Source organism: Bufo bufo, chromosome 4 (genome assembly GCF_905171765.1).
Source record: "Bufo bufo chromosome 4, aBufBuf1.1, whole genome shotgun sequence".
NCBI lineage: Eukaryota > Metazoa > Chordata > Amphibia > Anura > Bufonidae > Bufo > Bufo bufo.
Genome location: NC_053392.1, coordinates 41,994,643 through 42,066,731, shown reverse-complemented (window position 1 = coordinate 42,066,731; position 72,089 = coordinate 41,994,643). Strand labels below are relative to the sequence as shown.

The window sequence follows — 72,089 nt, the reverse complement described above, 5'->3', positions numbered from 1 at the left end:
ATGCTCAAAAAATGTTGTGTCTCACTCCCATTTCTTCTTGTTGCATGTTGAAGCTCCACTTGGAACCTTGTTAAGATCCAGCCATGCTAAATAGGATTTTTTGCCATTTTTCAAGTGGTCTTAAACTTTTGATCAGGACTGTATTAACAGGTGTTCAAATACTTCTGTAAAAATCATACAATGTAATTTCCCATTTTTTTTTATTTATTCTGTCTCTCAGAGTGGGAATGCACCTACAATGTGAATTTCAGACCCCTCCATGATTTCTAAGTGGGAGAACTTACAAAATCACAGGGTGTTCAAATACTTCTGTTCCTCACTGTATATCCCTCTTACATACAGCACTACATACCTATTACATACAGCACCACATACCTCTTACATACAGCACTACATACCTATTACATACAGCACTACATACCTCTTACATACAGCACTACATACCTATTACATACAGCACTACATACCTATTACATACAGCACTACATACCTATTACATACAGCACTACATACATATTACATACAGCAGTACATACCTATTACATACAGCACTACATACCTATTACATACAGCACTACATACCTATTACATACAGCACTACATACCTATTACATACAGCACTACATACCTATTATTACATACAGCACTACATACCTATTACATACAGCACTACATACCTATTACATACAGCACTGCATACCTATTACATACCTATTACATACAGCACTACATACATATTACATACAGCACTACATACCTATTACATACAGCACTACATACCTATTACATACAGCACTACATACCTATTACATACAGCACTACATACCTATTACATACAGCACTACATACCTATTACATACAGCACTACATACCTATTACATACAGCACTACATACCTATTACATACAGCACTACATACCTATTATTACATACAGCACTACATACCTATTACATACAGCACTACATACCTATTACATACAGCACTGCATACCTATTACATACCTATTACATACAGCACTACATACCTATTACATACAGCACTACATACCTATTACATACAGCACTACATACCTATTACATACAGCACTACATACCTATTACATACAGCACTACATACCTATTACATACAGCACTACATACCTATTACATACAGCACTACATACCTATTACATACAGCACTACATACCTATTACATACAGCACTACAGACCTATTACATACAGCACCACATACCTATTACATACAGCACCACATACCTATTACATACAGCACCACATACATATTACATACAGCACCACATACCTATTACATACAGCACTGCATACCTATTACATACCTATTACATACAGCACTACATACCTATTACATACAGCACTACATACCTATTACATACAGCACTACATACCTATTACATACAGCACTACATACCTATTACATACAGCACTACATACCTATTACATACAGCACTACATACCTATTACATACAGCACTACATACCTATTACATACAGCACTACATACCTATTACATACAGCACTACATACCTATTACATACAGCACTACATACCTATTACATACAGCACATACCTATTACATACAGCACTACATACCTATTACATACAGCACTACATACCTATTACATACAGCACTACATACTTATTACATACAGCACTACATACCTCTTACATACAGCACTACATACCTATTACATACAGCACTACATACCTCTTACATACAGCACTACATACCTCTTACATACAGCACTACATACCTATTACATACAGCACTACATACCTCTTACATACAGCACTACATACCTCTTACATACAGCACTACATACCTATTACATACAGCACTACATACATATTACATACAGCACTTCATACCTATTACATACAGCACTACATACCTATTACATACAGCACTACATACCTATTACATACAGCACTACATACATATTACATACAGCACTACATACCTATTACATACAGCACTACATACCTATTACATACAGCACTACATACCTATTACATACAGCACTACATACATATTACATACATCACTACATACCTATTACATACAGCACTACATACATATTACATACAGCACTACATACCTATTACATACAGCACTACATACCTATTACATACAGCAGCACATACCTATTACATACAGCACATACCTATTACATACAGCACTACATACCTATTACATACAGCACTACATACCTATTACATACAGCACTACATACATATTACATACAGCACTACATACATATTACATACATCACTACATACCTATTACATACAGCACTACATACATATTACATACAGCACTACATACATATTACATACAGCACTACATACCTATTATATACAGCACTACATACATATTACATACAGCACTACATACATATTACATACAGCAGCACATACCTATTACATACAGCACTACATACATATTACATACAGCACCACATACCTATTACATACAGCACTACATACCTATTACATACAGCACTACATACATATTACATACAGCACTACATACCTATTACATACAGCAGCACATACCTATTATATACAGCACTTCATACATATTACATACAGCAGCACATACCTCTTACATACAGCACCACATACCTCTTACATACAGCAGTACATACCTATTACATACAGCACCACATACCTATTACATACAGCACTACATACCTCTTACATACAGCACTACATACCTATTACATACAGCAGCACATACCTATTACATACAGCACCACATACCTATTACATACAGCACCACATACCTCTTACATACAGCACCACATACCTCTTACATACAGTAGTACAAACCCATCACCATGATTCAGACACCCTCTTTCACTATCTTCTCCATTCAGCCCAGACCGCCATGATGTCTTCACCCTGTTTCCCTATCTTCTCTATTCAGCCCAGACCGCCATGATGTCTTCACCCTGTTTCCCTATCTTCTCCATTCAGCCCAGACCGCCATGATGTCTTCACCCTGTTTCCCTATCTTCTCCATTCAGCCCAGACCGCCATGATGTCTTCACCCTGTTTCCCTATCTTCTCCATTCAGCCCAGACCGCCATGCTGTCTTCTTTAAGCCCTGTCTCTTCTCTGCAGAGTTTGTCACACAGACGTCCTAGGTTTGTCACTTTTCCATCATCCCCCCTCCTGGCTCCACATCAGTGTTATCCTGTTGCTACCCCCAACACCGTGCCCGCTGTGCTCTCAGATACTGTTCTGAAGAAATAATAGTGTCATACACACAGTGCCCCCCATTGTAACATAAAGGTCCCCCCAATAGCAATAATTCTCTCCCAGAGTGTCCTCATTATTAATAATGCTCCTACAGTTCCCCCAATAATTTTCCTGCTCCCCACCAGTGTCCCTGTCAGTAGTCATGCCATCTATATATTGTGTCCAATAATAATGCCCACCATACAGCACCCAGTAGTAATAAGGCCCCCTGCCTCCAGTAGTTACTGTATAATGCCACCCGTAGTGCCCCATCAGTTCTAATAATTCCTAACCCGCTAAGTGGTGCCCCCTGTAGTGTACTTCTGGAAGTGCATTTATCTGAACACAACAATGACAATGTCTGAAGCAAGAACAGATTTGTATTCTGGAATCTGGGAAAGCTGGGTAAAATTAGACTCCAGTAGACTTGGCTCCGTGATATGGGGTAGGGAGACGTTTTGGGCATCAGGACCCGTGTGCGGCCGCGTCCTCTATAGTTACACTGAAGTCCGGATTAACATCACATTGATCATATAACTTCCAGCAAATGACTACTGTCACAATAGCACCCCCAAGTGGTGAGACTGCAGATGAACAGCTAGTCGAAAATGCCATATATTTTGTGTTTTCAAGTAATTTCAAGTGTATTTTATTTTATTCTGATAATGTGTTTTATAAAGAAGCCTATGGGAAAAACACCAGACCCAGGTTGAAGACCTCTACAGAGCTGACACCTCTTACAGCTGTGGGTTTGTTACAATTGTAGCCACTCTAGACAATTGTCTTTTAAGGTTATGCCTCTTGCCCACGAACGTAAGGGCTCCGTGCCCGTGCTGTGGACCGCAAAATGCGGTCCGCAATGCACGGGCACCGAGCCGCAAGTCCTATCTTTTTGCGGCATAATGCTTCCATGGGGTTCCGTTCCGTGCTTCCGTTCCGCACCTCCGGATTTGCGGACCCATTCAAGTGAACGGGTCCGCATCCTTGATGTGGAATGCACACGGCTGGTGACCCGTGTATTTGCGGAATCGCCGTGTGCGGCGCGCAGCACGGGCACGGAGCCCTTACGTTCGTGGGCAAGAGGCCTTAGACTGATACATTGTAACAAACTATCAAGACAGGAGAGAGCTGTGTTTTGCTCACAGAGGTTTGTCTAGACTAGACGCATCTGTAGCAAACCCTCAGCTGTATTAAATCAGCATCATTTTTGTTCCCATTCACTGACATCAAGCAGAGATTGTGAAAATGTTAAGAAACTGAAGTGAAAATGATATTAGTTGCAGAACTTCAGTGTACGGCTCAGTTGACACTAGGGTCGTGGTCGTGTTCAGACTGGAGCCATTACTGGTACAAAATATTTTTTTTTTTAATTCAGATCCAATGAATCCTGATGAATATTAGTGACTTGGGGTTCATCAGGTTTCTTTTGGGGATTTGGAGTAGCTGCATGCTAAACAACCGCTATAAAATGATCATTGCATGAACTGGTTAATAAAACTGGAATTATTTAGGCAAGTGCACCCTCTAGTGGAGATCTGGAGTACTGCAGATATTCGGCGCTGCAATTCGGTTCATTCCTCCAAATGATTGCTTCAAAGCCTCATCATATAACTGCAACTCTGCTTGCTGTCAGTGAATGGGAGCACTCAAGTTTCCGTATCTGTCCGTAGAGGTAATACTTCTCACAGCTTCTCCCCTCTCACCCATGAGGCATACCTGTGAGGCCTCTTTCACACGAACGTGTGCGCTCTGTGGCCGTATTTGCGGATCCGCAATACACAGGCACCATTCCGTGTGCATTCCGCATCACAGATGTGGCCCCATTCACTTCAATGGGTACGCAAATCCGGAGATTTTTAATGGTGCGGAATGGAAGCACGGAACGGAACCCTACGGAGTGCTTCCGTGGTGTTTCGTCCCGTACTTCCGTTCCGCAAAAAGATAGAACATGCCCTATCTTTTTGCGGAACAGCCGGATTGCGGACCCATTAAAGTGGGTCCGTGATCCGCCCCACGATGGGTGTTCAGGCGTTGTGGCCCGCAATTTTTCAGCCGCAGCATGACCACGGGGTGTACACAGTGGTGAAGCGGGTGGGGGGGGGGGCAGTTGCCCTGGGCGCCAAATTGTAAGGGGCGCCAGGCAGCAGGCAGTATAATGAGGGTGATGGAAGCCTATGGCTCCCATCCCCTCCGTTCTGCCTCATAAGCTTCAGGCCAGGCCTGAGAATAGCGCAGGAGATCGCGGTTACATCACCGTGACCTCCTGCGCCGGGTCTCGCGAAATGATGTGATGGCGCGGTGATGTGTTCCTGACCGCCTGCACCGGGACACCCGAGCAAAGGCTACAAGAGGCGATGAAGAGAGGGGAGTATTTATTTTTCTACTGGGGGCAGAAGAGATACAAAGGAGGCCGGTATATTGAGTAAGAATGGGCACCGCTTTATATTATACAGGGGGAACATTATATATAATAATTATACAGGGGGAACATTATATATAATAATTATACAGGGGGAACATTATATATAATAATTATACAGGGGGAACATTATATATAATAATTATACAGGGGGAACATTATATATAATAATTATACAGGGGGAACATTATATATAATAATTATACAGGGGGAACATTATATATAATAATTATACAGGGGGAACATTATATATAATAATTATACAGGGGGAACATTATATATAATAATTATACAGGGGGAACATTATATATAATAATTATACAGGGGGGGCATTATATATTATAATTATACAGGGGGGGCATTATATATTATAATTATACAGGGGGGGCTATTATATATTATACAGGGGGAACATTATATATAATAATTATACAGGGGGAACATTAAATATGATAATTATAATATATAATGCCCCCCCTGTATAATTATTATATATAATGTTCCCCCTGTATAATTATAATATATAATGCCCCCGCTGTATAATTATAATATATAATGCCCCCCCTGTATAATTATACAGGGGGGGCATTATATATTATAATTATACAGGGGGAACATTATATATAATAATTATACAGGGGGGGCATTATATATTATAATTATACAGGGGGGGCATTATATATAATAATTATACAGGGGGGGCATTATATATAATAATTATACAGGGGGGGCATTATATATAATAATTATACAGGGGGAACATTATATATAATAATTATACAGGGGGGGCATTATATATTATAATTATACAGGGGGAACATTATATATAATAATTATACAGGGGGGGCATTATATATTATAATTATACAGGGGGGGCATTATATATTATAATTATACAGGGGGGGCATTATATATAATAATTATACAGGGGGGGCATTATATATAATAATTATACAGGGGGGGCATTATATATTATAATTATACAGGGGGGGCATTATATATTATAATTATACAGGGGGGGCTATTATATATTATACAGGGGGAACATTATATATAATAATTATACAGGGGGAACATTATATATAATAATTATACAGAGAGGCCATTATATATTATAATTATACAGAGAGGCTATTATATATTATACAGGGGGAACATTATATATAATAATTATACAGGGGGGGGCATTATATATAATAATTATACAGGGGGAACATTATATATTATAATTATACAGGGGGGCTATTGTTGTGCCTTTTCATAGGTAAATACATTCATTTCCAATTCATTATTGTCAAGATGGATGTTCATTCCTTTAGGCCCCTTTCACACGGGCGAGATTTCCGCGCGGGTGCAATGCGTGACATGAACGCATAGCACCCGCACTGAATCCTGACCTATTCATTTCAATGGGTCTGTGCACATGAGTGTTTTTTTTTCACGCATCAGTTCTGCGTTGCGCGAAAATCGCAGCATGTTCTATATTCTACGTTTTTCACGCAGCCCTGACCCCATAGAAGTGAATGGGGCTTCAGTGAAAAACGCATCGCACCCGGAAGCAAGTGCAGGTGCGATGCGTTTTTCACTGATGGTTGCTAAGAGATGTTGTTTGTAAACCTTCAGTTTTTTATCACGTGCGTGAAAAACGCATCAAAACGCATTGCACCCGCGCGGAAACAACTGAACAACTGAATATAATCGCAGACAAAACTGACTGAACTTACTTGCAAAGTAGTGCGAGTTTCACTGAACGCACCCTGAACGCATCCGGCCCCAATCCGCAACGCCCGTGTGAAAGGGGCCTTAAGAGCCATGCTCGACTATAGTTGCAATTTTGTATGTCTTGAGTAGGCCAAATTAAGGTCACACAAAGCTTAATGTTATTCTTCTAATGAATGTACCAGTCTGAGAAGAGGCCTCCTTGTTTACTTTTAAATTTATGACGGGAGATAAAGATAAGCTCTATGCAGCTGGTGATCATTACCTATACAATTAGGCATTTATTAATGAAGCAAAATATATAATATGTATGTATTCATTTATTGAGCCTTAGTTAGTCCTTAGCATAAGACAATCAGTAGGACAGATATATATATATTTGTTTATATTATATTATTATATGTACGAAGGCAACATATATCCAGTATATTGTATATATTTCTCATTAGAAGAGTGTCTGTGAAGATGTGTGTTTTGTAACAATTAATCACATCTTTGGTATGACAGAGGAGGTACTGATATCTCTGTGAGAAAACAAGTTATTTATGATCCATAAATCAACAGTGTGAGAAACTTTAAGTGAGACGCCTAGAGGTCTGTCTCTAATTGCTACAAGTGTCAGAATTAATCCCTATAGCTTTGAATTAAAGCTTCTAAGGTCAAAATGTATATTCAGACTTACATAAGTTAACCCTTTATACTATGATGCAGATAGCTTACACAGCAGTGCCACCTAGGTATCAGTAGGTGACATTACAACGGTAGCAAAAGTGCATTCTGGGTAAGGTTATGATGTCACATTTTTATCAATGGTCACGCCCATCCGACAATGATTGGAAAGTTCCAAACTAGGAAGGTGTGTCTAACTGATAAGTTTGGGATCATAAGCCATACACAGGAGGCAGAAAAAGGAGAAGAGAGGAGAGGAGAAAAAGGAAAGAGAAGAGAAGTTGAGGTTTATCAAGATGGAAGCCATAATGAGATGCGCTATGATGGACCACCCAGCTTTCCTAGGAGCAGAAGTGAGATTCCTGCTAGGACTTGGTAAGAGACACAGAAAATGATATTTCATTTTATTAAGACTAATTTGATAGTGTGGGTGAAATTATACCATCTAGATTGGCGAATAAATAAATAATTAAATTAATTGATCATCTCCATACTGAGATGTAGTCTTAGGATATTGTGAGGCTTCATTCTACCTGCAGAAGAATCTAGACTCTTAATCTAGCAAAGCATTAAATGATTGCTTATATATATTGGTAGAACATTCTTCGCCAAGCTAAGTGATGGATTCCCACAGGAAAGATTTAGATCCCTGTTATTTGTCTTAATAGTCTTACCAAAGTTATATGTGTGAAAATAGTCCATGATGGGGCGGAAGGATACAGTTGTCTCTTCTAAGTTGTATCCTTGGATGGATTTGCCCATCTTGAAGTCATGTGATGTGTAGTTGGTTAGGGGGGCAGAATGTATTTAGCATTCCATATTGATGTCAAGGATTAGACATGCCCATCCTGATATCATGAGGTTTTCTCTGAACAGAAGTAATGTATATAACTTATGTTCCTATTTTGATATCCTAACCTTATAATAGCTTGTGTATAATGTGACAAGTTATTTCCACTCACATGTATTGTTAAGCTTGTAATGCTTTATATTAACGCTATATATATTCATTTGCATGTATCATTGTGTTTATTTACTTGTATATGCTTATAATCTTGTAACCAATAAATCTGCATATTTTTATAATACCTGTGTATCATTGTATAATGCAGAACTACATTTTATCATTGACGTCATCTCACGTCAAAAAGAGCTTATTTATCTGAGGAAATAGTCGGACTCAGAAGTGAATTGTATCAATTAGGTTGTCTACAATTCACCAGGTCATGATTTTAAGAATTTATGACAAATTTAATAAATACATTTTTTTTCTGGTTAATTATTTTTATGACCATAATTAATAATTCTTAATTGAATTATTACCACCCGACACTATTATATATTATAATAATACAGAGGGGCCATTATATATAATAATAATACAGAGGGGCCATGATATATTATAGTTATACAGAGGGGCCATTATATATAATAATAATACAGAGGGGCCATTATATATTATAGTTATACAGAGGGGCCATTATATATTATAGTTATACAGAGGGGCCATTATATATAATGATAATAACTAATAATAAAACTCTGCAGAGACGAGACGCGGCTGAAAGAAGGTATCCTGGTGGTCTCATCTCCGAATGAATACGTTGAGGAAGATGTCCCTGGATGGATGAGGTAAGTGCTGCTGTATTCTACTGTATGTTTTGTACTGATGTCTGTAATGTCCAAACACATATCTGTTTCACGGTAGGGTTGGGGGGGGGGGTAGATATAGGATTTGGTCCCCCACTACATTATCTGTACTCAGAGAGTTATCCCTGTGTTATCTGTGGTGTTACATAGGACTGCAGGTGACATCTACTACATTATCTGTACTCAGAGTTATCACTGTGTTATCTGTGGTGTTACATAGGACTGCAGGTGACATCTACTACATTATCTGTACTCAGAGAGTTATCACTGTGTTATCTGTGGTGTTACATAGGACTGCAGGTGACATCTACTACATTATCTGTACTCAGAGAGTTATCACTGTGTTATCTGTGGTGTTACATAGGACTGCAGGTGACATCTACTACATTATCTGTACTCAGAGAGTTATCACTGTGTTATCTGTGGTGTTACATAGGACTGCAGGTGACATCTACTATATTATCTGTACTCAGAGGTATCACTGTTATCTGTGGTGTTACATAGGACTGCAGGTCTCATCTACTACATTATCTGTACTCAGAGATGTATCACTGTGTTATCTGTGGTGTTACATAGGACTGCAGGTGACATCTACTACACTATCTGTACTCAGAGAGCTATCACTGTGTTATCTCTAATGTTACATAGGACTGCAGGTGACATCTACTACACTATCTGTACTCAGAGAGTTATCACCATGTTATCTCTAATGTTACATAGGACTGCAGGTGACATCTACTACATTATCTGTACTCAGAGTTATCACCATGTTATCTGTGGTGTTACATAGGACTGCAGGTGACATCTACTACATTATCTGTACTCAGAGAGTTATCACCATGTTATCTGTGGTGTTACATAGGACTGCAGGTGACATCTACTACACTATCTGTACTCAGAGTTATCACTGTGTTATCTGTGGTGTTACATAGGACTGCAGGTGACATCTGCTACATTATCTGTACTCAGAGAGCTATCACTGTGTTATCTGTAGTGTTACATAGGACTGCAGGTGACATCTACTACATTATCTGTACTCAGAGCTATCATTGTGTTATCTGTGGCGTTACATAGGACTGCAGGTGACATCTACTACATTATCTGTACTCCGAGAGTGATCACCGTGTTATATGTGGTGTTGCATAGGACTGCTGGTGACATCTACTACATTATCTGTACTCAGAGTTATCACCATGTTATCTGTGGTGTTACATAGGACTGCAGGTGACATCTACTACATTATCTGTACTCCGAGAGTGATCACCGTGTTATCTGTGGTGTTACATAGGACTGCAGGTGACATCTACTACATTATCAGTTCTCCGAGAGTGATCACCGTGTTATATGTGGTGTTGCATAGGACTGCTACCTTATCTGTAAAAAGGGGCGTGTCCACAGGTTGGGGAGCAATACATGGCTCGCCCCGGGTGCTGGCAACCCACGCTATGCCACTGGGCGCGCACGTTCGTGTGCAAGAGGCCTGAGAGGGATCGCCCTCCAGCTGGACAGACCTAGAGCAAACAAAAAGGGAACACCCACTTTCTCCTTCTGTGCCCCCTGTATATAGAGCCATGTTCTGTGCCCCTGTATATAATGGCAGGTTGTGTGCCCCCTGTATATAGTGCCATGTTCTATGCCCTTATATAGTGTCAGGTTGTGTGCCTGCTGACCCCCTTTATATAGAGCCATGTTAGGTGCCACCTTTATATAGTGCCAGGTTGTGTGCCCACTGAACGTGATGCCATATTCTGTGCTCCTGTTTATAGTGCCAGGTTGTGTGCCTGCTGTATATAGTGCCAGGTTGTGTGTCCCTGTATATAGTGCCATGTTCTGTGCCCCTATATATAGTGTCAGGTTGTGTGCCCCCTGTATATAGTGCCATGTTCTGTGCCCCTATATAGCTAATACGGTAGTAAAATCCTGGTGCAGGCGGGCGTGATGTGCGCAACGCCACTGCACCATCTACAAGTGAGCGCCGACTGGAACACAGGTACGTATTAGCTTTTATTTTTTGTGTGCCAACTTTGGGGTACATTTCTGAAGGGACAGTGGGGGGCAAACTACTACGTGGGGGCAAATTACTAGTGTGGGGGGAATTAATACTGTGGGGGCAGTGTGGGGGAAAATTAATACCGTGGGGGGAAATTACTACCATGGGGGGAATTAATACTGTGAGGGCAGTGTGGAGAAATGAATACTGTGGGGGCAGTGTGGGGGGCAAATTACTCAATGAAGGGCAATGTGGGGGGCAAATTGCTCAATGAAGGGCAATGTGGGGGGCAAATTACTTAATTAAGGGCAGTGTGGGGGCAAATTCCTATATGGATGGCAGTGTGGGGGCAAATTCCTATATGGATGGCAATGTGGGGGCAAATTCCTATATGGATGGCAGTGTGGGGGCAAATTCCTATATGGATGGCAGTGTGGGGGCAAATTATCTAATGGGGGCAGTGTGGGGGGTTATTACTTGATGGGGCAGTGTGGGGGATTATTACTTGATGGGGGAATTACTACATGGGAGGCAGTGTGGAAGAAATTGCTATACGGGGCAGTGTGGGGGAAATGACTGTATGGGGCAGTGTGGGGGAATTGACTGTATGGGGCAGTGTGGGGGAATTGACTGTATGGGGCAGTGTGGGGGAATTGACTGTATGGGGCAGTGTGGGGGAATTGACTGTATGGGGCAGTGTGGGGGAATTGACTGTATGGGGCAGTGTGGGGGAATTGACTGTATGGGGCAGTGTGGGGGAATTGACTGTATGGGGCAGTGTGGGGGAAATTACTAGATGGGGCAGTGTGGGGAAATTACTAGATGGGGCAGTGTGGGGAAATTACTAGATGGGGCAGTGTGGGGAAATTACTAGATGGGGCAGTGTGGGGAAATTACTAGATGGGGCAGTGTGGGGAAATTACTAGATGGGGCAGTGTGGGGAAATTACTAGATGGGGCAGTGTGGGGAAATTACTAGATGGGGCAGTGTGGGGAAATTACTAGATGGGGCAGTGTGGGGAAATTACTAGATGGGGGCAGTGTGGGGAAATTACTAGATGGGGGCAGTGTGGGGAAATTACTAGATGGGGGCAGTGTGGGGAAATTACTAGATGGGGGCAGTGTGGGGAAATTACTAGATGGGGGCAGTGTGGGGAAATTACTAGATGGGGCAGTGTGGGGAAATGACTGTATGGGGCAGTGTGGGGGAATTGACTGTATGGGGCAGTGTGGGGGAATTGACTGTATGGGGCAGTGTGGGGGAATTGACTGTATGGGGCAGTGTGGGGGAATTGACTGTATGGGGCAGTGTGGGGGAAATGACTGTATGGGGCAGTGTGGGGGAATTGACTGTATGGGGCAGTGTGGGGGAATTGACTGTATGGGGCAGTGTGGGGGAATTGACTGTATGGGGCAGTGTGGGGGAATTGACTGTATGGGGCAGTGTGGGGGAAATTACTAGATGGGGCAGTGTGGGGAAATTACTAGATGGGGCAGTGTGGGGAAATTACTAGATGGGGGCAGTGTGGGGGAAATTACTAGATGGGGCAGTGTGGGGAAATGACTGTATGGGGCAGTGTGGGGAAATGACTGTATGGGGCAGTGTGGGGAAAATGACTGTATGGGGCAGTGTGGGGAAAATGACTGTATGGGGCAGTGTGGGGGAAATTACTAGATGGGGCAGTGTGGGGAAATTACTAGATGGGGCAGTGTGGGGAAATTACTAGATGGGGCAGTGTGGGGAAATTACTAGATGGGGCAGTGTGGGGAAATTACTAGATGGGGCAGTGTGGGGAAATTACTAGATGGGGCAGTGTGGGGAAATTACTAGATGGGGCAGTGTGGGGAAATTACTAGATGGGGCAGTGTGGGGAAATTACTAGATGGGGCAGTGTGGGGAAATGACTAGATGGGGCAGTGTGGGGAAATGACTAGATGGGGCAGTGTGGGGAAATGACTAGATGGGGCAGTGTGGGGGAATTGACTGTATGGGGCAGTGTGGGGGAATTGACTGTATGGGGCAGTGTGGGGGGAATGACTGTATGGGGCAGTGTGGGGGGAATGACTGTATGGGGCAGTGTGGGGGGAATGACTGTATGGGGCAGTGTGGGGGGAATGACTGTATGGGGCAGTGTGGGGGGAATGACTGTATGGGGCAGTGTGGGGGGAATGACTGTATGGGGCAGTGTGGGGGGAATGACTGTATGGGGCAGTGTGGGGGGAATGACTGTATGGGGCAGTGTGGGGGGAATGACTGTATGGGGCAGTGTGGGGGAAATTACTAGATGGGGCAGTGTGGGGAAATTACTAGATGGGGCAGTGTGGGGAAATTACTAGATGGGGCAGTGTGGGGAAATTACTAGATGGGGCAGTGTGGGGAAATTACTAGATGGGGCAGTGTGGGGAAATTACTAGATGGGGCAGTGTGGGGAAATTACTAGATGGGGCAGTGTGGGGAAATTACTAGATGGGGCAGTGTGGGGAAATTACTAGATGGGGCAGTGTGGGGAAATTACTAGATGGGGCAGTGTGGGGAAATTACTAGATGGGGCAGTGTGGGGAAATTACTAGATGGGGCAGTGTGGGGAAATTACTAGATGGGGCAGTGTGGGGAAATTACTAGATGGGGCAGTGTGGGGAAATTACTAGATGGGGCAGTGTGGGGAAATTACTAGATGGGGCAGTGTGGGGAAATTACTAGATGGGGCAGTGTGGGGAAATTACTAGATGGGGCAGTGTGGGGAAATTACTAGATGGGGCAGTGTGGGGAAATTACTAGATGGGGCAGTGTGGGGAAATTACTAGATGGGGGCAGTGTGGGGAAATTACTAGATGGGGGCAGTGTGGGGAAATTACTAGATGGGGGCAGTGTGGGGAAATTACTAGATGGGGGCAGTGTGGGGAAATTACTAGATGGGGCAGTGTGGGGAAATTACTAGATGGGGCAGTGTGGGGAAATTACTAGATGGGGCAGTGTGGGGAAATTACTAGATGGGGCAGTGTGGGGAAATTACTAGATGGGGCAGTGTGGGGAAATTACTAGATGGGGCAGTGTGGGGAAATTACTAGATGGGGCAGTGTGGGGGAAATTACTAGATGGGGCAGTGTGGGGGAAATTACTAGATGGGGCAGTGTGGGGGAAATTACTAGATGGGGCAGTGTGGGGGAAATTACTAGATGGGGCAGTGTGGGGGAAATTACTAGATGGGGCAGTGTGGGGGAAATTACTAGATGGGGCAGTGTGGGGGAAATTACTAGATGGGGCAGTGTGGGGGAAATTACTAGATGGGGCAGTGTGGGGGAAATTACTAGATGGGGCAGTGTGGGGGAAATTACTAGATGGGGCAGTGTGGGGGAAATTACTAGATGGGGCAGTGTGGGGGAAATTACTAGATGGGGGCAGTTTGGGGAAATTACTAGATGGGGGCAGTTTGGGGAAGTTACTAGATGGGGGCAGTTTGGGGAAATTACTAGATGGGGGCAGTTTGGGGAAATTACTAGATGGGGGCAGTTTGGGGAAATTACTAGATGGGGGCAGTTTGGGGAAATTACTAGATGGGGGCAGTTTGGGGAAGTTACTAGATGGGGGCAGTTTGGGGAAATTACTAGATGGGGGCAGTTTGGGGAAATTACTAGATGAAGCAGTGTGGGGGAAATTACTAGATGGGGCAGTGTGGGAGAAATTACTAGATGGGGGCAGTGTGGGGAAATTACTAGATGGGGCAGTGTGGGGAAATTACTAGATGGGGCAGTGTGGGGGAAATTACTAGATGGGGCAGTGTGGGGGAAATTACTAGATGGGGCAGTGTGGAGGAAATTCCTAGATGGGGCAGTGTGGGGGAAATTACTAGATGGGGCAGTGTGGGGGAAATTACTAGATGGGGCAGTGTGGGGGAAATTACTAGATGGGGCAGTGTGGGGGAAATTACTAGATGGGGCAGTGTGGGGGAAATTACTAGATGGGGCAGTGTGGGGGAAATTACTAGATGGGGCAGTGTGGGGGAAATTACTAGATGGGGCAGTGTGGGGGAAATTACTAGATGGGGCAGTGTGGGGGAAATTACTAGATGGGGCAGTGTGGGGGTGTTTCTATTAGGGGACATTATTTTTGGGGACACTCTACAGGCATTATTACCTGGAGCACAATATAGGGTATTATTACTGGGGGCACTCTAAGGGACATTATAATTGCTGTAGACACTATAGGGACTGTTGGGGTATTTTATCAAACTGGTGTAAAGTAGAACTGGGTTAGTTACCCATAGCAACAGATTTCACCTTTCATTTTTCACAGCTCCTGGAAAATGAAAGGAGGAATCTGATTGGTTGCTATGGGCACCTAAGCCAGTTGTACTTTACAGCAGTTTGATAAATGACCCCATGTATGAGAAATCTAACATCTCTGTGTAAAACTCTGTAGAGACAAGATGCGGCTGAAAGAATTTGTCATGGCGGTCTGGGTCAAACGGAGGAGAAGAGGAAATAGAAGATCTACATGACAGGAGAAGTCACTGGATGTAACAGGTATGTGGTGCTGTATTCTCCTATATGTAGAGCTGTCTCACCACTGTGACCTGTGTCTCATCTTCTCCTCCAAGTCTTTTTTTATCATAATCGTATGTATTTTAAATTTGGCAATTAAAATTTTAATTTGTCACCTGCAGTCCTATGTAACAGCCCAGATAACAGTGATAACTTTCTGTGTACAGATAATGTAGTAGATGTTCCCTGCAGTCCTATGTAACACCCCACATAACACAATAGTTCACTGTGTTATGTGGGGTGTTACATAGGACTGCAGGTAACATCTATGAAATCTGTACTCAGAGAGTTATGAGATGGTGGGGATCTGACTCCTGGCACCCCCAACAATCAGCTGTTTGATGAGACCGCGATGTCCCTGTGAGCGCTGCAGCCTCTTTGCTCCTTACCAAGCACAGCGCTGTCCATTTGATAGCACTGCTCTTGGTATTAAAGCTCAGCCCCAATCACTCAGATGGAACAGAGCTGCACCTAGACCATGTGAACTATGTCATATGGCCTAGGATAGGCCTGCACGATATATCGCCAAAGGAATCGTATCGCGATAATCGACGATTGCGATATGGCGTTTTGTCCGACCCAAAAATGCTGTGATTACCTACAATGATACACGGCCGCTGCGATGCCGCACAGCGCAGTCGGCGGGTGTATCAACAGAGGGAGGAGGGGCTGGGGGCCGGCATCTGGATTAGGAATGACAGCGGGGATCGGTGCAGTCCCTGTATTCTAATGCACCGGCCCCGCTCACTGTAGTATAATCTTATCTAACCTGTAGGCATTGTTAAGATATAATAATCATGTGTAATCCAGCTGTATTACTTACAACTAAGTTCCGTAGCAGAGAGGAGGCAGGCAAGAGGGAGGGCGGGCGGCGCGTCACTCACTACGTCAAGCACCTGCGCCGCCCACTTTATGAATGAAGCAGGCGGCGTGGGCGCGTGACGTAGTGAGTGACGCGTCGCCCGTCTGTCCTCCCGGCCTGCCTCCTCCCTCCTCTCTGCTACGGAACTTAGTTGTAAGTAATACAGCTGGATTACACATGATTATTATATCTTAACAATGCCTACAGGTTAGATAAGATGATCAGTAAAAAAAAGAGAAAGCTTGATCCAGCACTTGTGGGATAGTTGCTCCAGCTTTATTGATGAAAATTGATCCCATACAGTGGACCACTCTGCACACTGGTAACCCTTTAGTTAACATGTTTCGAGCACTTCTTGGTCTGAGTTATGATTAAGACCAAGAAGTGGTCGAAACATGTTAACTAAAGGGTTACCAGTGTGCAGAGGGGTCCACTGTATGGGATCAATTTTCATCAATAAAGCTGGAGCAACTATCCCACAAGTGCTGGATCAAGTTTTCTCTTTTTTACTGCTAACACAAGACCTACCTGGTTGGATCCGCGCACTGGGAATGGGACATACAGGGTGAGCTGGATTTGTTGTTTGCATCTTGATGGATAAGATTATACAACAGTGAGCGGGGCCGGTGCATTAGAATACAGGGACTGCACCGGTCCCCGCTGTCATTCCTAATCCAGATGCCGGCCCCCAGCCCCTGTATTGTGGGTTATTCACACTGCAGGGACACTGTTATGGGGGGGATCTGTGGATGGCACATAGCATAAGATGCTATATTTGTGTCATCCACAGATCCCCCCCCCCCCCCCATAGCAGTGCCATCCAGAGATCCCCCATCACAGTGTCATCCAGAGATCCCCCATCACAGTGCCATCCAGAGATCCCCTCCATAACAGTGTCATCCACAGATCCCCTCCATAACAGTGTCATCCACAGATCCCCTCCATAACAGTGTCATCCACAGATCCCCTCCATAACAGTGTCATCCACAGATCCCCTCCATAACAGTGTCATCCACAGATCCCCCCCCATAACAGTGTCATCCACAGATCCCCCTCCATAACAGTGTCATCCACAGATCCCCCCCCATAACAGTGTCATCCACAGATCCCCCCCCATAACAGTGTCATCCACAGATCCCCTCCATAACAGTGTCATCCACAGATCCCCCCCCCCCATAACAGTGTCATCCACAGATCCCCCCCCATAACAGTGCCATCCACAGATCCCCCATAAGTGTGTCATCCACAGATCCCCCATAATAGTGTCATCCACAGACCACCATTAGTTCAAAACCCACCAAAAGCACACCTTTTGGTTCAAAATATATTTTTTCTTATTTTCCTCCTCAAAAACCTAGGTGCGTCTTATAGGGTGAAAAATACGGTATATTACCTTATATTGCTGCTGCTGACTATGGTGTTCTTTAAAAAGTTCCTGTTTATTCAGTGTTCGGAAAATCTTATTTTAATGAACACATGTTCTTATATGTTCTTATATCTATTCTATTTATCTGTTCTGTGCAGTGCTATTAAGAAAATGGCAAGTTTTGTATTTTGTACTTTTGCAGTTGTGCAAATATCTTATTTAATTTAGTAAAAGAGGTTTTATTTTGAAAAACACTGTCCATTTCAGTTCTGGAGTTTAGCATAACTACATTTCAGCATCATCAGTAATTTGTGTGTGATTTTGCCTTGAAAATCCAAGCAAATAGACCTCTAGCACAATTCCCTTAAAATATCGCATCACATATCGTTATCGCAATTTTTAGGGCCCTAAACGCAATCGCACAAAATTCCCGTATCGTGCAGCCCTAGCCTAGGAAGAGACTTTGGCACTTATGAAGCACCAGAGCCTCTTCATGCAGAAAAAATAAATAAAACTAAAATGGAGGGGGGGGGGGGGGGGGGGGCCGAATAAAATATCGACCAATAAGTCCACCCAGCAATATCCCCTAATAAGAGCAACACGACTATATGAAGGGAGGGCAGGGCGCTAGGTCCAGGTCTTCTTAACACTGCAGGTAGCTAATGGCAATGTCCTTTCTTTTAACCGCCTCCGGACCGCCTAACGCAGGATCGCGTTCCGGAGGCGGCAGCCCTGCGCACAGTCACGCATATATGCGTCATCTCGCGTTCACAGGATCGGAAGGTAAGCGAGTGAATCTCCAGCCTGCCAGCGGCGATCGTTCGCTGACAGGCTGGAGATGTGATTTTTTTAACCCCTATCAGGTATATTAGACGCTGTTTTGATAACAGCGTCTAATATACCTGCTACCTGGTCCTCTGGTGGTCCCCTTTGTTTGGATCGACCACCAGAGGACACAGGTAGCTCAGTAATAAGTAGCACCAAACACCACTACACTACACCCCCCCCTGTCACTTTTTAACCCCTTATTCACCCCTGATCACCCCATATATAGTCTCCCTGATCACCCCCCTGTCATTGATCACCCCCCTGTAAGGCTGCATTCAGATGTCCGTATGTTTTTTACGGATCCACGGATACATGGATTGGATCTGCAAAACACATACGGACATCTGAATGGAGCCTTATAGGGGGGTGATCAATGACAGGGGGGTGATCACCCCATATAGACTCCCTGATCACCCCCCTGTAAGGCTCCATTCAGACATTTTTTTGGCCCAAGTTAGCGGAAATTTTTTTTTTTTTCTTACAATGTCTCATATTCCACTAACTTGTGTCAAAAAATAAAATCTCACATGAACTCACCATACCCCTCACAGAATCCAAATGCATAAAAATGTTTAGACGTTTATATTCCAGACTTATTCTCACGCTTTAGGGCCCCTAAAATGCCAGGGCAGTATAACTACCCCACAAGTGACCCCATTTTGGAAAGAAGACACCCCAAGGTATTCCGTGACGGGCATGGCGAGTTTCTAGAATTTTTTATTTTTTGTCACAAGTTAGTGGAATATGATGATTTTTTATTATTTTTTTTCTTACAAAGTCTCATATTCCACTAACTTGTGACAAAAAATAAAAACTTCCATGAACTCACTATGCCCATCACGAAATACCTGGGGGTGTCTTCTTTCCAAAATGGGGTCACTTGTGGGGTAGTTATACTGCCCTGGCATTTTAGGGGCCGAATGCGTGAGAAGTAGTTTGAAATCAAAATCTTTAAAAAATGGCCGGTGAAATCCGAAAGGTGCTCTTTGGAATATGGGCCCCTTTGCCCACCTAGGCTGCAAAAAAGTGTCACACATCTGGTATCTCCGTACTCAGGAGAAGTTGGGCAATGTGTTTTGGGGTGTCATTTTACATATACCCATGCTGGGTGAGAGAAATATCTTGGCAAAAGACAACTTTTCCCATTTTTTTATACAAAGTTGGCATTTGACCAAGATATTTATCTCACCCAGCATGGGTATATGTAAAATGACACCCCAAAACACATTCCTCAACTTCTCCTGAGTACGGAGATACCAGATGTGTGACACTTTTTTGCAGCCTAGGTGGGCAAAGGGGCCCACATTCCAAAGAGCACCTTTCGGATTTCACCGGCCATTTTTTACAGATTTTGATTTCAAACTACTTCACACGCATTTGGGCCCCTAAAATGCCAGGGCAGTATAACTACCCCACAAGTGACTTCATTTTGGAAAGAAGACACCCCAAGGTATTTCATGATGGGCATAGTGAGTTCATGGAAGTTTTTATTTTTTGTCACAAGTTAGTGGAATATGAGACTTTGTAAGAAAAAACAAAACAAAACAAAAAAAACATCATTTTCCGCTAACTTGTGACAAAAAAATAAAAAGTTCTATGAACTCACTATGCCCATCAGCGAATACCTTAGGGTGTCTACTTTCCGAAATGGGGTCATTTGTGGGGTGTTTCTACTGTCTGGCCATTGTAGAACCTCAGGAAACATGACAGGTGCTCAGAAAGTCAGAGCTGCTTCAAAAAGTGGAAATTCCCATTTTTGTACCATAGTTTGTAAACGCTATAACTTTTACCCAAACCATTTTTTTTTTACCCAAACATTTTTTTTTATAAAAAGACATGTAGAACAATAAATTTTGAGAAAAATGTATATATGGATGTCGTTTTTTTTGCAAAATTTTACAACTGAAAGTGAAAAATGTCATTTTTTTGCAAAAAAATCGTTAAATTTCGATTAATAACAAAAAAAGTAAAAATGGCAGCAGCAATCAAATACCACCAAATGAAAGCTCTATTAGTGAGAAGAAAAGGAGGTAAAATTAATTTGGGTGGTAAGTTGCATGACCGAGCAATAAACGGTGAAAGTAGTGTAGGTCAGAAGTGTAAAAAGTGGCCTGGTCATTAAGGGTGTTTAAGCTAGGGGGGCTGAAGTGGTTAAACCCACAGGTTTCCCGCCTAAGAAGGCTTCATCCAATCAGCTGAAGATCATCTTCCCGCTGCTGGACAACTGGACCAATGGACAGCTGACCCAAGAGAACTTGTCACCAGGCAGAAGAAGCATCTGAACCACCTGAAACCGGATTTAACCTCAGGTAAGCCCTGCAGAAAACAACAAGAGAGGCGAGGGGGAGGGAGAACACCACACACCACCAAAACAATAAAACCACCAATACAAGGTAACCCAAACCAAGTTACCGTGTTACCAGGCGTCCCCCAAGCTATCCGCTCTGGGGGGCACTCAAATTACCAATAGTGCCCCCTACTTGTGATCCTAGTAGGTGTGTCCTCCATTTTATGCCCAATAATAGTAATGCCCCCCCACAGCACCCCCATTAGAAATGCCCCAAAGGGCTGTCAGTAGTGATAAAGCTTCCCAAAGTGCCCCTAGTAGTTATAATGCCCCCTAAAGTACTGACAGTAGTAATGAGGCCCCTCTATAAGGGCTTCCTGTAATAAGGCCACTCTATAGTGTACCCAAAAGTAATAAAGCCCTTCTAAAGTACTGCAATAGTAATAAGGACCCTATATAGTGCTCCCAGGAGTAATAAGGCCCCTCTACAGTACCCACAGTAGTAATAATGCCCCTCTAGAGTACCCACAGTGGTAATAATGCCCCTCTAGAGTAGCCTCAATAGTAATTAGGCCCCTCTACAGTACACCTAATAGTAATGTGCCCCCTCTATAGTGCTCCCAATAGTAATAAAGCCCCTCTACAGTACCCTCAATAGTAATCGGGCCCCTGTACAGTGTCTCCAGTAGTAATAAGGTTCCTCCATAAGTTCCCCCTGTAGAGCACCAGTAGTAATAATGCCCCCCTATATTGCCCCACTAATTATAAGGCCCTCCTGTAGTGTCCCCAGGCCCTTATAATGCCTCCCCCCCCCCAGCAGTATATTCCCCCCAAAGTGGAAAAAAATAATACTGAGGCCCACTCCATGCTTCCGTCTTCTGGCTGCAGTGGCCCACTGCAGGTTGTTACGATGAAGTAATTGCACCACCAGAGACCTGGCACAGGAGGCCACAACGATGTAATCACCTCAAAACCACTTTGGTTGCCTCAGATTTACAATGGGGGAAGGGAACCACTGGCAGATTCAGTTGCATTTGAGGCGGACACTATGTTCGGGGCAGGGCCTTGGATGTTTTGGCCTAGCGAGGCCCCTGGAGAGGGTGGCCCACTCCAGCACTTGCAGGGGCCTTTGACCGATGGGAAGTTCAGTCCTGCGTCTATAGACCGATGGGTCACAGCATTATACAGGGGCAGATTTATAAGATATGGTGCAAATGAAAAGTGGAATTGGTTTATGTGGGCAACTGCCCCCGTTTTCCAGGTTGTGATTTTCTTCTAGAAGATACCCATTAATCTAGTGTCAAACATGCAGTAGGTTTTATTCTGGAGATTTTTTTTTAAATCATTTTAAATTTTTCGTGCGTCCTTTTTGCAGCCATTTTTTGTTGCCTGTTACTTCAGCAGAAAAAAAAAAAAGTTTCCGAGGTTGCATGGAAGTCTATGGAAAATATAAAAAACAGGACAAGTGGGCATTTTTTTTTTTGTAGTGGAGTTTTTCATTTTTTTTTTTAAACCATGCAAAATTTTTGGTCCAATTAAGCTCTACAAATGAAGCGATCACAGGGGTACACATACTGTCCTCTATATAAAAAAAATAAAGACAGAAACACCAGGTGCTAATATACACTATATGGGCAAGAAAAAGTGTAAAAAAAAAAGTGTAAAATAAAAAATACAAAAATGATGATTACTCACCGGTAATTGGATTTTAAAGAACCCATGACAGCACCACGAGAGAGAGGATCCGCCCTCACAGACAGGAAACCTGCAGAATAAAAGGGTGGACACTCCTCTCAATTTAGTGTGATATCCAAGCATCTGCCTACATAATGTTTAGATGATCAATAATAATTCTGGAAAATCTAATTACCAGTGAGTAATCATCATTTTCCCCTTCACCCACGACAGCACCACAAGTGATTTTCCAGAGGAAATAATTAGGGTGGGAGAGCAGAAAGAAGCACCTTTTCCCCAAAGGAAGATGAATTCAAATTAAGCCGATAGTGCTTAAAAAAGGTTGAAGGAGAAGACCAGGTAGCTGCTCTGCAAATATCCTCTATGGGGACTGAGGATCTCTCTGCCCAGGAGGTGGCAACTGCCCTGGTAGAATGTGCTCTGAGACCCACCGGAGGAGATAAGCCAGATGAAGAGTAGGCCAAAGAAATGGCAGAAACAATCCATCTAGCAATGGGACTTTTAGTGGCCGCCTTTCCCTTATTCACTCCTTGAGAGGATAAAGAGTGAAGAAGATTTTCGCCAACTCTCAGTGCGAGATAACCAAAGCTCTTCTTACATCTAAGCAATGAAGAGATTTTTCTTCTTCCGACCTTGGGTTCTTAAAAAAGGTAGGAAGAACAATATCCTAGTACCTATGAAAACTGGAAGACACTTTTGGAAGAAAAGCTGGATCTGGACGAATAAACACTTTATCTTCCAAAATAGTGGTGTATAGAGGATTAATAGATATGGCATGAATCTCATTAACCCTGTGAGCAGATGTTACCGCTATTAGAAGGCATAATTTTAGGGTGAGACACTTAATGGAGCTGGTATCCAATGGTTCAAATGGTGGTTGAGTCAAAAACCTTTAAAACTATGTTTAGGTCCCAAGGAGGGGATCTATGGGAGGTTATCGGAGTGGATCTGGCTACTGCTCTAAAGAACCTCGACACCCACGGGCACCCTGCAATCTATTGATCCAATAAAGCAGAAAGAGCCAAAACTTGACCTTTTAAAAAGGTACTACCTGCCAGGCCTAGTTCTAATCCTTTCTGGAGAAATTCTAAAACTAAAATGAATGGGAGCAGAAGAGGGAATTTCTTCAACCTGGATACCTGAAAATTCCAAGAATCTTTGCCAAATCCTAGCATAAATGGCCATAGTCACCTTTTTTTCTACTCTTAAGAAGAGTAGAGATCAAGGCATCAGAAAATCTCTTTCTACCTAATAAGTACCTTTCAAGTTCCAGGCAGTTAGATGTAAGTTTTTTATATCGGAGTGTAAAACTGGACCCTGGTTCAAAAGGTTCCGGACCTCTGGAAGCACTCAAGGATTCGAGACCGACATGATCCAAAGCCACGTGAACCATGATCTCTTCGGGCAAACGGGGCTATGAGTATAACCCTCGCGCCATCCTCCCTCATCTTTCTTAGCACTCTTGGAATCAAAGGGAGGGGAGGAAAGGCGTAGGCTAGGGAAAAATTCCAGGTCTGGAGAAAGGCATATATCCCACAAGGGAACCCCGCTGAATCTAGAGAAAAGAATTTCTGAACCTTCCTGTTCTGGAAAGTAGCAAAAGGGTCTATTACTGGCTGGCCCCAGAGAGCAGTTATTTTCTTTAAAATGGACTGGTTCAGACTCCATTCGCCCCGAGATAGAAAATGGTGACTCAAAGTCTGCCTGTCCATTTTCCACCCCCTTGATATGCACTGCTGAGATTGAGGCACACTATTTTTCTGCTAATAGGAGGATCTTCTGGGCCTCCTGCATCAGAATTCTGCACCTTGTACCCCCTTGCCTGTTCAGATAAGAGACCACCATTTTGTTGTCTGTCATAATCCTGAGATTTTTTCCTCTTATTCTTGGAAGGACCGACCTCATAGCTAGACCTACTGCTGTTAGTTCTTTTAGGTTGGAGGATCCCCTTTTCTGGGCGTCCCTCCAACGACCCTGCATGGAAATTTCCTGAATATGAGCCTCCCACCCCCAGGGGCTCACATCGGTTGTTAGACAAATAAGGTCTTCTAACCTCCATGGAACTCCCTGAACCAAGTTCTTTCTTTCTAACCACCACTCCAGGCTCAGGAGAGTCTGGTCTGAGATTCTTATTTTTAGATCTAGGGAGTTGTTCTTTTGCCAGAAAGAATGTATTTCCCACTGGAGAACCCTTAAGTGAAGTTGTGCCCATTTTACCGCCGGGATACAAGACGTGAGGGACCCCAAAATAGACATTCCCTTCCTCATACAGACCACTGGGTTTCTGGTTAGATCTATAATTCCGTCCTGAATCTGAATGACCTGGAGTGGTGGTTAGAAAGAAAGAACTTGGTTCAGGGAGTTCCATGGAGGTTAGAAGACCTTATTTGTCTAACAACCGATGTGAGCCCCTGGGGGTGGGAGGCTCATATTCAGGAAATTTCCATGCAGGGTCGTTGGAGGGACGCCCAGAAAAGGGGATCCTCCAACCTAAAAGAACTAACAGCAGTAGGTCTAGCTATGAGGTCGGTCCTTCCAAGAATAAGAGGAAAAAATCTCAGGATTATGACAGACAACAAAATGGTGGTCTCTTATCTAGAGAGAGTTCAGAGAAGAGCTACTAAACTAGTACATGGATTGCAGGATAAAACTTACCAGGAAAGGTTAAAGGACCTTAATATGTATAGCTTGGAAGAAAGAAGAGACAGAGGGGATATGATAGAAACTTTTAAATACATAAAGGGAATCAACTCGGTAAAGGAAGAGAGCATATTTAAAAGAAGAAAAACTACCACAAGAGGACACAGTTTTAAATTAGAGGGGCAAAGGTTTAAAAGTAATATAAGGAAGTATTACTTTACTGAGAGAGTAGTGGATGCATGGAATAGCCTTCCTGCAGAAGTGGTAGCTGCAAATACAGTGAAGGGGTTTAAGCATGCATAGGATAGGCATAAGGCCATCCTTCATATAAGATAGGGCCAGGGGCTATCCATAGTATTCAGTATATTAGGCAGACTAGATGGGCCAAATGGTTCTTATCTGCCGACACATTCTATGTTTCTATGTTTCTTCCGGCAACATGCATTTCTGGGAAGAAGAGTCTAGGATCAAACCCAAAAAAGTCTGAATTGTGGTAGGACGTGGTTTTGATTTTTCTAGATTTAAGACCCAGCTTAACTGGTCCAGAATTTCTGATGCTGCTGCGACCGATCTTCCACAGGCTTCTTCTGTTTTCCCACTATTAAAAAATCATCCAGGTATGGTATAAAAAGAATATCTTTTTCTCTTATATGAGCTGCCATTTCTGCTATTATTTTTGTAAAGGCCAAATGGAAGCGCTTGAAACTGAAGATGTTGTAATTGTCCTCCTATTCTGACTGCGACTCTTAAGAATCTTTGATGACCGGGGAAGATTGAAACGTGATAGTATGCGTCTCTGAGCTCAAGTACTGCCATGAAACAGTGAGGAGGAAGGTGGTTTATTACCGATCTTATAGTGTCCATTTTTTATTTATTTTTTGCCGAAGAAACCGGTTTAACTTCTTTAAGTTTATTATTGTTCTGAAGGAGCCATTTACTAAAAACAGGGGAGAGTAAAATCCCTTGCATTCTTCTCCTTTTGGTACAGGAACTAAAACTGATTTTTTGACTAATTTTAGTACTCCATCGCAGAACTTCCTTGACCCGAAGTCTGATCTTTTGTGATCAAGAATCTTACTGGAGGGACCATATGAAATTCTAGTTTTAAACAGGTGAGGATGGTGTCTAGAATCCATGAGCTGGCAGAGATCTGGGACCAGGAGGGGAAGAAAAAAAATAAATTTAATCTGCCCCCCCCCCCCCCCCCACCTGACTTCTGGCATCATTGCTGATCCCGTTTCTTTTGGTTTCCAAAGGGCTGGCTGAAAAAATAATTTCTACCCTTTCTTTGGTTTCTAAATCTATCCTCCCTTTATTTTTTTTTCTCTCTTTCCTGACTATTCCTAAAAGGGACGGCTAAATTTATTCCTCGAAGAGAAGAAACCCTAGGAATTTTTTCTTTTTATCCGCAGCTTTTTATAGTAGATCATCAAACACCGGCCCAAAAAGGTATTCCTCCTTCAAATGGAACACCGCATAGCTTATTTTTTGATGGGAAGTCACCCACCCAGTTTTTTAACCAAAGTGCTCTACGGGCAGAATTTGGTCGCCAATCTAACAGAATCGACCGAAGTATCAGCCAAAAAATCCGCTGCTTTTTCATAGTGGGCAAGGATGCTAAAATCTCTTCTCTGGGACATTAATTGATTTTCCAGCTCAGAGAGCCAGACCATAAGTGAGTGGGCTGTACATGTTGAGGCTATACTCTGCCTGAATGAAGAGGTAGATGCTTCTCAGGCTCCTTTTAAAAAGGGACGTTTTCCTCGAGACTTTAGATTTAGCTACATCGATCCTGGGCGCCTTTATCCCAAGTAGCACAGTCGTCTTCTTAAAAAGTAAGGAAGAAATAGGGATCTATTTCGAAACGCGGCTGGAATCGAGGGGATATTCATAAAGAGTCCGAAATTTGAAGCATGGCCATGCAATACTGAAAGAGACCTAGGAAATTATCCTCTGAAACGAATGTAAGCAAACCGACAGGTGGTCGATTTTATTAACGGCTGGCTACCGATAATAATCCATGATCACAAGATCGAAGCTTCACCACGATTTTAGCCGCGATTGACAGTCTGTACTATAGAAACAGCTCATCTCGCGATAATTGAAGCAATCTTACAGAGATCCGATTTTATGACGTCAGTTAAGCAACTACACTTTACTGCTTAAAATTTGACTAAACTGACACCAAGGTAAGCGCTCTTAGACGTGGGACGCCACAGAGCTGCGCAAAAGTGAGTACCCTACTCATCACAGTTGAAGACTGTTTGCTATCCATTTTTCCTATTCATTACTTGGATAGTGTGTGCAATCGATTTTGCTTACTAGACATTATTAATTCCCCTCAACAACTTGCATTGTATGGACTTTGAGTCAATCTACCTATTACCTCATCCATCCAACTATTATGTGCATGTATGCTTTTATGTTTTATTAAATTGCACTATTTTACCATACTATACTGGTTCTCTGCGTGAACACTTATATGTTTGCGTGCCGGTCCAATACTATTAAAATTTTACTGTTTTGAAGGGGTGATTCTATTTTGGACATTGGCACCAATCCGTGTATCTAGTGAGTGAGCCGTCCCATTTCTAGTCATTCTTCTTAAAAAGGGATATTTTCGCTTAAGGTTTTTTGAAATATAAACTTTTCTGTTAGGTTTCTTCCACTCTCCTTTAATTAAGGCGGATACATTTTTATGTACCGGGAAGGTGCTGTGGTGTCGAGACTCTAGACTCCCAAACATAATATCCTGAATTAACTTACCGTAGGTTCTTTTACTTCAATGCCCATAGTAGATCTTACGGCTTTCAAAAGTCTATCCGTATATTCTATTGAAAAACATGGTTTACCACTAATCTCACCTTCCTCAGAAGATAGGGATGAATATTCAGAAAGACAATATAATGAGGAACGCATTTCATCTTCCTCAGAATCAGATGAAACGAGCTCCTGTGCCGTCTCTAGTCGCCTCAACTTTGGTTCTCTTGCCCCGGCAACTTTTTTGGAGAATAGAGAGGAATTAACTTCAGATCGGACCAATGCCTGCAGACACTTATAAAACGACAGTGATTCCTCAACCACTGTCCTATCAATAGAGCTCTGAAAACATTCTCTTCTCCAACTCAGGTGTTAACACAGCTTTACAAAGGCCACACTCATCCTTTTTTGAGACAACCTTCCTAGGCTTTGTCTGAAAACATATTTAAGTATAAGGGCATCAGAAGGGTAGCAGCAACATGCCCTAGAGCACTTACCCCTCGCAGGTACCAGGGCTGGAGGAACTCCAGAGTCTTCTGTGTGTTCCTCCTCCATGTTCCTCACCGAACCGCCAAACCAGAGCTCTGATTAGGATGCAGTCCTCCTGTTTACCGAGCGCCCTTCTCATAAGCTCTCTGTGATGACGTCACCGCGCTGTTTGCAGGATGCAATATGGGCCTGGCCAGCACACAGTCGTGTGCATGAGTCCTTAGCCTAGTTTGCCTCACCGTATTCTGACCTCAGCGTTATTTTCCAGCCTGAACTCCACTCCTGTGACAGGACCTTAAATTTTTTTCCTTTAGTATAGGGCTCTGCTCTAATCCATAAGAAACATCCAGAGGAAAAAAAAAAATTTAAGTGTAGTGACCAACTTGTTTGGGGCCTTAGTTTTGGGATACGCATACCTTACTAAATAGCTTTTATTAACTTTTTTTTGGGAAGGGGGGGGGGGGAATAGGTAAAAACAGCAATACTGCCACTGAGTTTTTACGTTATGAATTTTTGCAGTGTATGGGATAAATTACATGATTGTGGGTTGTTACAGACATGGCAATACCAGAATGTGCGGACAGAATTTTATCCATTGAAAAGAAATTTTTTTCAGTGGAAAAGGGTGTATTTTTTAACTTGTTTTATTAAATTTAAAAATAAAAAACTTTTTTTTAAACTATTAATCCCACTAGGAGACTTTTACAAGCTCTCTTTTGATCACTTCTATAATACACTGTACTAAGCAGTACAGTGTATTATACTGTCAGTGCATACTAATAGACACCAGCAGGCCTCGCCAGCCAGTTGGACATACACTGCAGGCAGTCCTGAGGCCTTCGCTAGGCCCCAGGCTGCCATGCTTAGACATAGGCCCCGTTGTCTCCCAAATGGGGTGCCAGTGTGCAATGAACTGCACCCCCCCCCCCCCCTTCCCCATCCCCACCACCATTCAGAAGCCACTGAGCCAAATGAACAAACAGGACACCGGATGTATTATTTAGAAAATATATTTCGTATCGCCGCTGTATAAACATACAAGTTCACATTTTTATTTTTCTTGTATTACAATAGAAATAATACTTGGAAGACGGCTGAAAAACAAAAAAAAAACAAAAGCGCCAGCAAAAAGAAAAAACAGTGAGGGGAGAATTTTTTTTTGTTTTTAAACAAAAAAATGTAAATTGAAGTTACAACATGCACATATACAACAGAATCATCGTACAATGACACAATTTCATCTCAAATTAAAATAGAAAAAAAATTACCCAGTTTAAAAATGGCGTGAAGGCGACGGTTAGTGTTTGGATGAGATTGTGGTGTCTATATACAGATTTAAAAAAAATAATAAAAACAAAAACAAACGAATTTGATTTAATAACATAGAAAAGATGCTTTTTTTTTTTTAGAGACCGGTGAATAAAATTTGTCACATTTGCAGATTTGTGTCTGACTGTCTCGTAATAAAATTTGTGCGTTAAAATTGACAAAAAAATTAAATAAAAAAAAGAAGAGCACCATCCTCCCCTTCCTAGAGGCAACTAGCTGCATTATTACATTGCCGACAGAGGAACACCGGTCCATGGACAGATGCAGTGTCTCAAAGCATAACATTTTTGTAACTTCCACAAACAGCACCTTTCCTGTCCTGAGGTTGTGTCTGGCATTGCAGCTCAGCTCCATCGAAAAGAATGGGGTGGTGCTGCAATACCACAAGCAACCTGTGGACAGGTGTGGCGCTGTCTTAGGAGATAAGTAGCCATGTTTTCCTATAATCCTGGACAACCCTCTAACTTTTTATTTTTTTTGTCTCGTTCCCGAGTAACATTACAATGGACAAAGCACAGACCATCCTTAGATACAAAAGTGTTAAGTGCTTTAGGTTTTTTTTTGGAGTAAATTGGATATTAAACACTTAGCCATTTTCGTAAAAGCTAGAAGAAAAAATTCTCCCAAACCATAAAAAATTTAAGTCTAACCAAAGTCAACTGAGATCTTGAATCTTTGTCAAAAATAAAAAATGTACCAAGTGTCCATATGCAATTTTTACTCCAAACTAGTGCATCACAAAATGGTCTGGGGAACGGGAATCGACAATCTGGGAAGGAAATATCAGCTGCCAGAAAAAACCTGCATCGGACAAAAGCAGATTACAAAAATCTCACAGGAGCCTCATATTACTGGTTTCTGTGCTCCAGTCCTTACCGTATGTTAGTGGCATTTTTTCACCATCGAGGTGTGTTTTTTGGGTCAATTGTTTATTTTTATTGTAGCATGCTCTGGGCGTAGTGTTTTTGTCCCATAGACAATATTTATTTTTGTTTTAAACCAATGCATTTTTTTTTTTTTTTGCATCTGAAGTGGCTTTACAGGGTGTGGGGGGTACATACTTTCCTATCTAGAAATATAAATAAAGCACATTTTTTTAAATAAATTTTTTTTTTTTTTTAAATACACAAATCAAGCATTTTTGGGGATTTTTTTTGAGTGAAAAAATGCATACACAAAAAAAAGGCCAGAAAATCACATTGAAGGGCGAGAGGCAGTTGGGAACGCCATGATTCCCGATAACAAACCAGTCCCAGGAAAGGTGGGACTGCAATGAATAGAGGTACGGAAACATCCAAGCCAAACAGACCGCCCCTTTAATTAAGGGCATACCAGACCCAGCTTCCTGACACTGACGTGTTTACAATTTTTAAAGAACGCATTTTCTCATGGAAATTTAGAAATTACAAAAAAGTAAAAAAAAAAAAAAGATATCTGATAGAGTAGGGATGCCCAACCTGCAGCCCTCCACATGTTGTAAAACTACAACTCCCACCATGCCCTGCTGTAAGCTGTCCGGGCATGCTGGGAGTTGTAGTTTTGCAACAGCTGGAGGGCTGCAGGTTGGGCATCCCTGTGATAGAGCAACACAAAAAGCGGTAAGATTCCGTTCACTTTCAGTACAGATGCAAGCAGCAAAGAAATTTAGGGCAAATCCAAACCGGTCATTTCTGCAGCAAATACAAAAAAAAAATTAGCGTATTTGCTCCTGCATATTTTCTTGCAAATTATGAAAAAAAAATTTTTTTTTAAAGAAGTGGTTTTGAAATTCCTGGCTGCAAAATCTGCATATTTGATGCGCCAATTTTGCAGCAAATTATGAAGAAAAATAAAAAAGTTAAAAATCTCATCTACTCGCCTTCCTCTGGATTCTACTTTGGATTCCTCCGTCCTGCGTGAATTTAACCTAAGGGCTCAGACAGGTGTTGCAAAACGTATTCAGTTTTCTAAAAACGGACCATTTACCATCCGTGTGCGATCAGTATCGTCTCCGACTGCGTTCCCTTTCCCCGTTTTTTCACCGTCCGTAGGGCCTCAGCATCTCAACCATTTTTTTCACTTCCTAACAACTACCCATGAAAAACGGACAACACGTGGATGGCGTCCGAATGCTATCCGTTTCCATCTACAATGCTTTTACATTTAAACCCCAAAATGGAGCGTGCACATTTTTGTGGGTTAAAAAAAACAAAAACTGGAAAACAAATAAAAAAAAGCTTTAAAAAAAATAGCACAAAATCATATACAGAAGTAAACAGCCCAAACATACGAAACGTCCATTGTCCGGGGTATAGACGTTCTTCGAGGCGCAGCTTATTTTACTCTACTCCCGGGTCTGAGTGGTTTCACAGAAGAATATGCATTAAAGTAGTATAAAAGTGTATAGCTTCGTTACAATAGCTCCAGAGAAGCAGCAAATTAGGAAAAAACAAAACCCCAAAAAATTGGAAAATTGGATTGCTACATGTATAGAAAGTCACCTTTTCAGGAGCCATTTTCCAGTATAAGCCAGACACAGCGTCATGCAGTCAGCAGCACCTTATATATTGGATTACTGGGTATAGCATTCACCCCCCATATACGGATATTTCATAAAATAAAATAAAAATCAAAGTCCGATCCTTCCAACTTTTTGCTCTAAAGCTCCGCTATAAAACGCTAAACCCTAACTATACAGATACATTCACTTTAAGAAAATAAAAGTAAAGTACACAATGGAGTAAAAAAAATAAAATCTAAATTTTAAAAAGGTGCATTAAAGGCTCTATGGACCACTCTTCCTTGAAGCTGGAAGTTGGGGGGGTCACATAGTTTCATCAAGTTTACCATTATCATGAGGAGGCCTTTTTTATGGCTTGACTCCTCCTAATCATGGTCACTTGTAAACACGATGAAACTGTAGTGATTGAGCCCCCCGTGCCGTCCCGTAACACATCACACCTTGATAAGTGCCTTTGGGTATGATAAAGTACTCAGAATACTGACAGGGACAGAGTTCTTTTTGGACAGCACCTTGTAGAAATGGTCCGAGCCAAGACTTTAGGACTTTTAACCTGCAGAAAAAAGGAGGAGAATCAAACCGGAAGACCACAGAATTCTTGGTGGAGTCATTGGGCAAAACCAATAAGCTAAGATTTGGGTCAGAATCAATCCATGGGCATGGATGGTACATTAATACAGCAAGCATAGAGCAGGGTTCCAGAACTCTAGTCTTAGAGAACCACAAACAGGTCACAATTTGAGGCCATCCCATAGAGAGCACCACCTGGACAACGCACATTCACTTAGAAAAAACAGAAAACATGGTCTGTTTGAGGTTCTTTGGGGGGCAGATTTGAGGAACATTGGTCTAGATGATCAACTGCCATGTCCGCCAGAACCCTACAGACAATGGTTAATCTACTGTACATGAATTATGTTCTCAAAAGTTGTGACATGCTTTGCATCATCTCAGGATTCCTCTGCTTAATACTGGCAGGTCTCATTTAGCACATTTCCATTAGAAGAGAACCAGATAGGCCATTTTGTAGGTTGAACCAGCATTTCAAAAACAGCCAATTCATTCTTAAAAAGGTGCTGTCCCAGTCCTGGATAGGAAAAACATGGCTACTTTCTTAAAAAAAAAACACACACAAAAAAACAAAAACACACCACAGGTTGTTGGTGGTATCATGGCTCAGAAGAAAGCAGCCATGTTTTTCCAAATCTGGAAAATGACTTACAAGACAAGCAAGAGCCCAGCACCACCATCTATTAAAATGGAAGAGCCCATTTAGTCACGAGTGGAGATGAAGACATCTCGTGATGGACAATTTGTGATTATGGAACCAGTCTGACCTCAAAATAAAAGTTTTGCTTCATTCTAGTCATGTGAATGCAAGTCACCATCAGATAGCTGGAGTCCATTGGTTCAGGTTGGTGGAAGTTCCCTTCTCCTCAAATGTTTTTGGGCAATGGTTCATGTGGGTAAAACACTTTTTGGGCCCTTAAGTGTTGACTTCTTAACGGGAACAGCAACTGAAAGTTGAGCAGTCCCATCATTTAGACCTTCTAATTTGTGGTGACACATCCATGTCTATGTCCGAAAGGTATCTCCAACGTTCAGATGAAGTGCTGGTGGTGTTTAGGGCCATCCCTTCAGCTCTAGTACCAAAGAGAAGGCAGCATAGCTACCATTCCTCAGCAATGGAAAAAAGTTCTTGCCAAGTATCTGATGAGGATCTTGGCGTTGAGGCCTCCTTGCCAAGGTTCCTCAGAGTACATGGGCTGCTCTAGAAAGACCAGCTGAACCCACAAAATAGCAATGTTCTCTTTGTGCAGGCAAAAAGGTACCAATATAGAAAGAATAGCTGCTCAATGTCATATATGGATGTTACCACTTAGACTGCATTAAATACAGAGCACCACATCATGAGATATCGGCCTGACAATGATCCTTTTTGTGGAATTGTTGGCTATTGGACAGCACTTTTTAGGACTCTATACAATATTTCTGACAATAGACAATACAAAATGGCTTCATAGACTCCTCAGATACTAATAAAGCATGAGAAACCCCTCCAACGATGGACCCTGGACACTGCAGCAGTCAAAATGCATCTTTACTGTATGTACAATTGTCTGCAATAAAAACCATGTAACAAAATAGAAGGAGGACATATTGTGGCGGTGTGGGACATTTACAGGCCAATGAGGTGAGGAAGACGCTATATACAACAAGGACGGGCATCTCGATGCTTCGGAATTTTTTTTTTTTTAAAACTTGTAGCGACGAGGGATTTTTTTTTTCCTTAAAAAAAAAAAAAAAAAAGTTTCAACACTTTTGGTCCCTACACATCCGTTTAGGAAAGTTTAAAAATAAAATAAAATCCCTACAGTCTATAAAAAAAAAAAAAATTCAAAATCTGGACGACATACAATGATGTAAAGGTTTCGACATTTACAATTTATACAGTCTTTAGTCATCACCACTTTCTCCAAGAAGCTTCGCAAGCAGACTCTAGGAGGCTTGAAGCTAAATCCGCCCCCGAGCCTTCTGGGAGACGTGGATACTTAGGGAGTGGGGTTCAGTCGAGGAACCTCTGACAGGCCTTTTTCCACCGGCAGGCGGTGCACCACTGGTCCCGGTGTTCGATGCCATACACTTTACGGCATTTCTTTGCTTCACCACGAACTTTCCTTTTTAAAAAAAATAAAAATGAGATTAACCCCTTAAGGACACAGCCTTTTTACACCTTAGGACCAGGCCATTTTTTTGCAAATCTGACCAGAGTCCCTTTAAGTGCTGATAACTTTAAAACGCTTTGACTTATCCAGGCCGTTCTGAGATTGTTTTTTCGTCACATTTTGTACTTCATGACACTGGTAAAATTAAGTAAAAAAAATTTTTTTTGCACCAAAAAATACCTAATTTAACAAAAATTTTGAAAAATTTGCAAATTTCAAAGTTTCAGTTTCTCTACTTCTGTAATACATAGTAATACCCCCAAAAATTGTGATGACTTTACATTCCCCATATGTCTACTTCATGTTTGAATTGTTTTGGGAATGATATTTTATTTTTTGGGGATGTTATAAGGCTTAGAAATTTAGAAGCAAATCTTGAAATTTTTCAGAAATTTACAAAAACTAAATTTTTAGGGACCAGTTCAGGTCTCAAGTCACTTTGCGAGGCTTACATAATAGAAACCACCCAAAAATGACCCCATCTAAGAAACTACACCCCTCAAGGTATTCAAAACTGATTTTGCATACGTTGTTAACCCTTTAGGTGTTGCACAAGATTTAATGGAAAATAGAGATACAATTTCAAAATTTCACTTTTTTGGCAGATTTTCCATTTAAATATTTTTTTTCCAGTTACAAAGCAAGGGTTAACAGCCAAACAAAACTCATTATTTATGGCCCTAATTCTGTAGTTTACAGAAACACCACATATGTGGTCGTAAACAGCTGTACGGGCACACGGCAGGGCGCAGAAGGAAAGGAATGCCATATGGTTTTTGGAAGGCAGGTTTTGCTGGACTGTTTTTTTTGACACCATGTCCCATTTGAAGCCCCCCTGATGCACCCCTAGAGTAGAAACTCCAAAAAAGTGACCCCATTCTAGAAACTAAGGGATAGGGTGGCAGTATTGTTGGTACTAGTTTAGGGTACATATGATTTTTGGTTGCTCTATATTACACTTTTTGTGCGGCAAGGTAACAAGAAATAGCTTTTTTGGCACCGTTTTTTTGTTTTTTGTTATTTACAACATTCATCTGACAGGTTAGATCATGTGGTAATTTTATAGAGCAGGTTGTCACAGACGCGGCGATACCTAATATGTATATAATTTTTTTTATTTATGTAAGTTTTACACAATGATTTCATTTTTAAAACAAAAAAAATGTTTTAGTGTCTCCATAGTCTAAGAGCCATAGTTTTTTCAGTTTTTGGGCGATTATCTTAAATAGGGTCTCATTTTTTGCGGGATGAGATGACGGTTTGATTGGCATCTATTTTGGGGTGCATATGACTTTTTAATTGCTTGCTATTACACTTTTTGTGACGTAAGATGACAAAAAATTGCTTTTTTTACACCGTTTTTATTTATATTTTTTTACGGTGGTCATCTGAGGGGTTAGATCATGTGATATTTATATAGAGCCGGTCGATACGGACGCGGCGATACCTAATATGTATACTTTTTTTTTTATTTATGTAAGTTTTACATAATGATTTCATTTTTGAAACAAAAAAAAAAAAATCATGTTTTAGTGTTTCCATAGTCTAAGAGCCATAGTTTTTTCAGTTTTTGGGCGATTATCTTGGGTAGGGTATGATTTTTGCGGGATGAGATGACGGTTTGATTGGCACTATTTTGGCGCACATGCGACTTTTTTGATCACTTTTATTACCTTTTTTGTGAAGTAAGGTGGGCAAAATTTCAATTTCATCATAGTTTTTTATTTTTTATTTTTATGGCATTCACCGTTCGGGTAAAGTAACATGACCGTTTTATAGATCAGGTCGTTACGGACGCGGCGATACCAAACATGTGTAGGGAATTTTATTTTTTTCATTTTTAAATCAGTGATAAATGTGTTTTTTGATTTTTACTTTTTTTTCACTTTTATTCACTTTTTTTTGACCCAGACCCACTTGGTTCTTGAAGATCCAGTGGGTCTGATGTCTGTATAATACAGTACAGTACAATATATATTGTACTGTATTTTACACTTTGTCTGAACAGATCTATGCCTTTTAGCACAGATCTGTTCAGCACCATGGACAGCAGGACGCCTGAGACGGCGTCCTGTTGCCATGGGAACCTTCCCCGTCTGCTCAGAACTGCTCAGAAATGCGCAGACGGGGAAGGGTAAGGAGGGGATCTGTCGGGGGGCTGTCTGGGAGCTCTCTCCCTCCCCATCGGGGGGCTGCAAAGGCACAGCAGCCCCCCGATGGGAGAGGGAGGGAGCTCCCTGCGCTGTTAACCTTTTCCATACAGCGGTCCGTACGGACCGCTGTATGGAAAAGGTTAAACGGCTGACATCGCATCGCAGATGTCAGCCGTTTATACCAGGGTGCCAGCAATGTTCTGGCACCCTGGTATACCCACTAGAAGCCAACGATTATACAAGGGGAGGCGGGCGGGGGATCGCGATCCCGCCTGCCGCACCGCCCGCCTCCCGCACAGCCCCCACCGCCCGCAACCCTCCCCCTGCACCTCTCCCGCCACCATAAAAATCATTCGGGGGTGCAGGGGGGGTGAATAAAACGTTATTTTAGACATATAAAGTTTCTGATCAGAAATCGCAGCAAACCGCAGGTCTGAATTGACCTGCGGTTTGCCGCGATCGCCGACATGGGGGGGGGTCACGGGACCCCCCCGCGCATTTAGCCTAGGTGCCTGCTCAATGATTTGAGCAGGCACCGGGTTCCGATCACTGCCAGCCGCACGGCAGTGATCGAAAATACACAGGGCGTACAGGTACGCCCTGTGTCCTTAAGTACCAGGGCACAAGGGCGTACCTGTACGCCCTATGTCCTTAAGAGGTTAAAAAAAAATTTAAAAAATCTGACATTTTTCACTTAATAAAATACTAGAATGGTCAGCATTAACCCCTTAAGGACGGGGCTCATTTTCACCTTCAGGGGTCAGGCCACTTTTTGCAAATCTGACCAGTGTCACTTTTTGTGTGAATAACTTTAAAACGCTTTTACTTATCCAGGCCATTCTGAGATTGTTTTTTTGTCACATATTGTACTTCGTGACACTGGTAAAATGGAGTAAAAAAAATGTATTTTTATTTATAAAAAAAAAAAAATTTAAATACCAAATTTACCAAAATTTTTTCAAAATGTGCAAATTTCCAAGTTTCAATTTCTCTACTTCTATAATACATAGTAACCCTCCAAAAATAGTTATTACTGTACATTCCCCATGTGTTTACTTCATGTTTGGATTATTTTGGGAATGACATTTTATTTTTTGGGGATGTTACAAGGCTTAGAAGTTTAGAAGCAAATCTTGAAATTTTTCAGAAATTTTCCAAAACCCACTTTTTTAAAAGGACCAGTTCAGGTCTGAAGTCACTTTGTGAGGCTTACATAATAGAAACCATCCAAAAAAAGACCCCATTTTAGAAACTACACCCCTCAAGGTATTCAAAACTGATTTTACAAACTTTGTTAACCCTTTATGTGTTCCACAAGAGTTATTGGCAAATGGAGATGAAATTTAAGAATTAAAATTTTTGGGCAAATTTTCCATTTTAATCCTTTTTTTTCAGTAACAAACCAAGGGTTAACAGCCAAACAAAACTCAATATTTATGGCCCTGATTCTGTAGTTTATAGAAACACCCCGTATGTGGCCGTAAACTGCTGTACAGGCACACGGCAGGGTGCAGAAGGAAAGGAGCGCCGTGTGGTTTCTGGAAGGCAGATTTTGCTGGACTGGTTTATTTACACTATGTCCCATTTGAAGCCCCCCTGATGCACCCCTAGAGTAGAAACTCCATAAAAGTGACCCTATTTTGGAAACTACGGGATAAGGTGGCAGTTTTGTTGGGACTATTTTCTAGGGTACATATGATTTTTGGTTGCTCTATATTACACTTTTGTGAGGCAAGGTTACAAAAAATTTAAATTCTGAAATTTCATCCTTCATTTGCCAATAACTCTTAGGGCAATCTGCAGCACCCCTGAGGGGTCTAGGGTGGCACAGCTGAGTGTGCTGTGGTCCCCAGACACCCGATCAGGGTGAAGCCCAAAAAAAATTAAAATCCCCCCCCCCTCCCCCTACACTATCCCTCAGTCTCTCTGCCTAATCTAACCTTTCCCTAAACCTGTCCCTGCAAACTTTTGAGTGCCAGATGGCACTATGGTGGCTCACGTGGGGGTGCTGGGCTCAGAGGTGGACGGACGCTCTTCTCTCCTGGCTCCACAGAAGCAGTGTGGAGGAGGAGAGCAGAGCTGGGGGAAGTTAACCCCCGCCCGCCCAGCCAATAGGATGCGATCCTGAGAGGTGATGTCACCGCCACCTCTCAGGATCTAAGGATGGTGATTGGTGGTGTATTATCACACCACCGATCACCATCCTATTTCGGATTATCGGGTCACCGAAGACCCGAATATGCAGTAAACCGCAGGTCTGAATTGCAGGACCCCCTGGGCATTGTCAGAGTGCCTGCTGAATGATTTCAGCAGGCACTCTGTTCTGACCATCGCCCGCCGCACGGCGGTGATCGGAAATACACAGGTACGCCCTGTGTCCTTAAGAGGTTAAAGGGGTTCTCTGGGATTTTGATACTGAGAACAGGTCATCAATACGAGATCGGTGGGGGTCCGACTCCCGACACCTCTGTTGATCAGCTGTATGAGGAGGTATGTGCAAGGGTGGAGCCGTTTATGGAAGAGAGCAGCCATGTATTTCTAATCCTGGACAACCCCTTTAAGGAAGGAAAAACTCTTGCGTGTATTTTTTGGCAACCAATTAAATTTTTTATGCCTCCATTGTCTGATAGGTGCAGGTCCCCCCTTACACAGAGAATGGAGAGGGGAAGGTGGCGGCTGGAGGACCCCAGGTTTCCTTGGGTACGGCCACCACCAAGAGCTCTCCCTATAGTAGTGAATGGGAGTGCACTGTGCTCACGCGGCTACCGCTCCCATTTATTTCTATGGGGCCGGCGGCCCCTTAGAAAATGAATGGAAGCAGGCTGAGCATGTGCAGTTCGCCCTCTACAACTTTCGGGGGTCCGTTTTCAGTGTAGGTGCGGGTCCCAGAGGTGAGACCCGAACCTATCACACAAATGTCTGAGAAGGGAAAACCCCTTTAAGTCAGACACACTGTCTGGTAGGGTTGATCCTGCTGATTAAATTGATACCCATCTTGTGAGAAGTGGTGTGGCGTTCAAGCTCTGGAAAGAGGTGAGGCCCCTCCACTCGGTGCCCAGAGAGGCCCCTCCACTCGGTGCCCAGAGAGGCCCCTCCACTCGGTGCCCAGAGAGGCCCCTCCACTCGGTGCCCAGAGAGGCCCCTCCACTCGGTGCCCAGAGAGGCCCCTCCACTCGGTGCCCAGAGAGGCCCCTCCACTCGGTGCCCAGAGAGGCCCCTCCACTCGGTGCCCAGAGAGGCCCCTCCACTCGGTGCCCAGAGAGGCCCCTCCACTCGGTGCCCAGAGAGGCCCCTCCACTCGGTGCCCAGAGAGGCCCCTCCACTCGGTGCCCAGAGAGGCCCCTCCACTCGGTGCCCAGAGAGGCCCCTCCACTCGGTGCCCAGAGAGGCCCCTCCACTCGGTGCCCAGAGAGGCCCCTCCACTCGGTGCCCAGAGAGGCCCCTCCACTCGGTGCCCAGAGAGGCCCCTCCACTCGGTGCCCAGAGAGGCCCCTCCACTCGGTGCCCAGAGAGGCCCCTCCACTCGGTGCCCAGAGAGGCCCCTCCACTCGGTGCCCAGAGAGGCCTCATTTGCATTAGGCATAAAAGCTATTTCTCAGGAACGCTGCAGCCAATTTTCACAGGAAAGGCATCAGTAGGATTGACCCAACCTGGTTTAAAAGGGTTGATCCTGCTGACACGTGCTCTTTCAGAATATTGAAATATTGTACTTAGAAGTAATACTGACACCTAGTGGCCATATTGGAATCAACATAAATTATGTATTAAAAGGAGCCTCTCTCTTTACAGCCTGTTTTTCATCTTTAAAAATATTGGATTAAAAATAAAATGACAGATGGTGCCAAATGCCTCGACCCGAGTATTCCTTGAGCACATAATGCCTGTGATTGGAGAGGTGTCACTGCAGGAACCTACCTGCTACCATTAGACGCTCTGGGGGGCGAGGCCACAATCAGCTGCGACTTTATGGATGGAGTCTGTGGCTGCTGTTCACTGAAACTGAGCGACCGGCTTCTGATCTGGAAGGGGGGTAGAGGGCTCCGTGTTACAACACACCTGATATACGTCTCACAGCTGAAGCTTTGTTACAATTGCATCCAGTCTAGTTAAAGGATTAGATAACCCCTTTAATAAAAATAAAAAAGTCTCTCCCCCCCCCCCCCCCCCCCCAAGCTGAATATACTTACCCCTGTCCCCGCTTCTCCCTGTGCCCGGATGAAAACATCAGTTTTCGGGTGGGGGAGGGGGGGGGGCTGGGTGAGCCTCCCTAGCGTCACCCGCAATGGGGGAAGCAACAGTGGCGTTGCAGGAACCAGGAGTGGCGCAGGGAGCGGGGACCCGGGTTAGTATATTCAGTGTGGGGGGCTTTTTTTAGGATTCTATAACCCCTTTAATACCCAGAGTCCGGTTTACTTACTGGAGAGAGGGCTGGGAGCGTAGAGGGAGCAGCTGCCCAGCTTATGCTGGTGAAGATGTGGGGGGAAACTGGGATCTGGATGGAAGGCAGCGCCTGATGGGAAGGGAAAAAAAATAAAATTATCAAAAGGACTGACGAGGAGACAGCTGGCAAATGCATTTCTGTATAGTAAAGAGCTTCCCTCTCCTCCAGAGCTGCATGCATAATTCTTCTAATGGCAAATTGCCAATTTTTCTTTCTATAATACAACTTGAAATTCCTCCAATCTGGAATTCGATAATCCAAAAAGTGTGACCCTTCAGTTTTAGCAGATTCAATTACCTGGTAAGCGTGATCGGCCTGGATATGCCAGAAGGAGCCTGGAGCAGACTGACTGAGCGCACTGGGCAATGGAGACTCCACAAAGGGCACCTCCAGAGCCTGCGTCTCCGGCTTGGGGGTGATCGGCTGGATGAGAAGAGGGGCGGTAGCAGTGCTGGGGCTCCTTGGGGTGTTCTCCACCTCAGACTCATCCTTCATTTGGACCTCGGTGTAGTAGAAGTCCTCTTCTCGCTTACGCTGGTCAGTATCCATCCCGTCTCTAGAGAGAGTTAAACAAAAGCTCAAACACCGAGGAAAAGCAACAGCAGCCATTACAAGAAACCCACCATCAGACCCAAAAACAAAAGTGATGGTAATACATTACTAATCTCGCATCCTGTATTATACTCCAGAGCTGCACTCACTACTCTGCTGGTGGAGTCACTATGTACATACATTACTTATCCTGTACTGATCCTGAGTTACATCCTGTATTATACTCCAGAGCTGCACTCACTATTCTGCTGGTGCAGTCACTGTGTACATACATTACTTATCCTGTACTGATCCTGAGTTACATCCTGTATTATACCCCAGAGCTGCACTCACTATTCTGCTGGTGCAGTCACTGTGTACATACATTACATTACTTATCCTGTACTGATCCTGAGTTACATCCTGTATTATACTCCAGAGCTGCACTCACTATTCTGCTGGTGCAGTCACTGTGTACATACATTACTTATCCTGTACTGATCCTGAGTTACATCCTGTATTATACCCCAGAGCTGCACTCACTATTCTGCTGGTGCAGTCACTGTGTACATACATTACATTACTTATCCTGTACTGATCCTGAGTTACATCCTGTATTATACTCCAGAGCTGCACTCACTATTCTGCTGGTGCAGTCACTGTGTACATACATTACATTACTTATCCTGTACTGATCCTGAGTTACATCCTGTATTATACTCCAGAGCTGCACTCACTATTCTGCTGGTGCAGTCACTGTGTACATACATTACATTACTTATCCTGTACTGATCCTGAGTTACATCCTGTATTATACTCCAGAGCTGCACTCACTATTCTGCTGGTGCAGTCACTGTGTACATACATTACATTACTTATCCTGTACTGATCCTGAGTTACATCCTGTATTATACTCCAGAGCTGCACTCACTATTCTGCTGGTGGAGTCACTGTGTACATACATTACATTACTTATCCTGTACTGATCCTAAGTTACATCCTGTATTATACTCCAGAGCTGCACTCACTATTCTGCTGGTGCAGTCACTGTGTACATACATTGCTTATCCTGTACTGATCCTGAGTTACATCCTGTATTATACTCCAGAGCTGCACTCACTATTCTGCTGGTGCAGTCACTGATCCTGAGTTACATCCTGTGGTTCAGAATTGCACGGTATAAGAAGGTGGGTACGGGAGGAGGAGTACTTACCCCAGATGCTGGGTCTTCACATGGCGTTTAATGCCCACAATGGAGCGCAGCAGTTTTCCGCAGCTCGGCCACAGACACTTGTACATCACCTTCACCGAGTTCTGGAAGACAGGAGCCAAGTCAATGGAGAACATGAGACATAGGGATCCGCGAGCTTGAGGGGGCGCTGCAGGGTGTTACCTTCCGCTTCCGAGGGGCCGGCTCATCCAGAAGGAAAGGATCAGGGTCCGTCTCGAATCCTTCATCCACATGGGAAGCACTGAAGACCTCGCCTGTATACTTGGGGCTGGCCTCGGTGTGAGGAGGGGAGGGGGTGGAGGCGCCACACTCCACACTCCAGTGCCCGCTGGTGGTGCTGCTGCCGCTGTCCGACACGTCCCCGCTTTCCTTCCACAGGTCACAGGTGACTTGAGGAGCTGAGAAGTACACAAAGGGGAAAATACTGAAACCCCCGGATCCCAAGAAGAGATAAAAACAGATCAAGAAAGGATTTCTAATTGCAGTCAGTGAATGGAAACGCTTAGCTTTCATTTGGAGTAATGCAAACATAATACTTCTCACAGCTGAGGGTTTGCTACATTTGTATCCAGACTTTACACTCCTCCCGTAGCTAAATATATCAGTGCCTTCTGTCCAGATGCAAACTGATACATTGTAACAAAGTGTTTTACCTGCAGTCATACAATGTAGCAAAGGCTGGATACAACGGTAACAAATCCTCAGCAAGGGGGTTTGCATGAGGTTTCGTCCTCTGGATACATAAAAGGAGGTTGTAAGTCACTTACAGCAAGCAGAGATCTTACAAACAGTGAGGAATATACAATGTTTGCACGCCTTAAAGTAAAATTCCAATAATCTGGCCATAGCTCCGCAGGGCCCGAGATCTGGATCTCAGCAGGGGGCGCTACTATCAAGACCAAAACTTGCAAGGCGAATCCGAAAATAGCGCCCCTGTTATAGCGGTCGGAAGAAAAAGGAAGCGCAATCACCTCCACCAGCCACAAGGTGGTGCCGTTTTCTATAACCAACGTCGGGCATAACCCAAATTACGTCCACCAAGTAGTCCCCCGAGACGATGCCTTGAAGGTCTGGAGTCCCAGGCCTAGCCCACAACATATCCAAAGAGCCCAGAAGACTACTACAAGCCGCCATCATCTTGGGGCGCGACAAGAGCCACCGCCGCTCTGCCTGCTCTCACCTGGGATGATGTCGCTGCAGGGTGGGCTCTGCACGATGGGGCTGCAGGACAGGCTGCTGAGGACCAGGGCCGCCATCATTTCATCCATATCCACCGCATCCGAGCGCCTAAAAGAAAACGGGGGGGAAAAAAAAAAAAATAAAAAAAAAAAAAGGGTAAGCACAACCGCCAACTCCTCATTTTCAACATCTCTGCTTCCTGTCTAGAATGGAACAGAGGTTCAAAGCCCGTACAGTCAGAATACATTTGGCTGGTTCACTTTGTCGCCTAAACACAGCAACTGCACAGAGCTCTGCCCTGAGAGTTTGCTACAATGTGTCAGTCTGGAGTCCACAAGCAAGCCTCTAACCCCACCCAACCCCTTTAGGCTGCTTTCACACAGGCGTTGTGGGAAAAAGTCCGGGTGCGTTGCGGGAACATGCGAGATTTTTCCGCGCGAGTGCAAAACATTGTAATGCGTTTTGCACTCACGGGAGAAAAATCGCGCATGTTTGGTACCCAAACCCGAACTTCTTCACAGAAGTTCGGGCTTGGGATCGGTGTTCTGTAGATTGTATTATTTTCCCTTATAACATGGTTATAAGGGAAAATAATAGCATTCTGAATACAGAATGCATAGTAAAACAGCGCTGGAGGGGTTAAAATTTTTTTATTTTTTATTTAACTCGCCTTAATCCACTTGATCGCACAGCCGGCATCTCTTCTGTCTTCTTTCTTTGCTGTGTGCAATAACAGGACCTGTGGTGACGTCACTCCGGTCATCACATGGTCCATCACCATGGTAAAAGATCATGTGATGGACCATGTGATGACCGGAGTGACGTCACCACAGGTCCTGTTGTTGCACACAGCAAAGAAAGAAGACAGAAGAGATGCCGGCTGTGCGATCAAGTGGATTAATGTGAGTTAAATAAAAAAAAAAATAATTAACCCCTCCAGCGCTATTGTACTATGCATTCTGTATTCAGAATGCTATTATTTTCTCTTATAACCATTTTATAAGGGGAAATATTAATGATCGGGTCCCCATCCCGATCGTCACCTAGCAACCGTGCGTGAAAATCGCACCGCATCCGCACTTGCTTGCGATTTTCACGCAACCCCATTCACTTCTATGGGGCCTGCGTTACGTGAAAAACGCAGAATATAGAGCATGCTGCGATTTTGACGCAACGCACAAGTGATGCGTGAAAATCACCGCTCATGTGAACAGCCCCATAGAAATGAATGGGTCGGGTTTCAGTGCGGGTGCAATGCGTTCACCTCACGCATCGCATCCGCGCGGAATACTCGCCCGTGTGAAAGGGGCCTTAGGGGCTCAACAAAATAGTGACCGAGTCCCTGCTCATGCGAAGGAAGAAAGCAGCGAATACTCTGTATCTAAGTCCCTGGGCATGCGCAGTCAGGGGAGAAAGACGAGCGAGAGACCTGCGCAGGAACAGTGCTGAGGGGCGGCACGGGGGCGAGTACGTCATCCCATGAGGGAGGAGAAGGGAAGTAATGCCCGAGTCTAGGAGCTGGTAATAAAGTATGTAACAATGCAGTGGCCGTTACGCCCCCGACAGGTCATCCATTAGTGATGTCAGCATAGGAGGCTATAGAGATCCGTCCCGCGTTCTCGCTGCCCGTTCGCCTGAAGACGCCAGAGTTATTGGCGAAACAAGTTGGGGGAAGGGCAGTGATTGAGAAATTTTTAGTACAGGAGTAACGGCTACAAGCAACACTAAATGCCAGCCTAGTAATGGGGACAGCGCGACGAGTGATGCTCGCTTTCGGACCCCCACAGACTCCCACTTTCCCTGCTGTCAGCTCCCTGAGTCTCTATCGGTGATTCAGTGCTGGCAGGTGGGATGCGATGACGTCATCGCGCCTGCCTCGCCACAGACAGTACAGAGCGGAGCAGAGGCTCAGCAGGGCATGTCATCGCTGAATCACCGGCGCGGCTCAACACGGTCTGTATCAGCCGGTTACCACGGTCCGCCGAGCTAGACTGTCACAATGTAACAAAACCATAGCTGTGAGAGGTATATTCTGTGTCTTCAGGCTCCTATTCAGTGACGGCAAGCAGAGATATTGGAGAAACGCTTTCATTAGTCAGTACTGACCACACACGCTCACCTCTTTGGGACATCAATGCTGCAAGACACCATTCTCTGGGCTGCGCTGGAATAAGTCACGGGGCTGGTGGACATCACTTGCTCCATGGGGACGATCATAGATTTCGGAGCCTCTGCAAAACGCACATCTTCCGTCTTTCGGCAAAGGTGCAGCCCAAGCTCAAACACAAAGACCTTCACCTCATCGTCCACGTGGTTGTGTTGCTCCACCAAACCAGCGCACTCCTTGCCATTGTGTGTAACGTACACCTGCAACATCACAAATATACAACACGGTATATATACTAATAGTGCTATATAATAAGTGCAGTCACTGTGCACATACATTACTATCCTGTACTGATCCTGAGTTACATCCTGTATTATACTCCAGAGCTGCACTCACTATTCTGCTGGTGGAGTCACTGTGTACATACATTACATTACTTATCCTGTACTGATCCTGAGTTACATCCTGTATTATACTCCAGAGCTGCACTCACTATTCTGCTGGTGGAGTCACTGTGCACATACATTACTATCCTGTACTGATCCTGAGTTACATCCTGTATTATACTCCAGAGCTGCACTCACTATTCTGCTGGTGGAGTCACTGTGTACATACATTACTTATCCTGTACTGATCCTGAGTTACATCCTGTATTATACTCCAGAGCTGCACTCACTATTCTGCTGGTGCAGTCACTGTGTACATACATTACATTACTTATCCTGTACTGATCCTGAGTTACATCCTGTATTATACTCCAGAGCTGCACTCACTATTCTGCTGGTGCAGTCACTGTGTACATACATTACATTACTTATCCTGTACTGATCCTGAGTTACATCCTGTATTATACTCCAGAGCTGCACTCACTATTCTGCTGGTGCAGTCACTGTGTACATACATTACATTACTTATCCTGTACTGATCCTGAGTTACATCCTGTATTATACTCCAGAGCTGCACTCACTATTCTGCTGGTGGAGTCACTGTGTACATACATTACATTACTTATCCTGTACTGATCCTGAGTTACATCCTGTATTATACTGCAGAGCTGCACTCACTGTTCTGCTGGTGCAGTCACTGTGTACATACATTACTTATCCTGTACTGATCCTGAGTTACATCCTGTATTATACTGCAGAGCTGCACTCACTATTCTGCTGGTGCAGTCACTGTGTACATACATTACATTACTTATCCTGTACTGATCCTGAGTTACATCCTGTATTATACTCCAGAGCTGCACTCACTATTCTGCTGGTGAACACTTGTGAGGTTACTCCTCTAGTGACAAGAGGGCAGCACAAGACAAGTGGTAGGACAATCCCATCTTTCCTGTTTCCTCTGGAGATTCTTATCACAAGTCTCCAGTCAAAGGCTCTGACTTCAGCTCCGCCCCTCACTAGACATGTGACCCACAATGCACTGCTCTCCGGTAACAGCAGAAGTCAGGAGCCGCCCTTCCATTTGGAGGACAAATCTAACATCTTATAATTAAAGATCAGAACAGAAGTAAAAGCAAAGAATCTACTGAACGGTCGTGGTAGATTTATACGGGAAACACCGCCCCCCCCCCCCCCCCCCGGACCACAGGTTGTGTGCGGTATCGCAGCTCAGTATTAACTTCCCTGGAGCCGACCTGCAATACCAGACACGACCTGTGCACAAGGGTGGCGCTGTTTGAGATAAAAGAGGCCATTTCATATTTTTTTTTTAATCCTAGACTATGAAGAAATGACTAGTCTTCGTGCTCACCTTCTGGCCCGGATACAGCTTGAAGCGACTTCCAGAAGGAAAAGCACTTTCCTCAAGACACTCCTTCAGGAACCCTCCATCATAAGGTCCAAGATGGGCCCCTCCAGTAAGGTCTCCGGGCCCTTCAATGGACATGCAGTCTGCAACTAAACTCGGAGTGCAGACCCTGGCGCCAAGGAGAGACCGCTTGCCGAGACGTTTGGAAAGTATGCTGGCCATATCCGCTGCAAAACAAGAAAGGCATAACGTAAGGCGCTTCACTAAAATAACCACAGGGTGGCGCTACTGCTCCAAGGACCATAAACACAATGGTCACCCTGCTCCATTAGGACCCAGTGACTCCACCTGAGTTGCAACGTCTATAGGAGTCTATAGCAGCCTCAGGCTGCTGTTCTGTCTCTCCACCATGCTTTATACTGCAGCTCTGCTCATCTAGATTTACTGCTGTGTGGCACGTACATGCTCATCCTGAGGGGGGACACTGGACAATCCATAAACTGACGCACACAAACAAAGGCCGGGTATGAACACACCCTTATAGGGGGTCGTTATAACTGTATCCAGTCCGTGTGACCTGCACAGTTGGCACACCGCAACAAGCCGCCCCCCCCGACTGGCGCACACCGCAACAAGCCGCCCCCCCGACTGGCGCACACCGCAACAAGCCGCCCCCCCGACTGGCGCACACCGCAACAAGCCGCCCCCCCGACTGGCGCACACCGCAACAAGCCGCCCCCCCCGACTGGCGCACACCGCAACAAGCCGCCCCCCCCGACTGGCGCACACCGCAACAAGCCGCCCCCCCCGACTGGCGCACACCGCAACAAGCCGCCCCCCCCGACTGGCGCACACCGCAACAAGCCGCCCCCCCCGACTGGCGCACACCGCAACAAGCCGCCCCCCCCGACTGGCGCACACCGCAACAAGCCGCCCCCAGACTGGCGCACACCGCAACAAGCCGCCCCCAGACTGGCGCACACCGCAACAAGCCGCCCCCCGACTGGCAATGGATCTGTGCAGTGGATCGTCTAGACTGGATGCCACTGTAACAACCCCTCAGCTGTGAGAAGCATTCTGTCCTCACAGGTTATAAACCCCTGGAGGAAGACATATAATCCCATTCAATGACAGCAAGCGGAGATCTTGAAAATCTATTAGAAAGTTGCAGAACTTTTTCAGAAACAGGAAGACGACACTGTAGCCCAGTGACATAAAAACTAAAAACAACCTCCTAGCATGCTGAGAGTAGTAGTTTCCCCACAGGGTACCTACTGAATAATATTTAAGGACATGGGCCGTATACCCAAGGTCAGCCTGAGCCCCAAGACTGGAAGCAACTGTACCAACCCCCCAGCTGTGAGCAGCCGTAGTGTCAATTTCATCAGCAGCCTCAGGGCAAGAACTGCAAAGTGTGAACTAAACTTTACTGACACAAGACACAGTAAACGTGGACGTGCGGGGGCTGGGGTGGTAGCCCCGCCCATAGCTCCTGCTGCCAGCCACACCCCCTCCTCCTGCTGACATGTCAGGCATTTGTTAGAAAGTGCAGGAGCGGCGTGTGACAGCTGAGAGACACTCCGAGAGCGCAGGAAAGAGAAGAACTGGCAAAGCGTTAACCGGTTCAGCGCTGGGGGCCAGCTGCAGGCTGAGACACACCCGGGAGAGACCACCCCTTTAAGGCTGCAGGAGTGAAACCATTAAGAGCTGCCAATCAGCTGATCTGCAAGAAGAAAAAAAAGCCGCGCTGGTGAACGGGACGCCATACGAGGGGCGGCCTGCTGCACGTCTAGAACAGGCGGAGAGGAAGCAGCTTGTGCGTGAACGCGTCACTCTTGGCTTCACACAACTTTCTACGACCATCCGATAATCTGACACTAAGGCCTCTTGCACACGAACGCATGTATTTTGCGGATATACGGATGAAGTCCGTGTGCATTCCATATTTTGCGGAACGGAGCAGCTGGCCCCTGATAGAACAGTCCTATCCTCGTCCGTCATGCGGAACTGAAATACGGACATACGAAAACAGAATGCACATGGAGTAACTTCCGTTTTTTTTGCGGACCCATTGAAATGAATGGTTCCGTATACGGTCCGCTAAAAAAAAAAAAAAAAAAACACGACACGGAAAGAATATACGTTCGTGTGCAAGAGACCTTGTGCTGGATCAGTGGAAGCCGCACCTCGAAGCACTATGGCATCAACGTGATCGCACTTACAAGGCCTCTGCACCCACCGGCGGAAAGGGGGAGGGGGGGGGGGGGTCTGGTCCTGATGGGGTTAATACATATTACACATATCAGTGGAATGGCGCGTGATACGGGCTCAGATACATACTGGATGAGATACAGGGGGTATCCTATGGGTATGACGGGGACCTAAAGGGATGAATGGTACGGCGCCCCTGCAGGATCACTCTGGGTACTGCTGGTTATTACAGCCCTGCCTATGTGACGCTACAGATGGCATCCCACGTGCCCGCTGTGTGTGGTGGCAGCACGCCGCTATGTTTGGCAGGCCGCGTGGTGGGTGTGGTAAGGAGCGGTCTGCTGGGCGATAAGGAGCGAGATCTGCAGCATTTCACAACATCAGCCTGAGAATCCCTAATACAGTGCCAAATGACTCCATACCGTACCGTGTCACACCGTCATACCGTACCGTGTCACACCACCGTACCGTGTCACACCACCATACCGTACCGTGTCACACCACCATACCGTACCGTGTCACACCACCATACCGTACCGTGTCACACCACCATACCGTACCGTGTCACACCACCATACCGTACCGTATCACACCACCATACCACACCACCATACCGTACTGTACCACACCACCATACCGTACTGTATCACACCACCATACCGTACTGTATCACACCATTATACCGTACAATACTGTATCCTGCCATAATACTGTACCAATACTGTACTGTATCCTACCATAATACCGCACTGTATCTATACAATGCCACACAATACTGTACCCTTCCATATTACTGCACTGTATCCTACTATAATACCACATCATACAATACTGTAGATAAAATTGTACTCCTACCATAGTACTATTCCACATAATACCGCACCATACAGTAGATTCGTATACAGATGGCAGGTTACTGCTCAGTCTCCGATCAGAAACCCACACGAGCGGGCAAGAAAAGATTCGGAAAAAAAGGTATTTCCTTAATTTATTATCTGTGCTCATTCTTAGGTTTGGAGTCCAGGAGGCGGGCCTATCAGTGAGTGACAGCTCTCTCTGTATACACAGTCAGAGGGCCGGCTGTCAATCACTGATAGGTTTAGAGTCCAGGAGGCGGGCCTATCAGTGATTGACAGCTCTCTCTGTATACACAGTCAGAGGGCCGGCTGTCAATCACTGATAGGTTTAGAGTCCAGGAGGCGGGCCTAAGAAATGAGCAGGAATTTACATCAGTGAAAGTTTGAATCTTTTCCCATAAAGCTGCACATCAATCTGCTCAGCTCCTCCTGCTCTATATCCGGCAGACAGGTTCCCTTTAACTCCTGAACCACCAAAATGGAGCCCTGACCCCTTCCACAGGTTTCTCCCAGAAAATGTACTGTATATACACCGCACCCCCCCCCCCTACTGTATATACACCGCACCCCCCCCCCCTACTGTATATACACCGCACACACCCCCCCCTACTGTATATACACCGCACACACCCCCCCCTACTGTATATACACCGCACACCCCCCCCCCTACTGTATATACACCGCACACCCCCCCCCCTACTGTATATACACCGCGCACACCCCCCCCTACTGTATATACACCGCGCACACCCCCCCCCTACTGTATATACACCGCGCACACCCCCCCCCCCTACTGTATATACACCGCGCACACCCCCCCCCCTACTGTATATACACCGCGCACACCCCCCCCCCTACTGTATATACACCGCGCACACCCCCCCCCCTACTGTATATACACCGCGCACCCCCCCCCCCCTACTGTATATACACCGCGCACACCCCCCCCCCTACTGTATATACACCGCGCACACCCCCCCCCTACTGTATATACACCGCGCACACCCCCCCCCCTACTGTATATACACCGCGCACACCCCCCCCCCTACTGTATATACACCGCGCACACCCCCCCCCCTACTGTATATACACCGCGCACACCCCCCCCCCTACTGTATATACACCGCGCACACCCCCCCCCCTACTGTATATACACCGCGCACACCCCCCCCCCTACTGTATATACACCGCGCACACCCCCCCCCCTACTGTATATACACCGCGCACACCCCCCCCCCTACTGTATATACACCGCGCACCCCCCCCCTACTGTATATACACCGCGCACCCCCCCCCTACTGTATATACACCGCGCACCCCCCCCCCCTACTGTATATACACCGCGCACCCCCCCCCCTACTGTATATCCACCGCGCACCCCCCCCCCTACTGTATATACACCGCACACACACCCCCCCTACTGTATATACACACACACCCCCCCTACTGTATATACACCCCACCCCCCCCTACTGTATATACACCCCACCCCCCCTACTGTATATACACCCCACCCCCCCTACTGTATATACACCCCACCCCCCCTACTGTATATACACCCCACCCCCCCCTACTGTATATACACCCCACCCCCCCTCTGTATATACACCCCACCCCCCCACTGTATATACACCCCACCCCCCCTACTGTATATACACCCCACCCCCCCTACTGTATATACACCCCACCCCCCTACTGTATATACACCCCACCCCCCTACTGTATATACACCCCACCCCCCTACTGTATATACACCCCACCCCCCTACTGTATATACACCCCACCCCCCTACTGTATATACACCCCACCCCCCTACTGTATATCCACCCCACCCCCCTACTGTATATACACCCCACCCCCCTACTGTATATACACCCCACCCCCCTACTGTATATACACCCCACCCCCCTACTGTATATACACCCCACCCCCCTACTGTATATACACCCCACCCACCTACTGTATATACACCACACACACACCTACTGTATATACACCGCACACATGGTGATACAGCTACTAATAGTAATACATCCCTATATACACATCTATTGTATATATACTGCTACATACATACATACATGACACACACCCACAGACTATGGGGGTCATTTATTAAGACCGGCATTTTAGACGTCAGTCTTAACCCTGCGCTGGCACCCGACGTGCCTCTACATAACCGCATCCACGCCGGCTCCCTGCTGCTGTAGATTTAGATCATTTTCTATAGCAAGAAGTGGGGTAGAAAAATATAAAATGAGACGGGCCGGCATTCTTCCCCGCCACGCTTCTTTTTTTTAGAACTGGCGTACGTGGCATGGATTTTGCCGCAAATCATTTTTGTAACAAAATCTGCGCCAAATATATGCCAAAAAGTTCTTATATAGACACAGTGTACGGCTACCGATACATAAGAGGGGGCTACCACATATGCACCCCCTACATATAATACACACTGCTCCATATACAGTACACACTACATATAATACACACTGCTCCATATACACTGCACACTACATATAATACACACTGCTCCATATACAGTACACACTACATATAATACACACTGCTCCATATACACTGCACACTACATATAATACACACTGCTCCATATACAGTACACACTACATATAATACACACTGCTCCATATACAGTACACACTACATATAAAACACACTGCTCCATATACAGTACACACTACATATAATACACACTGCTCCATATACAGTACACACTACATATAATACACACTGCTCCATATACAGTACACACTACATATAAAACACACTGCTCCATATACAGTACACACTACATATAATACACACTGCTCCATATACAGTACACACTACATATAATACACACTGCTCCATACACAGTACACACACCCCCTACATATAATACACACTGCTCCATATACAGTACACACACTGACTGATTATATACACACACTGCTCCATATACCGTACACACCGACTACATATAATACACACTGCTCCATATACCGTACACACCCACTACATATAATACACACTGCTCCATATACAGTACACACACTACATATAATACACACTGCTCCATACACAGTACACACACCCCCTACATATAATACACACTGCTCCATATACAGTACACACTACATATAATACACACTGTTCCATATACAGTACACACTACATATAATACACACACTCCATATACAGTACACACACTACATATAATACACACTGCTCCATATACAGTACACACTACATATAATACACACACTCCATATACAGTACACACTACATATAATACACACACTCCATATACAGTACACACACTACACATAATACACACACTACATATACAGTACACACCCCCTACATATAATACACACTGCTCCATATACAGTACACACTACATATAATACACACACTCCATATACAGTGCACACTACATATAATACACACGCTCCATATACAGTACACACACTACATATAATACACACTGCTCCATATACAGTACACACACACTACATATAATACACACTGCTCCATATACAGTACACACACTACATATAATACACACTGCTCCATATACAGTACACACTGACTGTCACAAGTCCACCGCCCCTTCCACCTAATCACACCAATAAGATATGGACGCCCCCAGAGGTAGGCGATTGCTCCAGTCACCTCCAAATCTATGATCCGCTGGAGCTCTGGGTTCTCATACGTGTCGTTACAGTGTACCAGGCACTGATCCACACAGCTCTGCCTGCCCATTAAGTTCCTGGGTGAGAAAATGCCATCACAGACGTCTCTGGGCCGCCGTCCTCTACGTGGAAAGCTGCAGAAAAGTTTTATAAATTCCGCACAGCGGCTTCAGGGTCTCGCCCCCTCCTTTACACCGAACTGCACAGACTGCAGCTGAAGGGGGTGCGCCTCTCCTGCTTCACCACATGTGATGGGTTCCTGATGGCGGCAGAGCGGGCACTGGGTCCGGTCTGCCAATCTCAGCGCCCTGGTTCAATGCAGCGTGCAGTGTCCTGACCCCAATATCGGAACAGTGCCGCACGTGCCCCTCTGTACGGGGGAGTCACAGGCCGAAATCCGGGTTCTTTCCACCAAAACTCCTCCATTCCCATCACTGGGACTGATTATAGACGCTGAAGTTTCTGCAACAAACTACTGGGCGCGTTACCAGCGCAGGTTACACCCAGGGGTCTCAGCCAATGGTGCTGCCAACCACAGCAAGTGCCATGACGGGAGCGCGCGCCACGGCAGGGGGCACCACCAACGACACGGAGGGAGCTACCAACACCATGTGCCAATGCATGGGGCTCCACCAACAACCAAGACATGAGGCGCCATCGACAACCCCCAAGCGTCAAGACGGAGGGCGCCACAGTGGGCTGCACCCCCAATAACCCCAAGCACCAATGCAGGGGAGGCACAGATCATCCAACAAGGGGCACAGTTCCCCCCAGATCCAAAACAGGAGCAGTTTACATAAACTAAAGGGCACAGCCGACCCGACTACACAGCAGGACCCCGCTCCCCGGAGCGGCTGATACAACTTTGCAATGTGTTGGAGGAGGAGGGGGGAAGCCCGGGCCGCGGTGGGTGTGCCCCCTGCCGGAGTTGGACACGGGAGGGGGTGTGAGCCCCACGGGAATGGGGGGGGGGGGGGGGGGGGCTTCACGGCCAACGTGAAAATAACGCCAAAAACACAGCGATCCCTCAGACGGCCGGAGAGAAGCGGCGCCCGCGCGGTGCCCCGCCCCCCTCCGCCGAGTAAACAAGGGCTTCCCTCCCATCCCACGTCTGTCCCGGGGGTCTCTGCTGCTGCAGCTGCACCCCCCCAGTCTATGCATGCAGATGTGACCCCCCACCATGTGCCGAGCGTGCACCCCGCACCCCTGATCTCCGCACACACCCCCAGTCTATGCATGCAGATGCCGCCTCCCCCATGTGCCGAGCGTGCACCCCGCACCCGGCCCGTGCAGCCGCTCACCTGCGCGGTGTAAACAGTGTCCGGGCTGGTGCGGTTCTGGGCGTCCTGCGTCCCCTGTGCAGCCTCTCTCTCTCGCGCTCTCTCTCTCTCTCCGCCGCCGCTCTCCCTCCTCCTTCTCTATTCCAGCTCCAACATGGAAAGCCGGTAAACCCGCGCTGGATTCCGGGCCTGGCTGCGGTTGTGGCGCCGCTGCGGCTGTCGCGCGGCTCGTCCGCTCTGCGCTGTGGTGTGCACGGTGCTGCGCAGGGCGGTGCGGGATTGTGTGTGCGCCGGATCGGCCGGCTTTGCGCCTCCTGTGTGCGGAGGCCGCGCCGGGTTTTCTGTCTGTCAGCGCGCGCCCCTCCTCCTCCCGCTGGCGGGCCTCCCTCTCCTCCTCCCGCAGCCGGCCCTTCCTCCTCCTCCTCCCGCTGCCGGCCGGGTTAGTTGTAAACAAGCTCCCCACATGCTCAGCCCTCTCCCTGCCATTGGCCGCCGCGCTCAGCCCGACTCACACGCCCACCGGGCGCAGGCGGAAAATAAACACGAGCCGCCGCTCACGTCCCCTGCCGCATGTAGCAGAGCTGAGGCTGCTGCACGGGCGCAAGAGGTTCTGCGGCGGCAGCTCCCTGTGCAGACATGGTTGCTTGCATTAAACCTGCATATAACATCTGCTGAGTGTGATGGACAGCTCAGCCTGACAAGATGTTCTGCAGCAGCAGCATTATCAGGCTTCTTCAGCTGCTGCAGAACCTCAACCAGGCAAGATGTTCTGCAGCAGCCTTTATATTGCTCTATATATATATATATATATACACCATGCAAATCGCAGCTGCTGCAGAATATCTTGAACAGACTCGGCTCTGTTAACCGATAAACAGCTCAAGAGGTTCTGCAGCAGCATTTGGCCGGCAGCTGCTGCAGAACCTCTTGGGTGCATTGTTTTTGTGCTCTGACAGCATGTGTGTGTGGGCGCCCAGAGGAGAAGGGAGGGTCTCCTGGCCTGGAATCTGTTTGTGTTCTGTAGACCCCCCACCTCCTCCTTCTCCTCCTCGCCCCTCTCGCGCCCCCCTCTTGTTGCACAGCTCGGCGGCGCATGCGCAGGAGTCAGCGGTGGGTTGGAGGGGAGCAGGAACCTCGTGGATTTGTTATGGAAACATTATAGAAGAGAGAGACCCCCGCACCGGGCGCAGCTGTCAGTGCCGGGGACCCCCCGCGACTCCTTTCCAGGCGGCACGTTTTTGGGGACTGCCCTCCAGAAAGGGTGGGGTGGGGGGGGGCTTACTTAGGGTAAAGAGTTTTCCGCACGGGTGCGATGCGTGACGTGAACGCGTACAATGACCGGTTCATTTTATTGGCTCGGTGCACATGAGCGCGAGAATCGCAGTGCGTTCTATATTCTGCGCTTTTTTTTTTCCGCGCCGCTCCCATAGAAGCGAATGGGGCTTCAGTGAAAAAACGGATCAGAACAAGATTTGCAAAAAGCTGAAACACTAAAAGCAACCGCAGATGAAAACGGACTGAACTTGATTGCGCGAGTTTCACTGAGAAAATCCGTATCGTTCACGCGAAAGAGGCCGAAAATGCGCACGTTCAGGATTTAGGTGCGGAGAATCTGCTCTGAAATCCGCAGGTGTTCGCACTTCGCAGGGAAATCCGTGCGGACAATCCGCATCAATTGGTGCGGATTTTACTCTCCCCATTGAAGTGAACGGAGAAAAATCGGACAGGAAGAATCAAATAAACTGATTTTTGATTAAATTGATTCATAATTTTAAAATCCGCACGGAAATTTGAGAATTTAAAATCCTCGTAGAATACAATGTGTATGACCTACAGCGCGGACTTTCCGCGCAAAAAATCCGCACGCAATCCTGATCGTGTGCAGTTAGCCTTAGGGCTCATGCACACGAACGTATTTTCTTTCGGTGTCCGTTCCGTTTTATTTGCGGACCGTATGCGGAACCATTCATTTCAAAGGGCCCACAAAAAAAACGGAAGTTACTCTGTGTGCATTCCGTTTCCGTATGTCCGTATTTCCGTTCCGCAAAAAAATAGAACATGTCCTATTATTGTCGGCATTACATTACTGCGTCCGGATGTTGACTGTAAGGCCTCATGCACACGAACCTGTCCGTTCCGTTTTTTTGCGTTGCGTATACGGAACTATTCATTTCAATGGTTCCGCAAAAAAAAACACAGAATGTACTCCGTATGCATTCCGTATCCGTATTTCTGTTCCGTTGAAAGACAGAACATGTCCTATTATTGCCCGCAAATCACGTTCCGTGGCTCCATTCAAGTCAATGGGTCCGCAAAAAAACAAAACGGAAAACATACGGAATGTACCACCATGGACCCCTGTTCTTATCCAACCACTGATTAGGATAGGGGATGAGTTGTCATAATGGGTCAGCCACGGTGACCTGATAATAGTGACGAGGGGCACAGTGCCCACCTAGGTCTGACCACTGGGGCGCCCACCTATCCTGGGAACAGGAGAGGCACATGGTCTAAAAACATGCCACAAAAATAGTGAATGCTGAATGCAACTTTTTTCTCAGCCCAGCCTTGTCACTGAGCTCTGTGGAGAGAAGACGAGCGCTGTCATGTGACCCCAGTCGTGTGACATTCCTGCACTGGGCACCAGTAGCTGTCCAGCCAGTTCTGTGCCTCGCTCCCTCCCCCGTCACTAGTCCTGCTCCGCAGCATCCTGAGAAACCAAGAGGAGGACCTGGCTGATGGAGGTGGCTCTACTGGTGGACAGGTTACTGGACACCTACACGTTCCGCCCCCAGGAGCTTCATGACCTCCCCTTCTACATCCGTAGACATTATTATGGGGTTGGTCCTTCCTTTGCTCTTCTGAGAAGGCTTTTTACAAGATTTTGGAGCGTCTGAGGGACTTTGTACCCATTTATCCAAAAATTCTCCAACGCTGATGTTGGAGGCCTGGCTCACGATCTCCATTTTGGTTCATTCCAAAGGTGTTGGATGGGGCGGAGGTCGGGGCTCTGGGCAGTCACCCATGTTCTTCCATGTTGGGAAGACATTACAGTGACTTGTGACGGCAGTGACATCCTATTAAAGGACCTTGCTGGAATTCAGGGAGCTCTTTAGAATGAGGCATTCTTTCAAAAATATCTGTAATGGCAGACTGCATGGCTAGGGGCTGGATGTTATACCCCTGTAGTAATGGCAGACTGAATGGCTAGGGGCTGTATGTTATACACCTGTGGTAATGGCAGACTGAATGGCTGGGGACTGGATGTTATACACCTGTGGTAATGGCAGACTGCATGGCTGGGGGCTGGATGTTATACACCTGTGGTAATGGTAGACTGAATGGCTGGGGGCTGGATGTTATACACCTGTGGTAATGGCAGACTGCATGGCTGGGGGCTGGATGTTATACACCTGTGGTAATGGCAGACTGCATGGCTGGGGGCTGGATGTTATACACCTGTGGTAATGGCAGACTGAATGGCTGGGGGCTGGATGTTATACACCTGTGGTAATGGTAGACTGCATGGCTAGTGCTAGATGTTATACACCTGTGGTAATGGTAGACTGAATGGCTGGGGGCTGGATGTTATACACCTGTGGTAATGGCAGACTGCATGGCTAGGGGCTGGATGTTATACACCTGTAGTAATGGCAGACTGAATGGCTGGGGGCTGGATGTTATACACCTGTGGTAATGGCAGACTGCATGGCTAGGGGCTGGATGTTATACCCCTGTAGTAATGGCAGACTGAATGGCTGGGGGCTGGATGTTATACACCTGTGATAATGGCAGACTGAATGGCTGGGGGCTGTATGTTATACACCTGTGGTAATGGTAGACTGCATGGCTGGGGGCTGGATGTTATACACCTGTGGTAATGGTAGACTGCATGGCTAGTGCTGGATGTTATACACCTGTGGTAATGGTAGACTGCATGGCTGGGGGCTGGATGTTATACACCTGTGGTAATGGTAGACTGCATGGCTAGTGCTGGATGTTATACACCTGTGGTAATGGTAGACTGAATGGCTGGGGGCTGGATGTTATACACCTGTAGTAATGGTAGACTGCATGGCCAGGGGATGGATGTTATACACCTGTGGTAATGGCAGACTGCATGGCTAGGGGCTGGATGTTATACACCTGTGGTAATGGCAGACTGAATGGCTGGGGGCTGTATGTTATACACCTGTGGTAATGGCAGACTGCATGGCTGGGGGCTGGATGTTATACACCTGTGGTAATGGCAGACTGCATGGCTAGGGGCTGGATGTTATACACCTGTAGTAATGGCAGACTGAATGGCTGGGGGCTGGATGTTATACACCTGTGGTAATGGCAGACTGCATGGCTAGGGGCTGGATGTTATACCCCTGTAGTAATGGCAGACTGAATGGCTGGGGGCTGGATGTTATACACCTGTGATAATGGCAGACTGAATGGCTGGGGGCTGTATGTTATACACCTGTGGTAATGGTAGACTGCATGGCTGGGGGCTGGATGTTATACACCTGTGGTAATGGTAGACTGCATGGCTAGTGCTGGATGTTATACACCTGTGGTAATGGTAGACTGCATGGCTGGGGGCTGGATGTTATACACCTGTGGTAATGGTAGACTGCATGGCTAGTGCTGGATGTTATACACCTGTGGTAATGGTAGACTGAATGGCTGGGGGCTGGATGTTATACACCTGTAGTAATGGTAGACTGCATGGCCAGGGGATGGATGTTATACACCTGTGGTAATGGCAGACTGCATGGCTAGGGGCTGGATGTTATACACCTGTAGTAATGGAAGACTGCATGGCTAGGGGCTGGATGTTATACACCTGTGTTAATGGTAGACTGCATGGCTGGGGGCTGGATGTTATACACCTGTGGTAATGGTAGACTGCATGGCTGGGGGCTGGATGTTATACACCTGTAGTAATGGAAGACTGCATGGCTAGTGCTGGATGTTATACACCTGTGGTAATGGTAGACTGAATGGCTGGGGGCTGGATGTTATACACCTGTGGTAATGGTAGACTGCATGGCTGGGGGCTGTATGTTATACACCTGTGGTAAAGGCAGACTGAATGGCTGGGGGCTGGATGTTATACACCTGTGGTAATGGCAGACTGAATGGCCATGGGCTGGATGTTATACACCTGTGGTAATGGTAGACTACATGGCCATGGGCTGGATGTTATACACCTGTGGTAATGGTAGACTACATGGCTATGGGCTGGATGTTATACACCTGTGGTAATGGTAGACTGCATGGCTAGGGGCTGGATTTTATACACACATGGTAATTGCCTTCCAATACTGTCATTGGTGCCATAGAGGCTCCCCAGAGAAGCCTTCGTAGTGACCAGCCATGGTGGCCACACAGTGGGGTGGGATGCTACGGTATTCCCACCACACTGACAGTCATACCTCTCTAACAGTGACAGTAGCACTACCTCCATGAAGAGTGACATCACAGTGCCCCAGTAACAGAATGCGTACATCACACTAGCCATAGACTCCCATAATAGTGTCAGTCTCCGCGAGAAGTGTTAGATCTGTGCAGATTCTCAGCCTTGGGATGTAAGCGCCAATGTTCCCATTCATTGACAGCAAGCAAGAGTTCTTACAAGGGAACTGAAACACAAAGTCTAACAGAAAGTTACAGAACATGGATGACATGGGGCTGGGGCTTTGTGCTGTATTATCCCACGTCTCCTTATTTCGGAGGGGAGGCGATAGATGTGGATCCGCTCCCGGCTTCCCCTCCTCTCCGCTGCCTACAATTATCCCTGAATACCATGTGGTTTTCTGCAGAAATGTACAAAGCGGGATTGTCCGGGGTACGCCATAACATTTGATAGCTCCACTACGTAAATAACATTTTTTATCCGTGGCGCCAGGAATATCGTATGCTTCTCTTAATCCATGCAATGTAAAGAATGAATAATGGGGGTCAGCTGCCGCTTTAAAGGGGCCGCGCTGCTTTTATTCAGTGGATTAAAGTGTTTCCGAAGTGTCTCCTCAATAGTCTTCTAAGGTAGCGCTCACAAAAGTAGGGATCGCCCAGGTATTGTATTATTGGTCATGCACAGTGGTGGTGCTCCGGAGCTATAGAAATACTATCCTTATTACAATACAGTAATATTAGGAAATTACCAGTTAAGCAATTGTCTAATTATGCAAACTAGAAATACACCTTAGTAAAAAAAAATTCTGTTCCCTAGGATATAGATGTTCCCTCCATCCTGTGCTGTACTGCAGAATGGTTGTCAATCACAGCCACACACCCGCCGGTAAGTGCAAGGGCGCGACCGCTCACCATGATGTGCAGAGGAGTACATACCGCCTGTGAAAAATACCTAAGTCAGGGGCCCGGGCGGACTGGGAACTTAAAGTGACCCTGGAAAGAAAAAATGTAAGTGACCCCATGTTGCATGCGTAACCAAACGGACAGAAGGCAAGACAACAGAAGTAGGCAAGGACGGCAATACCACAGTGCAGCACAAAATACCGCCTCGGCAGAAGCAAATACTGCAGTGTAGGACACATTACTGCCGCCCTCACCACAGTATTTAACTGTATCACCATCCTGAGGTCAGTGACACAATTGAGTTGGTGAGGTGCACTATTCTGCTGGTGCAGTCACTGTGTACATACATTACTTATCCTGTACTGATCCTGAGTTACATCCTGTATTATACTCCAGAGCTGCACTCACTATTCTGCTGGTGGAGTCACTGTGTACATACATTACTTATCCTGTACTGATCCTGAGTTACATCCTGTATTATACTGCAGAGCTGCACTCACTATTCTGCTGGTGGAGTCACTGTGTACATACATTACATTACTTATCCTGTACTGATCCTGAGTTACATCCTGTATTATACTCCAGAGCTGCACTCACTATTCTGCTGGTGCAGTCACTGTGTACATACATTACATTACTTATCCTGTACTTATCCTGAGTTACATCCTGTATTATACTCCAGAGCTGCACTCACTATTCTGCTGGTGCAGTCACTGTGTACATACATTACATTACTTATCCTGTACTGATCCTGAGTTACATCCTGTATTATACTCCAGAGCTGCACTCACTATTCTGCTGGTGGAGTCACTGTGTACATACATTACTTATCCTGTACTGATCCTGAGTTACATCCTGTATTATACTGCAGAGCTGCACTCACTATTCTGCTGGTGGAGTCACTGTGTACATACATTACATTACTTATCCTGTACTGATCCTGAGTTACATCCTGTATTATACTCCAGAGCTGCACTCACTATTCTGCTGGTGCAGTCACTGTGTACATACATTACATTACTTATCCTGTACTTATCCTGAGTTACATCCTGTATTATACTCCAGAGCTGCACTCACTATTCTGCTGGTGCAGTCACTGTGTACATACATTACATTACTTATCCTGTACTGATCCTGAGTTATATCCTGTATTATACTCCAGAGCTGCACTCACTATTCTGCTGGTGCAGTCACTGTGTACATACATTACATTACTTATCCTGTACTGATCCTGAGTTACATCCTGTATTATACTCCAGAGCTGCACTCACTATTCTGCTGGTGGAGTCACTGTGTACATACATTACTTATCCTGTACTGATCCTGAGTTACATCCTGTATTATACTCCAGAGCTGCACTCACTATTCTGCTGGTGGAGTCACTGTGTACATACATTACTTATCCTGTACTGATCCTGAGTTACATCCTGTATTATACTGCAGAGCTGCACTCACTATTCTGCTGGTGGAGTCACTGTGTACATACATTACATTACTTATCCTGTACTGATCCTGAGTTACATCCTGTATTATACTCCAGAGCTGCACTCACTATTCTGCTGGTGCAGTCACTGTGTACATACATTACATTACTTATCCTGTACTTATCCTGAGTTACATCCTGTATTATACTCCAGAGCTGCACTCACTATTCTGCTGGTGCAGTCACTGTGTACATACATTACATTACTTATCCTGTACTGATCCTGAGTTACATCCTGTATTATACTCCAGAGCTGCACTCACTATTCTGCTGGTGGAGTCACTGTGTACATACATTACTTATCCTGTACTGATCCTGAGTTACATCCTGTATTATACTGCAGAGCTGCACTCACTATTCTGCTGGTGGAGTCACTGTGTACATACATTACATTACTTATCCTGTACTGATCCTGAGTTACATCCTGTATTATACTCCAGAGCTGCACTCACTATTCTGCTGGTGCAGTCACTGTGTACATACATTACATTACTTATCCTGTACTTATCCTGAGTTACATCCTGTATTATACTCCAGAGCTGCACTCACTATTCTGCTGGTGCAGTCACTGTGTACATACATTACATTACTTATCCTGTACTGATCCTGAGTTATATCCTGTATTATACTCCAGAGCTGCACTCACTATTCTGCTGGTGCAGTCACTGTGTACATACATTACATTACTTATCCTGTACTGATCCTGAGTTACATCCTGTATTATACTCCAGAGCTGCACTCACTATTCTGCTGGTGCAGTCACTGTGTACATACATTACTTATCCTGTACTGATCCTGAGTTACATCCTGTATTATACTCCAGAGCTGCACTCACTATTCTGCTGGTGGAGTCGCTGTGTACATACATTACATTACTTATCCTGTACTGATCCTGAGTTACATCCTGTATTATACGCCAGAGCTGTACTCACTTTTCTGCTGGTGCAGTCACTGTGTACATACATTACTTATCCTGTACTGATCCTGAGTTACATCCTGTATTATACTGCAGAGCTGCACTCACTATTCTGCTGGTGCAGTCACTGTATACATACATTACTTATCCTGTACTGATTCTGAGTTACATCCTGTATTATACTCCAGAGCTGCACTCACTATTCTGCTGGTGCAGTCACTGTGTACATACATTACATTACTTATCCTGTACTGATCCGGAGTTACATCCTGTATTATACTCCAGAGCTGCACTCACTATTCTGCTGGTGCAGTCACTGTGTACATACATTACTTATCCTGTACTGATCCTGAGTTACATCCTGTATTATACTCCAGAGCTGCACTCACTATTCTGCTGGTGGAGTCGCTGTGTACATACATTACATTACTTATCCTGTACTGATCCTGAGTTACATCCTGTATTATACTCCAGAGCTGTACTCACTATTCTGCTGGTGCAGTCACTGTGTACATACATTACTTATCCTGTACTGATCCTGAGTTACATCCTGTATTATACTCCAGAGCTGCACTCACTATTCTGCTGGTGCAGTCACTGTGTACATACATTACATTACTTATCCTGTACTGATCCTGAGTTACATCCTGTATTATACTCCAGAGCTGCACTCACTATTCTGCTGGTGCAGTCACTGTGTACATACATTACTTATCCTGTACTGATCCTGAGTTACATCCTGTATTATACTCCAGAGCTGCACTCACTATTCTGCTGGTGGAGTCACTGTGTACATACATTACATTACTTACTCTGTACTGATCCTGAGTTACATCCTGTATTATACTCCAGAGCTGCACTCACTATTCTGCTGGTGCAGTCACTGTGTACATACATTACATTACTTATCCTGTACTGATCCTGAGTTACATCCTGTATTATACTCCAGAGCTGCACTCACTATTCTGCTGGTGAAGTCACTGTGTACATACATTACATTACTTATCCTGTACTGATCCTGAGTTACATCCTGTATTATACTCCAGAGCTGCACTCACTATTCTGCTGGTGCAGTCACTGTGTACATACATTACATTACTTATCCTGTACTGATCCTGAGTTACATCCTGTATTATACTCCAGAGCTGCACTCACTATTCTGCTGGTGGAGTCACTGTGTACATACATTACTTATCTTGTACTGATCCTGAGTTACATACTGTATTATACTCCAGAGCTGCACTCACTATTCTGCTGGTGGAGTCACTGTGTACATACATTACATTACTTATCCTGTACTGATCCTGAGTTACATCCTGTATTATACTCCAGAGCTGCACTCACTATTCTGCTGGTGGAGTCACTGTGTACATACATTACATTACTTATCCTGTACTGATCCTGAGTTACATCCTGTATTATACTCCAGAGCTGCACTCACTATTCTGCTGGTGGAGTTACTCTCTAAATAAATTACATTTTTTAAATATTGCATTACATCTTGTATTGTGCTCCAGAGCTGCACTCCACCTGACAATACAGTAATGTACAATACCTCTCATTATGTGCACCCTACATGGTGGCTCGTGTGCTGCAGTAAGGAATGCTGTGCACGATTCAGTCCCCTCTTGTATCTGCTGTTCCACTGACTAGTGACTTGTCAAGCAGTTTACGTCTCCCCTGCAGGTGACACAGATCGGCAGCGCAGCTGTCACCGTCACTCACCGCCACATGACGTGACTGTCTGGGATTTCCCTGACTACAGAAAGTGAGGCTGGTGTATTACTGAGCTATTCCAGGAACCCCACACATGCAGCAGTGCCTGCTGGAGATTACAGAGTATTTGCAGTAATATGTCTGGGCAATGATAGTGGTAGTAGTATATTTCCAGAAACATGGCTGATAATATCATATAATCACTTGTAATGATGGTACTATTGCATAGGTAGTAGTCTAGTAGTGTTATAAGGGCACTAATATAGTAGTATTATATTTATTTATTTTATGCACTTATATAGCGCTACTATATTCCGCAGCGCTTTATGGACATTACCATCCAATGGGGCTCACAATCTAAGGTCCCTATCAGTCTGTCTGTGGGAGGAAACCGGAGTACTCGGAGGAAGCCCACGCAAACACGGGGAGAACATACAAACTCAGGACCCTAGCGCTACAAGGCAACAGTGCTAACCACAGAGCCACCGTGCTGCCCTATATATATATGGTCATTTGTATACTGCAGTATTATAAGGGTACTAATAGAGAAGTATTATATGGGCACTAATATAGTAGTATTATATGGGTGGTAATATAGTAGTATTATATGGGGTGTAATATGTGTGGTAGTATTATATGGACACTAATATAGTATTATTATATGGGTGGTAATACAGTATTATTATATGGGTGGTAATATAGTATTATTATATGGGTGGTAATATAGTATTATTATATGGGTGGTAGTATTATATGGGCACTGATATAGTAGAATTATATGGGCACTAATATAGTAGTATTATATGGGTGGTAATATAGTAGTATTATATGGGCATTAATATAGTAGTATTATATGGGTAGTAATATGTGTGGTAGAATTATATGGGCACTGATATAGTAGTATTATATGGGCACTGATATAGTAGTATTATATGGGCATTAATATAGTAGTATTATATGGGTGGTAATATGTGTGGTAGTATTATATGGGCACTGATGAGTGGTAGTATCATATTGCCAGAATATAGCCGATAATGTCATACAGTCAGCGGTAATGATGGTACTATTACATAAGTACTAATATGTCTCAGTATTAAATGGGCACCAATTTTACTGGTAGTATTATACATAGTATTATATCTATTATCTGTAGTATTAATGGGCACTAATGAATTTCCCATAATCATGCACGTCAAAAGTCTTCCTCAGGATGGCAAAATCTGAATTTTACCTTTAAACAGGGCCTGTCAGCAGGATCAACCTTATTGAACCAGGTATACAGTCTGGCAGAACTGATCCTTCTGATTAAAGGGGTTTTATGAGACTTGTATACTGATGACCTATCCTCTGATCGGTGGGGGTCCGACACCCGGGACCCTTGCTGATCAGCCTTTTGTGAGCGTTGCCGCCTTCTCCGTGCTCACCGAGCACAGCGCCGCACATTGTATAGTGGCCGTGCTTGGTATTGCACTCAGTCCCATTCACTTCAATGGGGCTGAGCTGCGCCTAAACCGTGAGACTGAAAAGCTGTGAGGAGGCCGCGGCACTACAGTCCTGGGTGGTGGACCCCCCACTGATCAGATCCTGAGGAAAGGTCATCAGTTAAATAATCTCGGAATACCCCTTTAAAATGACACCTTCCTCACTAAAATCCATTGCACTGTTCATGAGAATGTGCAAATGAGTGCACCAAGGGGCGAGTCCTCACTTCTCGGTGCACCTAAGCTCTTCGGCTTTCCTGACTTTGGCACCCTTCCTTCTTCCTCCTCCTTGGACTGACAGGGCCAGGTAAGAGCACGGTGAGGATGGGGGCGCGCCAAAGTCGGGAAAGTGGAGGAGCTGATGTGCACCGAGGGGCTAGGGCCCACCCCTGGGTGCACTAAAGCCCTACTTTGCATATGATTAAAACAAACATATCTCATGAACGGCGCAACAGATCGAGAAAAGGTATTGTTTTAATCAGCAGTATCGACCCCACCAGACAGTATGCTTAGTTCAATAGGGTTGATCCTGCTGTCAAGTGCTCTTTAAGCAATGCAATGAACTTTACGTTCCAAAGTAGGCGGTGATTTATTTCATAATATATACATTCACAGGGGGTCATCGCTTCATTTTTCTGTTGCTGAGATTTGCACCCTCCTGCCACCAGGGGGAGCTCACTGCATACAGGTTTATACATCTCCCATTGAACTTAATGGTAGTTGTATAAATCTGTATGTAGTGAGCTCCCCCTAGTGGTGGCTGCCAATAACCAGAATTGTATCATGTGAAGCATGAGGATCAGTTTAAAGCAGGCATCCTCAAACTGCGGCCCTCCAGCTGTTGTAAAACTACAACTCCCACAATGCCCTGCTGTAGGCTGATACCTGTAGGCTGTTCGGGCATGCTGGGAGTTGTAGTTTTGCAACAGCTGGGGGGGGGGGGGCGCAGTTTGAGGATGCCTGGTTTAAAGGAAAACATTGCAGCAAACCCCCAGCTGCAAGAACTATGAGATGTCTTCGGCACTGGTAAACATCAATGCATCCACTCACTGACAGCAAGCAGAGATCTTGAAACTGGGGGAGAACTGATAAACACAGTCTTATCAGATCACCTCGGATACAGTGGAGTCCACATTGGTAATTCTCACCGTGGCACAAACCCTTAGGCGTGAGAATAATTGTCAGGACAGGTTTTCAGGCTCGACATGTAAACGATGAATGTTTCCATTCACTGAAAGCAAGCAGAGATCCTGGAAATGATATATTAGCTAAAAACATAAAACTAATTCTTTGCCCCCCCCCCCCTAGAAACGGAAAACTATTCCTGTTGCTACAATGTATCTGAAATGTATCACCCAGGCTAATCCACTGTAGCAAAGCCTCAGCTGTGAGAACGGTGAGATCTTTTTAAAACTTGTAAAACAAGAATTCCTCCTTTCACTGGCAGCAAGCAGAGATCTCGAAAACTTGCAGAAAGCGGAAACACATCAGCGGCTGATATCTCTCGTTTGTTACAGTGTATCAGTGCAGTGCGCAGTGGACAGCCTAGACTGGACTCCACGGCAAACCCATAAGCTGAGCGAAATATCAGGTCGGGACAGGTTGTCAGCCTCCATGGTGCTTTCCATTCATTGAGAGGAAGCAGAGATCTCGAAAATTGGTGAGGAATTGATAAAGTGTTAACACAACAGCTTCTGAAATCCCTCATTTGTTACAGTGTATCAGCGCAGGCATAACGGAGTGCGCACCGGACGGCCTAGACTGGACCCCCTGTGCTGTGAGGGGCAGGTTGTCGGCCTCCATGTCGATTTCCATTCATTGACAGCAAGGAGGGGTCTTGAAGAACTGAATAAAGTACGAAAGTTGCCAAAACCGTTCATCGCATTTACACTTGTTTTCCTAAAACCACCCCTGTTCTCACCGCTTCTCATACCTGTCGTTACAATGTATCAGTGCAGGTGAAAAAGGTATCAGTCTGATGCCCAGCTCGCAGAGGATACATTGTAGCAAACCCTCAACCGTGAAAAAAACGTTAGGGTATGTTCACACCCGCACTGAAATATGGTAAACGGCAATGTTCCCATTCACTGTCAGCAAGCAGAGATCTTGAATACGAAGAGAACGGACGGACTCCGCTGGTAACGCCCAGCTCTGACCCTCATCGACGTGATACCGATGGGTGGTGGGTCGGGGTCACTTTATACTGGGACTTCCAGTAAACATTGGGCTGGACTGGGGGGGGCCCAGTGATTTTGGCCGCCATGCGCCCCTCCCCTGTCTGCAGGCCCTGGATCCCAGCAATGGAAGCAGCTGCCAAGAGCCGGGGCCTGAACAATCTAGTCCTAACCAGTCTGAGAGGAGGGGTGCGGGGATTGTTTGCCTTGGCTGGGAGCATACCCACAGTCAGAGGCGGAGGGAACCTCCAGCTAGCAGAGCTAGTGCACAAGTTTCTGCAAAGCTGCTAACTTTGCGCCCGCCTCTTGTTTGGCTGGGCCCAAGGACGTGCTATTTCTGGAACGCCACAGACAACAGCGGATTACATAACTGGCTGCGGGAGGGGCGCCATCGTCACAGCCGAATACCGCACACCGCCTGCGGGCTGGGTCTCGTGCAGCAGGCACTGGTGGGGCTGAACGGCTATGTGGAGGATGCAGGGCTCCACTGAAGCACAGAGGATTTCAGGAGAGGAATGTGCTGATCACATTGGAAGTCACAGAACAAGAGTTAAAGAGGAGAAAGGGACAGGGTGCACAGCAGCACAGAGGATAAGAGGCAGGGTGCGCAGCAGCACAGAGGATTTCAGGAGAGGAGTGTGCTGATGCATGGGAAGTCACAGAATGAGAGTAACAGAGGATAAGAGGCAGGGTGCACAGCAGCACAGAGGATTTCAGGAGAGGAGTGTGCTGATCACATTGGAAGCCGCAGAATGAGAGTTACATAGGAGAAGAGACAGGGTGTACAGCACCACAGAGGATTACAGGAGAGGAGTGTGCTGATCACATTGGAAGTCACAGGAC

At 45.3% G+C, this 72,089-nt stretch overlaps 1 protein-coding gene across 7 annotated transcripts; it reads right to left on the bottom strand.

Moving 5' to 3' along the window:
• Window positions 1-32,250: 32,250 nt before the first annotated feature.
• On the bottom strand, window positions 32,251-57,314 carry ZNF395 (zinc finger protein 395). Of its 7 annotated transcripts, XM_040427143.1 has the most exons (11): window positions 51,942-52,023; window positions 51,364-51,749; window positions 49,128-49,351; window positions 47,382-47,629; window positions 45,264-45,370; window positions 44,246-44,481; window positions 44,066-44,166; window positions 42,619-42,877; window positions 42,298-42,390; window positions 41,796-41,899; window positions 35,568-35,679 (listed from the first exon to the last, which is right to left on the bottom strand). In XM_040427143.1, exons 3-11 carry the CDS (start codon window positions 49,344-49,346, stop codon window positions 35,568-35,570), a joined length of 1,479 nt encoding a protein of 492 aa, XP_040283077.1. In that variant the 5' UTR covers window positions 49,347-49,351; window positions 51,364-51,749; window positions 51,942-52,023. The 7 variants fall into 7 exon arrangements, 6 of the variants coding, with proteins under 6 accessions (XP_040283077.1, XP_040283082.1, XP_040283083.1 ...); XR_005778104.1 differs by lacking the exons at window positions 51,364-51,749; window positions 51,942-52,023 and adding an exon at window positions 32,251-34,396 and having other exon boundaries at window positions 34,475-35,679; window positions 49,128-49,346; XM_040427148.1 differs by lacking the exons at window positions 51,364-51,749; window positions 51,942-52,023 and adding an exon at window positions 57,190-57,314 and having other exon boundaries at window positions 49,128-49,354.
• Window positions 57,315-72,089: the final 14,775 nt, after the last annotated feature.

Coding starts and splice junctions, on each gene's coding strand:
- ZNF395 (XM_040427148.1), bottom strand. CDS start 49,346: ATGGCCAGCATACTTTCCAAACGTCTCGGCAAGCGGTCTCTCCTTGGC. Junction 42,391..42,618: donor AGGCCGATCACGCTTACCAG/GTAATTGAATCT, acceptor CCTTCCCATCAG/GCGCTGCCTTCCATCCAGAT. Junction 35,680..41,795: donor AGAGCGTCTAATGGTAGCAG/GTAGGTTCCTGC, acceptor TTTTTTAAAAAG/GAAAGTTCGTGGTGAAGCAA.